Source organism: Excalfactoria chinensis, chromosome 3 (assembly GCF_039878825.1).
Source record: "Excalfactoria chinensis isolate bCotChi1 chromosome 3, bCotChi1.hap2, whole genome shotgun sequence".
NCBI lineage: Eukaryota > Metazoa > Chordata > Aves > Galliformes > Phasianidae > Excalfactoria > Excalfactoria chinensis.
In genome coordinates this window covers 82,120,660-82,192,748 of record NC_092827.1, presented here as the reverse complement: position 1 = coordinate 82,192,748, position 72,089 = coordinate 82,120,660, and the positions used below count along the sequence as shown (strand labels likewise).

The window sequence follows — 72,089 nt, the reverse complement described above, 5'->3', positions numbered from 1 at the left end:
GAAAAACCAGAGTATGTTTTCTGGTGAAGTTGTAACTTTGATGTCATAATTATTATCATCTAACTAGCAGAGGACAACAGGGAGAACCAGGTGCCAACTGTGCCTGTAAGCTGCTAATGATACATAGCTACCAGCTGCATGGGAGTGAAGTTTTACGAACGCTTTCCATAGCTGTTGCACCGACCTTGCCACAACAAACTTCAGGTTCCTTGGTAAGGTGGTTCTAGCATTTTTCAAAAATAATGCAATCATTGACAAATTGGATGACTGGACTAATTGTTCAAAGCCCGTAAAAAATGTCACCCAATCCAGTGGAATTCAGCAAATGCTCTATATCCTCAGGCATCTTCATTTTCTCATTTCATGAGCTGGGAGGTGGGGAGATCGGTTTTAAATTTTTCTCCTTGGAGAGGTTAATGAATTCTAAAGCATACTATGAGAGAAGTTTATCTTAAAAGATCTGTAATTCCACATTAAATTGTTCTATTCAGAATGGGGAAAAAAATTATCTCTGAATTGCCTGCATTAAGCCTATGGTGTTTGGTGATACTCTGGTAATGCTGTTCTGTGAAAGCATCAGGAGTGTCTGGGGATTACTAGAGTGGTCTGAGATGTGTTCCTCAGTGTTCCTCAGCTCAAGTGTAGTTTATTCTTCACCAGCCCTTAAACATGATGCTATCGAGTTACACATACCACTGGGTGTTCTGGCAGCTACAGAACAAACTTACTCTTATCACCTCATCTTGGCAGGCAGTGGGGAAAAAATCTTCACTTTGGTAATTTGGACCTCTGAACTCAGCCAGCGATTAGAAATCTAAATTTTGCCAAATGGTGGAATTAAAATTACTGAGTGGAAGAAGCCAAGTTTCACTAAAAGACCTGCCAGAAAGATATGATATAGGAAACTGGGTTGGACGTACACACTGTTCTTTGGTTTTGCTCTTTCGTTTTCTTTCTTTCTGTTTCCAGAGCAAACAATGCTGATTGTTGAGATCATGCATATATAATACATGCTAACTTTATAGTCTTGTATATAAAAAGTTTGAGGTATTGTGGGAATACTGTTACACAATTTTCGTCATTACCAGTATGCATCAAAAGATCCTTTTCTTTTAGTTTTGACATAATAAGTCCAATGTGTATAAAACAAACTGGTCCTCCATCTAAACTCAGTATGTGCATTTGGTTGCCATGTGTTAGAGAGGGTGCTTTGTGACTACAGACACATGTAGGGCAATAATCTAAGCCTCTAAGACTGCAAGGCACAGTTCAGCAAGTCATCTTTACTTGTTTATTCAGATTCAACTCAGAATTGTCAAACAGTTTTGATTAGATTCTAATGTTTTTTGGATGCTTTTGCATATCAGTAAATGTGATGGAAGCTTAGAAAAGGCTCATGAAATTTTACTTTGTCATTTTCTGTGTTGTCTTGATTTGGTTCCTGATTTCAGACAGAAGTGTTTAGGTCAGCATCCTGAATACTAGTATTGTTCCAAGTAGTTGAGGCTATGGTTTTGAATTCCTGAAATAAATTCTGCCTAATTGTCCTGAATTGGACCTGCTGTGAAGCCAAGGCCACCAGACTGATTCCTGAATGTACAGCCTGTAGATGACTGTAGATGAGGACAAGGAAATAGGTTTGGATTTGGATATGTTGTATTCACTCTACTGCAAAACAGAATTGAATATACATATATATATGTGTGTGTGTGTGTGTGTGTGTATGTATGTCCATGAGAACCTCTCCTTCCCCCCAGCCTTGCTCCAGCTCCAGCCTTGCTGCTTTGTTCACCTGTGGGTTTGTTTGACACATTTTTTGGTTTGCTTCACTTCATAATGTTTCTTGCTGAGAGGCCATCATTACAAGCCTGACCTGAATACTGGAGTTATGAAGAAGAAAAAAATGTCACCTTGATGAAGAACAGATAATGACAAAGACTTTATTCTCCTGTCCAGACCATCAGCTGAGTGGGACCTGCTATCAGCAGTAACTGAGCCTTGAATCGCACGTTTTCAGTGCTGCAGGCGGGAGATGGTCTTGAGTTACAAAGCTAAGTCTCACATCAATTAAAGTCTGTGTGCACAGCAGCTGCATTCAGAAAGGTGGAGGAGATTTAATCTTCACCTTTCACCTTGGGTCAAAATACAAGGTTACCAAGAGAGACTGTTATTAAAATTGGATTGTTTCTGCTAACGTAATGTTAAAAGTTTACAGTTATTACCAAAGCACTTTATTACGTGTTCCCTTTGTTAAGGAAAGTTGCAGTTAAATAGCAAGGAAGTAATAAAACAGTTGAAAGGAACAAATAAATATTTATGCCAGACTTCCAAAGTCTGTAGCAGTTTTATTCCTCCTTCTTGATTAAAAATTAGAGTCTTGTGGGCATTTTGTTGGTGAGTAGGTGAGTTATATTGGTTTGGTATTTAGGAAGACTTCCAGGACTAAATGCTAAAGGTGAACTTAGCAAGAATGGATATATAGTGGGAGCCTTTTTTTTTTTTCCTGTGAAAACATTCATCTAATAGTTAAATCCTACACGAAGTACCAGCTTCTCAGCTCCATCTCAGAAACCATATGTCCAGATTTAGCTTACTGGAGTCTCTGGGCTTCCTTCTGATGTTTTTCAGAAGAAGCTGAATAAAACCCTAAGGGGAACATGTTGCTGATCTCTGTTCCCATTATGTGCCAATGATACGTAAGGTGGGATTGATCACGTTGCTATCTCACTGCCTTTTACATGTGGTCTGTGATTTGAATTTGAGGACAAGAATCTTCCTATTCAAATAAGCAAATTCCTATAGCCTTTGTGTCTGTTTGCACTTTAAAGAAGAAATTGCCCCCCAGAGAAAAAGATATTTTCTGTGTTTTTGTAAGGTGAACTTTCTAATGTTTTGTGGAGAAATATTTAACAACAAGAATATATATGGATTTCAGAGATGGTGTCAAAACCTGTTCTTCATATGGGTGAAGTTCTACCACAGCTAAAGTCAATGGAATCTTTGTCACTAACTTGGAAGGCTATGAATGAGCTGCCTGTGAACAAGGGGAACTCTCACTGTCATTAATTTACAGAAATTTTATCATTCCAGTTTTACGTCATTAACTTCAGGTAGAGTAAAGCTGTCATAACAGAACAGAAAAAGCAAGCCGTGATGGTAGGGTCTCTTTCTCTTTAAGGATAATGTTTGGAAAGACTGCTCAGCCAAGAAAGTCAAATTTAGAGAAGGAATTTTCAGCTGATGTAGGAGATAAATGCACAGTTTGATCTGCCTGCGCTGGGTTCAGCGGCACTCACACAGCAATGGTACCCCTCTGAAAAAGGGATTCAAACTATGTCTTAGTTCTCAATAACAATGAGTGTATATTTCATGACGTGCATTGTTTGAACTGTAATTGAATTTGACTTTTTAATGTATTCCAGATATGTTAAACAACAACTGACAAAGTATGTAGAGCATGTTCTAGTTTTTGCTCTAAAACACGTGTATTTTATTAACTATGTGGAAACGGTACAGTCATCACAACAATTACATTCTGACACTTAACTTCACTTTATTCAAAAACAATGCCTTTATTAAAATTGCAGCGGCATTTTTAAACAATTACCTTAGTCTAGGGTTTTAATGATGCAGTGTGAAACTGACATGTGCATTAAAAACAGTTCTGTCCAGTAGTTGCAGGACTAGAATAAATCATAGACAGTTTAGATTCTTTGGTGTCATATGCTGATTTTCATTCAAAAAGACCAAAATCTATAAGCATATATGATGATTAAATAAAGGTTAAAAACATTAATGGAATGTGGCTACTGAAGAGTCTTTTTGAGAAGCCTTAATTTGTAGATCTGAGATACGTGAACTGTCTTCCTTCCAATTCAAGTGTCAGAATTCTGCAAAAGAGTTGTCTCCGAAAGGGCAATGTAGCCTTATATCTGGAGAGTCCAACGGTAACTACTAGCAGCTGCATTACTGTGCTTCTGGGGAGGAAAGAGGTATCATAATCAGGGATGTAGTACTAACTGAGGGGCAAACATAACCTGTGACTGCTTTTGAAAGCGGGAGCTTTCAGGGACTCCCGGTGCAGTGAGGAGTGGCATAGGGGAACAGCAATGCTGGGCCACAAGAAATTTGATTTTATGGTGTCCAGGAGTCCACAGGAGCCTTCAGGTACTTCTGTTAGGTACTTCTGTTAGGCACTTCTGAATCAAATGTTCAGGTAAGGACATCTGAGGTGTAAAAAATCTTCTAGCTTGCACTGCTGTCATGTATTTTCTAACAGTAACCAAAAGGTTCCTTCATTATTTTGTCATGGAGCAAGAGAGTATTTTCAAAGAATTTAAGAAGTGAGAGGGAAAGAACTTTAAACGTTGAATAACCAATATTTTGAGTCAAAAAAATGTATAAAAATATTGATGGTTTAAAAAGCTAAAGATGCATTTCATTTAATTAAAAGTAGTTCTTTTGGTTAATGGTCAACTCTCAATTCAGTGCTGTTACACTCAACTTGCAAAGCAGACTTGAAGACACAGAAGTCTTGATTTTGCAGTGACCTCCACTCAGGAATCCCTCCTGACCTCAGGGCTTTGGCACAGCTCTGCATTGCACCTCTCCATATGCTTCCTCTTGGCTTCACACAGGTACCAGCATTGCTTGCATGCAACCTTGTACTGGGCTGTTTCCTCAGTCACCTGAAATAATATTGGCAGTGCGGAGTATAAACACATCACTGTATGCCACCTTATTAAACACAGATGTGGCTCTTAGCAGGGCCTTGTTATCTATAGGTGCCTTACCTTCATTTGCTTGGGTACCAGTATCCTACAAAGAGATCTCTGTTGTACTGCATTAATCCAGTGGGGGCAAAACAGCTGCAGCTTCAGTTGGAGGCTGTACAGATACAGGGCAGAGGTGTTCCTCCAAATCTGACCTCCTCAGGAGACAGGTCAGAGGGCTTGATTTTTTTTTTTGTATGGGTATAAATTATGTTAAGCAACAGCCTTTGTAAACCCATAGCTAAACTGGTAATGCTTTGAAAATTCACCAGCAAAATCTTTAAGGCTTTTATAATTAGCATTCAAAAATATCATCATTTCTTCATATTAATTCATTGAAGTAGGAAGCCAAGGGTATTAAATTTGGGAATGTCAGAACAAGTACCAGAAATGTATGAAGGTGACACCTTTCTGGGCTTGGGAGGGATTTCTTCAGTGTTTGTTTTTAAATGTCTTACCAACTGTGGTTAGTGTAAGTTGCTTCTGGTGAGAGTCTTAATAAAAATGGGACAAGGGTGAATGATGTTATTCTTCATTGCAATTTTAATACAATTGTTTCAGTTTTAATTAAACTTTTACTAAGACTTTTCTGCTCCAGATCAGAATTTATGCAAAAAATATATAGGCTGATATAGAGATTTTGGTAGCCGTGTGTACAGAGATGTTTCTTGGTCTAAGGGAAATGGAGTTACAGGCTTTTATTCCAAACGAGACAGATGAGAGCTCTGACAAGCAGGCATTTAGCTGGGATGGTGTGGGTCTCCACAAGCTTTTGTTTTTAACATAAAACTTCAAAAGGCCTTGTTTTTCATCCCAACAGGGAACAGGAAAAGATTTTGCTTGAAAGCTGAAACAGTTTAATGGTACAGAAACACCATTTCATATCCATGTGTAATCCAGAACTGAGTTTGCCAGTGTAGTCTGAATTTTGTCTTTGATCTCTAAAAGGCAAAGGCAGCCCATGAAAATACTGCTGAACTAGAAGACTCTAAACAGGCTTAAAATAATGCATTCTGATAAAGAGTAGAAGTATATTTTGATGTTGTGTATCCGACCATATCCAGGACCTAGCCCTTATCTGAATTTCTTTGCTGAATTTTAGTCCCATTGTCTGATCCTTGGTATTTTGCTTTCCCAGAAGCATGGCAGGGCAAATCACTTCTTGTCAGTCTCCAGAATGGTGCATGGATTTCTCTGAAGAGATCTTTGAAGAGATAATTTCATGCTGATGTCCTGTTTCATGCTAGAATGGAGAGAGACAAATAATGCTCTGCCTCTCCCCGTGTCCTGGAGAAGGACAAGACAACCATGTTCCTTGCAGCACAGTGAGGTAGTTTTGAGGACTCTTATAAAATCAGCAGGAGCTCTGTGGTCTGGAAGAACTGAGCATGCAGGGTTCTGGAGCAGGAGAATGTTATGCCCCTACAAAAGCTGTTACGATTGAGGTATTCTCTGCATGTGTTAAGTAACTTCTGGTGCTCTCAATTGCCTCTCTGCTGGTCTCAGTCCAGTAGGAAGAGATAGGGAAAAGTTCATGTATCTAGCATAGATCTCTTGCCAGTGGAATGTATAGAAAGTGTAGAATTGTAATCAAAAGAGCTGTAAAAACAATCACTGAACTTTATACTGAGTCAGCAAAGAGAGATGGGGCTCTGAGTGACCTGAGATGGCTTAGCCATTTTCCGACTCTTACTCTGATTTTTATCCATGGAAAACTTGTTTTCCTCTCTGTGAGCTACAAATAATGAGTCACCTAAAACATTAAGTAATGAAATTCAAGCTTACTGAGTTAATCACTGGAAAAGTGCTTCATCTGAAAACTCCATGGGGGATCATGTTTCAGAACACAAGTGTCCTTGTACAGTATGCATTTCCTCTTTGGTTCGCAGGTTTGCTCATGCAATGATTTTGAGTAATATTGAATTACTGCCTGAAGCCATGCCTGACTATCTTTTTCATTAATTACCTTCCATGGCTTTGGGACAGATTAACTGATAAATATATGGATCCCTGGTGTAGTAACCTTTACCGTGTGCTTAGAATAAATAATGGGCATGTAATCTCAGAATCTGTGAATTTTTTTTTCTTTCTTCTCATAGATTACTACTACGCTCTTGCTATATGAGTAGCCTGTCCACACTGCCATATTGCGTTTGCTGTAAGGTGCTACTGACCCAGCAGCTGCAACACACTACACCAGTCCAAAAGGTAGATAGGTATGACTTTGCAGACAATGGATTTGTTTCTTTTTCTTCTTCTTCTTTTTTGTTAGTGTGTTATTAAAGATGAGAGAAATTCTGTAATCTCTTCTGGGCAATGGATACTTCAGAGTCGATAAAAGAGAGCATATCAAACAAGCATTTTTCTGTGTTACTTCTCATTAGGTGTCTCAGAAGCTGGTCATTCTGGAAAGCACTTCCCATGTCAGACAACGCTTTTGTCAGACTCTCTCTCTGCCGCCCTCAGAGGGAATATATAACAGGATATTGATGGAAGTTCAGCCTCTACTGCCATACTACTAAGATTCACCTCTGATATAGTGGGCCAAAATAATAAAAGAGGAGGCAGTGCTTTCAGAGCAGCCCTCGTAACTTGTTATAATTAATATGAGATAAAATTGCCTTTTTTTCCCTATTTTCACACATAACTAAGTAACCTTTTTCTGACACTGATATAGTTTAATCTGTTTCTATAAGATTGACTGGAAAAGAGGGGCACTACTCAAATCAAAAAACACTGGAGGTACGTTCTTAATAAATGTGTGGATACAAACCTGTATGAGAAGAACAGGGAAAGCCAGTTAAACTGTCAAAGCTTTAAATGTGAAAGAGAACCATAGGGAGAGTAGAGCAATCAGAGTCTTTTTGATTTGTTAATCGGCTTGGACAGTGATACATAATTTCCATCAGCAGAAGGTATTCAGAAAAATGCCAACGGACTGCTTATATAATGTTCAGAATCTATAGGAATAATGTTGCTAGTCTACAGTTGCTTAGGGTGCAGAGAGCTTTTATTTGCATGGCCAAACAAGCAAGTTAGTTTTATAGCAACCCCATATCCTCTTGAGCCTGAACACTCCTATTGCTAAGCATCCATATAATTTATGCCTATAGAACTACAATTCCTCAGAGTAATTTTTCTTCCATCTGTTCAGCTTGAATGGAGAACATTTGTTAAACAGTGTTTGGAGGGATGTTGGCAGTAAAATACCCTGATGTAAAATACCCACCCTGATGTTAGGCTAGTTAACTGGTCGTTCTAGGCACAACACTGACATTGTTAGGTTGCAGGGAGGTAGAAGTACAAATATAAATGAAAATATTTTCTTCCTTTCTTTTCTTATAAACTGGGATATTATTTCCCATTGTTCTTCTGAAAAGATTAAGATAAATAACCAAATACCCACTTAGAATAATTGAAAGTAATTGTGGTCCACCTGCCTATTTTAAAGACTAAGCCCAATCCTGGCACTCTAATGCATTTTCAATTCAAGAAGTCAGAGCCATGTAAATATTGAGCATAATTACATCTCCTCATCTTTTTCTTATGTTTCTTTACTTTCTAATGTTAACTGCTACAAAACAAAAAGAGTCAACTTGAGTTTCAGAATGTCTGACAGAAAGTTCTTGGGATTCCCTTGGGGTCTGAATTTTACATTCTTCAGCAAGCAATGTCTGTCTCCAGAAATGCAATAGAAAAACTGTATTTTTCTTTTTCATCTAGTATCAATGTCAATGAAATCTAATTTTGGATTATTTGTATACAGCAAATATACATATTTCCCTTTCCCTCTATCATCCCGGTTCTGTATTCCTAAGACTACAAAAACTTTGCCGAGGTTAAAAAATACAAAAAAAACATTAAAAGTAAAGGCATAAAGTTATTTTTAAGCTTTGTGCACACAAAGTCTGAAGAGCAGTGAAGTGTGCACACAGAAAAAGAGTGCAAAAAGTGACTTTAAGAGCTGAAACCGTTTGCCATCCCTGTTATTGTACAGCTCATGTTTTGCAAAATCACTACTACCAATTACAATTAAATTGTTGAGATCACTCCTTTATCTTTATAGGGTGTAGAAGTCTTGTGATCCTCTTCAGACTCTCATAGGAAAACTTCAGAAATAAGAAACCAGTCTTATGTATGAATTATTCCTTATGGCTTTCAAGATATTATTTTTAACCTTTCCTTTTTAAATTTGAGTCAGGTTGATATGCAATTGACACATAGTGATGATATTTGCTTAATAACTCATAGCACACACCCAAGAAAAATGCCCCAAACTACATTTTAGGCCTGAACTACACATTATGCATCTTCTTTACGTAGCACCAATTAAAGTGTAGATCAGGAGACTTCTGGCAACCTGAAGCCAAAAAGTGGCTTGTCCTGTCTGGCATTATTTAGAATTACTGTAGGATTGCACAGAGCTATTTGCAAACAATTTGTTCTCCAGCTAGTAGACAAAGTTTTTTGAAACAAGAGAGCAGTTCTCTCTTCCCTGTCATCTGTTCAGAACATTATTCTCTATAGATTTTTGTTTCATTCCCTTTCATGCACTTTGCTGTCCTGCCTGTTATCTTCTGTAGTTCTTCTGAAGAAGCTTTGTTTCCTGCAGGTTGAAGAAGGTGGTAGGGAAAAATGTTACACCAGCTGCAGATTTCTTAGGGATGCCTGGCTCTTGAGGGTGTGTGCATGTGCGTATGTGTTTCACAGGGACAGGGGTGAAAAAGCCCTACTGGCAGAGTATACTGCAGGAGAAGGGGGAAAAGGGATCTCCTGAATAGAGGTGTTATTTGTCAAAGGATCTCCATGTTGCTACTGAACCAACTTTAATTCTTTTGGTCACCAAAGAATTTTCCTGTATTTGAAACTTCCTGGGTCTTTTCACATTTCCTGTTGGAATCCTGGACTTTGTTTTTGCTCTACAGAACATGTTAGTGAGCATTAAAATTGCAAAATAACAAGTCTTAGAACTGTCCTCGGTTTGAAAACAATTTTAAATATCAGAAACATAAGTAGACTTATATAATTTTTGCTTTGATGTGTTGCAGCATCAAGAACACATTGTGCTGGGTAATTATTTTATTTTTTTTTATTCCTAAAGTGTTGCTTTTTTGTGTTTATTTTTTTATTATTATTATTTAATTATTATTATTTTGACATAGCAAATTCCAGCCAGTTTTGGAAATTCCAGCAAGTTTTGCTTGTCATTCAAAGGTGTAAAAAATAATACAGTTCTGTAGCATTGCCTGTGTTGCAAACTCTTACTGAGGTGGGTTAAAATATGGAGCTAAATTCGATATCAAAACTACTATGTATAAACTACATGTATAAAATGCTCTTACTAAATCTTGTCCTACTCATCCTGTTTGCCATTTTGGAAATCATTTTGAGAAGCTGGCTTATCAAATGCCAACTACTGTGAACAGAGATGAGGACACCAGCTTGGTCCTTCATGCCCAGGTTGAAGCTGTACCGCTTATGTTTGGTTTCCCCCCAGATTTTATAACCACAGGACAGAGCTGCAGCAAATGAGCTGGCTGGGTGATTTAATACACAATTTCCTCCCCTCCAAGCCTCTACAGATTCCATTTCACAGTAGAGGGCACTGTGCAGTTGGAGTTCATCCTCTTGAAACGTGCTGCGTTAACTCTTGATTTCTTATAGGCAGAGGATTCCAGGGCTCAATTCAAACTTACAATTTTACTTCCACTCTATCCTTATGCCTAATTAAGGTAGTTCTATTTTACTTCAGCTCTTGCTTTAGTTTGTAATGGATTTTTTTTTTCCCTTTGTCTGCTCTGCTGCCATGCATTTTTAAATAGTGGCAGTGTTCCATCCCAGATATGGCTATATTTTAGTGGTCAACAAGTACATTGCTATACTGAGTATTTAGTTAAATGCCTTGTGGATCTTTCTGTCTAAAAAGAGCTCCATTGAGACTAAGAGGATATTATTATTCATAATGTGGTGACTAGTTTCACACATGGCTGAAGCAAAATAAATCATCACTGTTTTTAACAAAACAGTGAGTAGACCTCTTGTTGACCACAGCATATTTGTGGTCAGCAAAGAAAGAGTCTTTTATAGCTATTAATATGCTGCCGAGGTGCTTTAGTTGTGCTTTCTGCCTTAAGGGAGGTGGGCTTCCACCACCACATATTCATGCTTCTCTGCTAAGCCTGTTTCTAGAGCCCTACCCTTACAGAGGGATTTGATACAAAATCCAATCCTGAAAAGAGAAAGTGGTCATTGAAATAATTGATACAGTTAAATATTGCCCAAATGCTGAATCTGATAAGAAAATGAACAATGCTCTTGAGTGTTTAGGCAGTAATTTTTACTTTTGAGTTGCCCTAAACAAAACAATGGACATATCAGCACTTCTGTGATGCACACCAGCATAAAGCCCATTTACCCTGAAGGTTTTAAGCAGGCCTGAAGGATACCAAAGCATCACACTGATCCTTCTAGTTTTTTATGCTTCTGATTCTTTGCAGTTAAACTAGAGTTCAAACATTAATTATAATTGGTATGTTTGTTACTCACACAAGGGAATGAAGTTGTTTGGGAATGCTGTCATCTTCTGATTAAGCACCCATACAGTACTACATGACTTCTGTGAACTGGCCTGGAGCAAAACAGTGCAATATCCTACATGGGAAGTCCTGCTGAACAGACACTGATGGCAACCAGCACTGGTTCTTAAATGCTCCTTCTCATCACTTTTTGGAAATTAATTGAACTTTTCAGCTTATATAAATACATCTACCCAACTGAAAGCACCACCAGAAATTCTTAATTTCTTCTTCTTCCAAAAAGCAGGAAGTTGAATCACATCAGTGTGCTGCTTAAATAATGCAAAAGAAATGTAGTTTGTGATGGGAATGGAAAGAGGCAAAGATCTGAAGTAGTATAAAAAGAGTTGTGGGTGGTGTGAGAAGGGACGGAGTATAAAATAGGAAAGCCCTTCTACATGGCATATCATTATGTAAACTGAAAGCAGAACTCTTACTTTAAAGGCTTACATTTGACTTGTTTCTTGACATAACATTTACAAAAAGCCCTATTCTGATCTCAACCAACTGTAAAAAAGAGCCAGCTCCATTGGACTTGGTGGAAGCTCTGTGAACTTCAAGGAGGGAAAATTAGTGTGAAATAAGAAGCAGGGTCATCTTTGTGAATTTATCTAAAACTAGTTGTAGCTCCCCAGATGAACTTTGAATGTTGCATGTTTGCAAACATGAAAAATGCAGATAGTTCATTGAAGGCATTTCTAAGCCTCCGGTGCATTAATAAATAAACTTAGATTGCATTTGTGTGACATATAGAGTGTACTCCCAGTGTTTGCATCACTCCATAGAGTGAATAAATGATCTCTGCCATCTCTAAGCCACACTAAAAAAGCATCCATGGTCTAATTCTAAAAAATACATTAGAATATTCTTGTCTGACTAAAGGTTGTCTTCAACCTGCTGTATGCTGAAGGTGGGGTAAATGTACACATGCACAGAGACTGTGTAACTGGAAAATGAGATTTGTCAAGGTTTGGAGTTTGTATGCATTAATTGAGATCAAGTTGATTATTTTATTTACAAGGGTAGATTGCTCAAAAAATTATCTCAAAGCAGATAAAAAGAACAGCCAACAAACCAGAAGAAAAAAAAACACCAAAAATCCCTTGTGAGCCGAAGTGTATCGACATAAGCAGATGTAGGTACAGATGAATCTACACTCTGTTCTGCCTGTACTGTAGGCTGACCACATATGAGCCAGCTCATAAATGACGTGACTGAATCACCATTGCTATGAAATGATATCTGGATAGTGTGCACTGTCTCCATTTAGGACTTTTGTAGCTTACAGAAAGGTTTTGAGTAGGAAATGGTTACTTTCCGGATAAGTGCATAAGTGTGTAGAAATGCACTAAGTGCTTTAAAAAACTTCATGTAGCAACTGTGTCCTCAGCCAGCAGATATGTTCCTGGTGCCCAGCTGTTACACATGAGGGCTGCTGGCAGTTCTCTGGAGAAATATGAACAGGAATTATTGGTCTCAAAAATGAAATTCAGCTGAAGAGATTAGATCTTAACTAATGTGATTTTCTGTCATCTGTGGTAAACAGCCACGGTCCACAAACTGAGCTTCTTTTAAGGCACTTGGCAAACTGTTTTTCTAAGTAGAGCCTATAAACTGTTTTCCCAAAGTTTCTTGGAATTCTGTCTATGCCTGTAGCTACTGTAATACCCACCATCTTATTTATCATCTTGGGGCTTTTTCTTTTCCACACTGGTGCTAAATATGGACTGTTAAAGAGGCCTTGATTGGTAATGGTTTATAACACAGTTCCTGCTGAAGCAGTTCAGTTGGTTGCTGTGGATGAGAAATTTTGAATGGCAGGAGCAGGAGGGCAGGTGACATTCTATAATGCTTTCCTCTGGGGAGAATTTTCTCTCTTTTGCTGTTTCAATGCCAACTTAGTGCAAATCCAATTAGTTCTGTGATATAAAAAGTGAGAAATATTTATGAGTTTCCTTGCAATCAGACACAACCATCAACTTGTGACTTTGTCTATCATTCTGCGTTCTTCTGCATTAAAGCTGGATATTTCTGTGCTTTTGTAGAAGCTGCTGCACTTTTTCCCTGGAGAAAAATGATGGTTACTCAGAGAGAGTCCAGAAGTCATCCTTGGTGTCTGGATGCTGTCTCTGCTTCAGAGTTTCTCTGCCACAGAATGAGCATCCATGAGGTCCCCTTCCTCTGCTGCTGCCTGTGATATGAAGGTATTGCTTTTCAGTTTTACATGCGTTCTCTGGATGAAAGACTTTGCTTTTATGCCTATGTGTAAAAAATTGTTATGGCCCAGTAAATATTCAGCAGGGTTTCATGTCTTGTGCTTACTTCCAAGTGTTAAAGTCTTAGAAATATACATTAATACTTTCAGAGGAAAAATAGTACTGATAGTCTCTGAGTTATGAGCAGAAACTTGTTTAACTGGAAGTACCTTAGAAGGGTCATTTAGCTGAGCTGGGAAACTTCAGAAGTCTGCTAAACTTGTTCCCATGTTTGACAGTTCAGGTCTTCCTCAGACAGCAGAGCTCTCTAGTAATGGCACCAAACATCACTTTCCTCCCCTTCCTCTGCAGAGCAGAGCATACCCCACTGCCAGTGCCTTCAGCTTTATAATGTGAAAAGCAATGCTGGCCACTGAGGCAATCGCATTTTATCAATAAAAGCGGGGTGAGAAGCCATGCTAGTACATAACAAACCTGACCTTTCTGTTCATAGGTACCAGGCTGCTCAAGCTAGCCACAGATATTTTAGCTGGTATTTTGTCTAGGCCAAGCTGTTCTTGAGGAGTAAAGCTTGTTTATAAAACCTCCACTAAAAGCAGGTGTTGCAGACATCCCATTAGTAACCTTTGACTTACCTTCCCCTTTGAAACTTTTCATCCCAAAGGACTGACGTTTCAAAGCCTTTATTCTTTTTTTTTTCTTTTCTTTTTTTTTTGTCCCTCCAAGTTTGCATATTGTAAACATTTTTCTTCTCTGCTCTGATGGAACAGAGCCAAAAATCTGCACAATGGGCGAACTAGATGTTAATGAGCAGAGATTGTGGGAAAATGTGTATGGGGCTGCCCTGCCTGACCTGCATGATAATGCTACATTTAGCACATTCTTTTCCATTGGGTTAGCAGGCCTTGAAATGGTAGCAAACAACACATATTGTGAAGGTTTCTTTTAAAGAAATCTACTTTCTTCAGAGAGTGGAAATAACAAATTATTTATTGTATACAGTTGGCAGACTGACAGCTGGCCCAGGAAATATTTATGCACAAACAGAAGTGTGAAAATATATATTCTTCATGTTTTCAGTAAAATCACTTTACATGAAAGTTTAAATGTTGTAAAACACTGGTATTGCATACAGACTCGTGCTGAATTGAGAAAGTTTAGAATGACTACGGTATTTAGGAACAGATGAATAAAAAATAGCTATTGGGTCTGTTAGGACAAAGCATATTCAAGCACTTTGGCATCTTCTAAATAGTTTTTTACTCTAGCTGTGCTCATAGCCCCTTTTTAATGTGTTTATGTCAGTGGAGTTTTGTTTGTACAAAACGCTCCTGAAAAATTAATTTTGGCTCCTCTGAGTCAAGTTTCATTTAATCATAAAACAAAATTTATGTCTTGACCATATGAAAATCGTTAGGGGCAAAAGGATTCTGAGAACATAAACAACACCATGTGACTTAGACACCCAATTGCACAGCTTGAATCTATCAAGTGGTGAGCATATTAAAATACTAAAGAGAACACTAACAGTCAGCATTTGGTGTGCAATGAGTAGGGAGAAATTTGTTTGCACAAAACTTCTGACTAACAAAGAGAAGTACTGAAGGGGCTTTATAACAAAAGACTGACTGTAGATAATTTCTGAGCAGAGAAAAGGATTAAATCCATTGAGCAAGCTATTCCTTGCAAACTTTTTACCCGGTTATTTTTTTAATTATACTTTTATATGTCTAACTCCACTTTTCCAGCTAGGGAAATAGTAATTCATGTACTAAAAATTGCATACAAATGTGAACTGTTTACAAATGACATTCCAAATCCTCATCAGGAAATGCTTACTACTTCATAATCAAAGATTCCTCAAGAGCTTTTCCATAGGGAAAGAGACTTCCTCTCATTACCTTAAAAACAGCACCCCTATGGAGTGGATGTGGGCTCAGAGCCATGTTTTAAAAAGGATAAAGAAAACTTCTTAGTGGAACATCTGCTAGATAAGGGAAACATACCTCAGAATAGGCTTAATGATGAATTAAGCCTTGATTCCAAAACTACTTGTGTCCTAAAACTACTGTCTGTGTTAGTTCTGCTACATGTCTTCAGGAACAACTTCAAATTCCAGCTAACACCAGAAGTTCAGAGATAGTTAACAATACACTTTGAGGCTACTAAAATCTACTTACATTTTTCATAGTAAAAGAATGCAAAAACATCAGTTCCCTTTTCAGGGAACTGGTGTGAGACACGTATGTGACCAGCTGACTCCCTGCCAGTTATTAGATGGATTTATTTTCTCCACAGATGATGTCTTTGTGCCATGGGCAGTCAGTGACTGTGGCCACCATTCCCTCAGAGCTGCTCAGAGCAGCTAAAAGGTTGATAGCTGTTCTGCATGTTCTGAAGGCAATGAAATAGTTGGATATCCATGTAGGTGTACCCACACTGTCATACCATGAGGACATCCTCTTGGATTTCAGGAGATTACTTGCATGGGATGATCTTCCTGTTTGTTCTGGAGAAAATTTTTTTATGGTCTACTTAGATATCTATTACCAAGCCGGGTGCATTTCGTTCCTGCTTTTCACTCTCTTTCCTCATCTATCAGTTGCAGGTTTCCACTATCCCCTAATATTTGGTACAGCAACTACACAGCATCTCTGCATTGTCATATATTTATGGATAATGCTATAAACCAAACTTTGGGATAATTTCACGACCAGCACCAACTCGGGGACTGTATCTATCCTTTCTTGGTTAAACTTTGGCTTGTCTGCCATTCTCACGGAGCTTTCATTTTTATCATGTGCCTTCTGTTTATTTGTCTTCCTCTTCATTACACTCAGGGGATGCTGTGGTCTATGCTTTGGGAACCGCCCCAAGTGAAAAAGTCAGGGTGTTGAGCTGTGGCTGGAAAAAGGAAAGCAGAAACAGTGTGTCTGTAGTGCAAGAAGGAAGAGGGCCTAGGAAAGTTACTTGTTCTGTTCATTCTTCAGTACTTGTTGGGTTCTAACTACCATGTGACTGACTTTTAATTTATTAGCTGAAATTCTTCAACAGAAAGACAATCACATCACAGCTTGTCAACTGTGATTATGCCCCTGCAATTGATGAGAGCTCCCAGCCTACATCCCTTTGAATGCTGGACTTACATTCTTGAAGTTTTCTCCAGCTTTGCTTTCAAAGCCCTGCAGACAAGGAAAAGGGGAAAAAAAAAAAAAAGAAAAAAAAAAAAAAAAGCGAATATAGTTCTATCTTCATAAGTTAGTTCTTTTAGCTTCACTGTTTGAAAATCCCGTAAACTGTATGTAAATGCTGTAAGAGATTGAGTCAAAGTCAGAAAATGCACATTGGCCTTGGCTTCTTCTAGTTAATGCTGACTTCCCTTTGAGCAATTACCATCAGTTGGACTAAGTGTTTCAGAAGAATAGGATCAGATCTTAGTCTTTCCTGCATTGACTATTTTGAGAAATAGAAAGTATTCATCTTACCTTCATTTCCCACAAGCCTTTGAATACTCAGAGCATTCAAAGCTGGAAGAGTGGCAGTTTTCAGCAACAGCTGCATCCATGCTTCTCTGAAGAGATTAGGTGGACAGTTAAGTTAAATGTATTTCGGGCTGTTCTTTCTAAACTCTTTAAATTAAATGTGAGGCTTATTCAGAAAAACATTGCTACTAAGAAAAGCATTTGAACACAAGATAAATAATGATTCTGGATAGGAATCAGCAAGCCTTTGATTAGATGTTTCTTACATTAGGTCCTTACAGAGTTGACCTCACATCATCTTTTTCTTTCTTTTTTGCTGAAAAAAGATGTTATCTTTGTGACATCTGCAGTAAATCCTTCTCCGATATTTGTGTATTCCATTACCAGTATCTTGCTGCCTCTAGACTTTTAATACAGTCCCACCAAATTCTCATTAAAAGTGCTACCGGTGTTGCTATTCTACAAATGTCCTGAATTCCAGAGAGAATAATTGAATAATTTTCCCACTCTCACAAAAGGAAATAGAACTTACAGAGTCCGGTCATCTTTTCTTTCCTTACTGCATTCTCCTTCCTGAAATTGGAGGAAAAGATTTATTTTGAGATAGTGATGTTTCCCAGAGGGATTGCAGCTAAACTCTCAAGAGAGCTGAGCTTTTGCAACCTCAGTTGCTGCCAAAAAATTCTTCTCTTTCATGACATTAGCTATGGATGACCTTCTATTAAAAGTACTGTCCTGCTGTGATTTATAAATTTATCTTAACTGATAAATAATTATTTCCTTCACTTACTCCATTGTTATGTTGTTAAGATACATTGCTAAGCAGAGTTAGTAAATGCACAGCTCTGCTGCAGAATTACTAGCTTGCCAAGTCAGTTGTCTTGTGCTTTCATTTCTTATAATTATGCCCTGTATATTTTTACCTTTCTGGCATGACTTTGACTCAGTTTGATAAGTGTTGTCAATCATCCTTGCATGATATAGGAAACAATACTAGAAAACAAGGTCTTGCCATTTTCAATCTAACAGAACAGCTCTGTTGCTGATATTGTCTGGCTGCCTAACAGATGGTCTTGTGTCCCATGAGAAGACAGCCACTTCCTCGCATAATAAACAAAGAAGAAGAAGTTGTCTGCAAACCATTAGCATATTGTAAAGTTAGATGCAATGTCTTGATATTGTCAGAATGGGTTCCTCAAGCACATTTCTTTGATATTCTGTCATAAGTTAGATACAAGGCAGCATTAAATCAAAATCAAAACTTTAAAAGGCTGCCAGCTGTTTAACTGCTCCCAACAAAAGAATGCCAGTAAAAATATTATCCATTTTATAAATATTGACAACTGACTAACTGATAATAAAGGTCTGAGTATGGGTACCTTTTATTAGAAGGAGACAAGATTATTCAGTCCATGTGTCACATTCCCAACAATGTAGGGGAGATTCCCTTCCCCTTTTTCCTTTCTACAAATAAAGACATTAGTAGTTCTAGTGCTGTTCTTGCTTGAAGTGCAGATTTGGTATTATACAGTGAAAGCTTATGAAATTATTGGCTGTATTAAGGGTATTTTCCTTTAAAATCAAAAGATAATAGGTTATGCATATGCATAGATAAAAGTATGAACGTATATGTGTGTATATATATATATATATGTATGTTGTATTTAATAGTATATATATAATGTAATTATATAGAGAGAATATACAAGGGCTACTCTGAGATGAATGCCTCCTATTTTATGATGTTGGCCCACAGTGTCAGAAGCAAATGGTGGTCTTATGGCAGTTGAGATTGAACCTTCCCCCCAGTATTCCATTACACGTTGTTGCCATATGACAGATGGCAGCAGAGAAGCTGTCTGACAAAATGGTGTCTGACATGGAAGTGTGTGTGAATTAAAGAAGTGGAATTGAATTCCTCGGTGCAGTACAAAATGGCACCCATTGACATTCATTGAGCCTTGTTGAACATTTCTGGAGACCAAACAGTGGATGTGAGCACAATGAGACATTGAGTGGTACATTTCAGCAGAGTTGACAGCAGATCACCTCTGCTGATGCAGATTCTTAAGAGCATGTCATGCAGTCTCTTGTTTGTTGCTGGTGAAAATGCATAGCAAACGGTGGTGACTGTGTTGAAAAATAGTATGTTGTAGCTGACAATTTGCTCCGTTAATTAGTGTTAATGTGCTCTTTGTATGTTGTAATTTCTTTGGAAATATACAGGATGCATTACTTTCAGAGCAGCCTGCTTATATACATTTGTCTATGGCTGATTATTTTTTACAAGAATTAGAAGTAGAAATAAGTGACGCGTGTTGCTATTTGCAGAGGAATGAAGTTTGTTAGGGGAAGCAGGTTTTGCACCTTTTAAAAAGACTACTAAATATGGTGTTCCAAAATTAAGCTACAAATTATTCTTTCTGATTCTGCCAGGAAAACAAACCAAACCATTTTTGTACATCTTAAACTTTATTAAACCATTGTAGACTTATGGCACTGTTGGCACAGCATGTTAAAAAAAAATAAAGTAAAAGTAAGAAAAAGTGAGGGGAAAAAAATCACCTATATTCCAGATGTGTAATACTATTAAGTTTGGAGATCATGGTGCTGCTGAGCAATATGCTATTTACTTGTTTGTTCTGATAGGCTTTAAGTCCTTCACAATAAGAGTTCAAAACACAAATAACTTCAGTGATTTGTGGGGGGAAAAAAATCCAATCTGGATAGATTTAGTTGAAGATCTCCTTTTTGTCTGTCTTGAAGCTAGGAAAGTTTTAAAGCTAGAACTAAAGTCTTTCATGGGCATTGCTAAAGACATTAAAGGAAGTATTCTAAGCTGAAGCACTGCCAAAATATGAAGAGAAACACTGCAGACTGTTTCTGTTTGACTGTTATCAGTTTTATTGCTTGTATTTCTGTTTCTAGAACACAACATCAGCAGAGGAAAGTTCGGAAGAAAATATACTGAAATTAATGTAAGCTCCACGTAGCAGTTTCTTATATTCTGTGCGTTACACTGACTGAAATGGCTCTAATTTGGTAAAAATGAGTAGAACTAGGAGAGGGATTTTTTTCAAAAAGATTAGTAATTTGAGTTTTTACAGTGATAGCATGTGAATAAATATGCAGCTTAACACATATTTCCTAAAGTATTTTAACTTTATAGATTGGAGGTTATGCGTAAGTGGTACTTTTTCCACTTGACTCACATGATGGCTCGAGGCAGAGCCACATACGTGGCTTGAGACAGAGAGATCATCCAGATGTACTGTAGGAAACCTGAGTTTAACCTGGAGTTGTGTGGAGTTGATAATTATCAGGTTATTTAAAAATATCTGCTGATAACCTTCCATTTCTATCGATTGTTCTCTCTATCTTGACTTGTCTTCTTAGGAATAGAAATGAAACCTGCTTCTCCATAACGGCTATGTACATAGTAAAAGTAACAGTGCCACAATTACAGCGAACACTGTAATAGGAAAAAGAGTATCTTATTCTATAGCTCCTTCTTTATCATACAGAATCTATGAATGTACAGAGGACCTCAGGGCAGTTAGTGGAGTACAAAACGGGGCAGGGGGTTCAGGCAGCGTTTTGATGCTTTGAAGCAGCTTTGCAACGTATCTGAAACAGTTCAAAGAATAGTAACTTTTCCTTAATCCTCTCTCTGAATAAAACAATGATGCTTCAAAGGCTGAAATAGTTTTGAATATATAATTAAGCTAAGCCCCTTTAACTTAGCACCATATTAATTCTGTGGGATCATATGTAACCAATGGTTGAAGCGAATAAACAGGATCAAGGTTTGTACCTCAAGTTTAGCAGGATCCCTGAATCATACTTTGAATCAAGCCAACATTGAGCATTCTCTGCTCTCATTCATTTCTGCTAGGCCCCTTTCTGAAAAGCACAGGCAACACAATGCAGTAACTCTTTCAAGCAGGGCTTTGGGGGCCCTGAAAAAAGTGTAAGAGAATAGAATATATTTGGGCTGCTCTGTTTATAATGAGAGTCATTGCACTGCCTTTTGTACCTGTTATCATCTTCAGTAAACTTGTAAGCCTGCTGCAGCTAGAATTCATGCACTTCTTCCAGTGAGGCCATGAAGCAACAGTCTAGTGAGTTGAGCGCTTCTACAATAATATAATTGCAACTTTTTTTCCCTCATATTGGTGCAAATAGTTATTCTTAGTATCAGAAAGTCTTATAATGCCTCCCTCACAATGGTCAGTGATGGAGTCTGAGTCAGCCTTTTGGATTACCAAATTACACTGCTTAAGTGTTTGTTCTATACACTGATATGAATGCTAAACTTTCTCACTTTACACTTTATGACTTCTGATCTCATTTTCTCAGAAGAAAATGATGACATCCGACATGAAATCAAAAGCACTAATGCTACTGATAGCATGCTTCAAATGAGAAATTAAGAGATCTGATTAAAATGATGGAGAAGAAAGGCAAGGAAAGGAATCAGTGAAGGAAAGGTTTTGTGCTGATCTTAACAGCACAGCTAAAGTCTGTGAGAGCTGTTGTTTTCAATTTATATCAACAGATGTGGCTGGGGGTTCTGGCTACAGATACTGTGATCTGATATGTATTATGGGTTTCTTCAGAGATCTGGTCCATCTCTGTTCTGGCACACTGGGTAGCAAGTGACGCTTAGTGCTACAAGTGCACATCTCAGACCACAGCCCTGGCTGTGGTTTGACAGTATGGTTAGCAGAAATCTCTAACAAAAGCAAGACCTATGGCTCACCAACCTGATTCCCTCACTGCAGCAGACAAGAACATTCCCGCAATCCTGTTTATAAATTTAATGCCCTTCATTGTGAACCAGGCAGCTTCTTGCTTGCACAGCCCTAGCAAGCTGAGCAAGAAGCACACTGCCACAGCAGCTGGGGGTTTTCCCCTAGTTTCCAGTCACAGTGAGAGCTGTGCCAAGCCCTTTGCTCTCTGTGCTGCTCAGAGCAGATGAAATAATTGAGAACATTCAAGTCATTCTTGGCCTACATGTTGCTGACCTAATAAGCCAAGTTCCCTTACTTGTCTCTTGTTAGACAGGCTATCCATTCTTATTATCATCAGAATAGTCCTTCTTTGTACATTTTCCAGTCCGAGTTTACCTTTCTTAAATGTCAGTGATGAGAATTTATATGCACAGCCTCAGGTGAATTAGTACCAGGGCATGGTACAGGAGTTTTAATAATTCCCTTTTGTACCTTGCCTGAAGCCTTCTGAGATTGCATTTGCCTCTATAAGTGCTGACTGTGATCAAATAAAATACCATGCTCACTTTCCTCCTTTGTTGTGTAAATCATGGTCTCGGCTTGTAAAAGAAACTCTGTTTTTGTTCTGTTGATATAACACTGCAGTCTGAACTCTGTTCATTTCTGTGCAACACTCTTATGTGGACAGGCCTCCCTGGTTCTATGTGGTCACCAGTCTTCATTAGAGAGTACACTTATGTTGCTTGTTAACAAACTCATTAATGAAAATATTAAATATGTTCTATTCCTGCCTGATAGCCTTTTAGGTGCACATCTAATAACCTTCCAGTTCTTCAATTTACTTTTTGATATAATCAGTTGTCCTTCAGTTTTTTGTATATATAATAAAATGCTGGTACTTAAACTCACCGTTTCCATAATAAACTGATTTCTTCCTTTGGAAATGTTCCTAATGATTCCATGAAAGCCAGCTAATTTCCTTCTTTGTGTAGACAGAGGTACTTTGTCAGAGTGCTGCAAGAGTAGTGTGTCACATCTACCTTTGGCACACCTCGTGTATTTTATTCTGTTTTCTTTTTACATTCAATTTTCCTTATTTTAACCTTAGTTCTTTTTCCTAGGCTCTTGTATGTTTCTGAATAACAGTCCAGGGTGAGTTCTATGGTTGCTCATATTACTCTTTTCCCTTTCTGAAGAGGGGGAACTAGGTTTTTTATTCTCCAGTCATGTAGTATGAGGCAGTCAGCATTTTTGTATGGAGACTACTTAGTATTTTTGGCTTGAGTGCATTTCACTCTGAGAATTTCCTTCTGTCCTGTATAGCTTTTACACTAATTACCTTTTTCTGTGCTATTGTTCAATTTCATTAGAAAATGAGTTTCTCTCAACAGCAATAACAAGACCTTTGTGAGTAATTTCTCAAATATCATAAATAAAATCTTTGTTTCATTGTGTTCTCAAGTGCTTTGTTAACCCCTGACAAAGAGGGGATTTTCATTGTCGCAAGCAGAATTCAGATAGCAAATCTCTCTTTCCTCCGCCTTTCACCTTTAGAAAATCTCTCATGAAAGTGTATGCGATTTCTGAGGCGGGGAGTAATGTAAGGGGCCAATACCTGACTTTTTCACACCTGCCAGCTCTGTAGCACCTTCAGCCTTTTTCTTCAGGGCTTCAATAATTAGATCTGTGTGAAGTTTCACACATAAAATGGAACTGGATGATTCCAGCGTCTAATCAGGTCAAAAGCTAAATTCCTCTGGTGTGCAACTTGTTGCTCTTGGCTGAATTGCAGCCCTCTAATCTGGATTTGTTAGATCCTTAACTTTAAAATATTCACTTGTTAATTTATTTTATTTTTTTTTATTTTTTATTTTTTGGCAGTAGATAGAGAATCACCACATCACACAGCTGGCAGTTTGGTATCACTGCTGACATCTTTTCTCCACACCTTGAAACCTAAATTGCAGGATGTATTTCTATGTTCTGTTGCAACATCTCTTTGCTGTTCTAATTACAGGAGAACATGTGGATGACACAAAGCCTCCTTGACCCAACAGGCTGATCCACTGGTAACATGGAGCAGTGTAGCTGCATATTTGTGCTCTCTGAAGAGTTGGCCCCAAAGGTGACAAACTCACTTGGGAATTAGTTGTGTGTTCTGTGACTGATAATACCAGTTTAAACAGGAATGTGTAGTCGGGCATGGCAGTTTAAAGTTGTATAAACTGACCATGACATTGGTGCCTCTCCCATGAGAATTACAAGCTCTGTTCACACAAATTAGGGTTCTTAGAAGAATAAGGTGAGGAAGCTGTGCAGATAAGTAGGCACATGACTATAAGTTTTAAACAATGTATACTGTAAAATTTCACATCATGCCAAGTGCCTAAAGAGCTAGATGCCCGTTTGCTGCATGCTTTCTAAAGTCAGACTGACAATGTTATTTTGTTTTTGATGCAGATGAAGTATTGAAACCTTTCCTTAAGCTTCCTGTGTCCTTCCGAAGGGCACACAGTGGATAGGCTAAGCTTGGCATGCTCTCATCCTGCATGCACAGTCTGGCAAAGTCTACAGATAATTGAGAGCACAGTTGGAAAACACAGCTCTCCCCTTTTTCCCTGATGAGAATCTTAATAGCAGTCTTTACTTTGGCAGTTGATCGCTTCCATCAAGCTAGAGTTGCCTTTGGCCAAGCCTCTGGGATCTCTACTAATCTTTTTTAAGTCACAAATCATTTCTTCATTCAGCATGTCATTTGACATCTTCAGTGTTATAAATTAGTTCAAGAGGGTGGACACCCAATTCACCTCCTCACCAAGGGCTCAGTTCTCATGTTTTCTGAAGTTATTTATCTTTGCTTTAGGGGACAATGCAGTTTTACTCACTTACTGCAGTATCAAGAGAACAAGTCCCTTTGAGCCAAACACCTGCTTTCCTTTTGAAAGCATGATGGGGAAATGCCTTTTAAAAAAGTGTCTATTTATCTACTTTCTTAATTTACCAAAAGTTCCTGATTACTCTAATCTCCAGAGATTTGGTAAAATGTCATAGCAGACCAAAGTCAAAAAGAAAAGGAAAATTAACATACTGCCTTTCTTTTACCACAACAGAGGCAAAACTATGGCAATGTGCCCTCAGGGTGGCCAGACCCTCATTGTGTGTCCTGTACTCAAAATCTACCTGTGAATAGTCTCTAACAATAGATCACTTAGGGGCTGTGAGATACAGCCCTGGGAGTCTCTGATGCCAATGCAATTTGGAAGCCAGCTGAAACACACTAAATGTTCCTTCACCTTCCAGGCTCCTTACACAGAAACTTCCCCTCAGATTGGAAATGGAGATGGCCACATTTGTTAGGAAAAGCTTAGGATATTCATAGAGGCTTTGATCTATCATAATGTCACTCTTTTTCATCAATTTCTCTGACAGATTTAGAGAAAGATCATAGAATCAGAGAAAGAAGTCACAAAACTTTATTCTTCTTTACTCCAGTTTTTACAAGGGTTTAGAAGAGTTCAGCATCTAAATCTGATTACATTCCTAATTCTCTCAGTATATTTGGAAGTCACATTTGCAGTTCTTTTTTCTGTAGGTTCTAAGGTGATCTTCAGACATAATCTGACCATGTTGTACAGTACTGTCATGACCTCTGCGTACACCAGATCCCCATCCTTGCAGTGTCCCATAGTGTCAGAGGAAGAGCTGTTACTGTTGCGCATCTGAGCCCTTACAGCACCAGGAAATCTTAATTAACAGGTCGTGTTCTGCCAGCTAGCAGATAAGGAGTACAAATATTCCAAGCACATATTACAGATTTGACTCCAATTAAATTTGTTGTGACTTCTGGTAACTCTTTTATTGTATCTGTGCTTGTGAGCTCAATCACTGACTAAAGCTGTATTGTGCTGTAAAAGCACACAGGAAGAAGTAAGTTCTTGCTACCAAATGCTTTAGTGTTTGGTGATGATGCGTATGGCCTGTAATTTTGATAAAAAATGTGCAGAACAATATAGTCTATAGTCTATATGCTTCTAGTCTGATTGTCTAAGGTCAGCATAGAACAGTGTCATGACTATAAAAGTGACTACTACACCCACAGACAGGGGGCCTGGGAGCTGTGGCACACTCCTCCACTGCTGCCTTCACTCTGCTTCCAAAATCTTTCTTAATCAAGTCCTGTCTGGGCTGCAGCATGTCCATCTGTAGGCTGAAATATAGAAGTCAGCACCACCTTTGGAATGGATTGTTTTCCAACTGAATCTATGTTCTGGAAAATATTTACAAGTTATAGAAATAAGAACAACTATTAAGAAATTACTTTAACTAAAGGGTTTTGGTTAGATTTTCCTCAGCGTAATGTGCAAATTTTGATTGGATATTATTGGTATTGGAATGTGGAAGATTTAGATGCAAATCTAAAGTCCACGGTGATTTAGAACAAGGACTTGGCTCTTCCCCTTCTTGGGTAAATACTCTAAAGTGGAGTACGGATGATTTTGGGGAAATTTTCATATTATTATCAGTAGAAGGTGCTATACTTTCTAAAAGAGTAACTGTAGGATGAGCAGAAGAGACAGATCGAGTCTATAGAACTTTTGTTTAGTAATGAGAATAGAAATAGTTTGGTTTGTTTGTGTGTTGTAGGTTCAGATCATTGCCTTTCAAGGAGAGGCAGAGATCCCTATCTTTCAATGCCCTATGTGCTGAGCTTTCTCACTTCCAGCAGTGGGGAAGGGTCAGAGATTGGTAAGGATTTCAGACCACAATTTTTTTTATGTCTGATGCAGTGAAGAGTCAGAAAGTACATTGCAAATAGTAACGTATTGGCACAAGGATGGTAGAAATGTGTAAATATTCATGATATGCTCATTGTGTGTTTTGGCACAGCAGAACTGTATTTTAAACTCTCAGATAGCACACTTTGGTGCAGAGCACGCAAATAGTAAATTTCATGCATATAGTGTATCTTAACTATGTACTTATATACTACTGCATGAGCAGTTGAGCATATATATATGGACCTGCAAATATTTTCTGTATTAGCAACTCTGACATCTTATGCAACTTAAAATGTTAAGTAGTTCAATATATAATTGTGCATCTAAATGCCAGAAATACTGCATAAGCAAAATGCTGTATTTATTAAGAAATGTATATAATTGTACAGGCACAGTAAATTTATGAGCATGTTGTCTCTATCTGGTAACCAAATATATTTTTGCTCATTTGCATTCCCATTGTTGTCCTGAAATAGTGTCTTGAAGTTGGCATAGCCCTTTCATGTGAGCAAACTGGACTCTTTTAGGAACTTCAAAATCAGTTGTATGTGATGAAACTAGTTTAGCTAAGAGAATATAATGGATAAAGGAACAAAAGCCTGGTGCCTTTTATTGTGAAGGAAAACTTCCACAACAGTAATCCCACGAAATCTGGCATGATTTGGAATAGTAAGAAATAAGAAAATCTGATAAATTATGAAGTGCATATGGATATAAACATCATTTTCATTTTTTCTTTTTATCTCCTTAAAAAATTTAATTGGATTTTGACTAAAGATTATAGTGTCTAGGTACAGAGGCTAATCATTTGTCTGTGAATCTGTTGGAGAGAAGCCTGTGCCCTGGGAAAGCCCTTGAGTTTTAAATCCATTTTCATTCAGGTAACATTTTAATTTGCTGTCTTTTTCCTGAATTTGGTAAGGACTTGCCTCAGAATGTCTCAGTACAAATTAATTTTCAGAAATTGCTACGTTTAGAAAAATGGCAGTTCTCAAGACCAGATACATAATCTCATACATGAAACACACCTTGGGTTTTATTCATTTCTCACTGACACAAGGTGTAATTTAGTTGTCTAAAATGGAGTCATTCATGATTTACGTCAAGAACATGCCAACAAAGGCTATTATTTTTTAACATGCAACCAAACGACATTTGATTTTTTCACATTCACTCTGCAGTGTTGTTGTATGCATCCTCAGTGGCATTATTAACTGGAGCTTTTCAAACAGATGAAGTATGTTACTTACTGTGGCTAAATTGTAATGAAAGAAGAGATGGCTGTTTGCCAATAAATGGTGTGTAGCTTGTAGAAGCATGTAATTACATAAATCACAAACATATGCAGAAGATGTTTTCTCTTTACATTTAACTGGTGTTGCCTGGAGCTATAGCTGCTTGCAACTCTATTTAATTACCATAATTATTTTAAATGTGTATATCTGGGCAATCTTTGAGCTTTATGAGAATGTTATTCATACCTTATCAGTAAAAAGCTAAAGGGTCCCATTCTTTCCCCAGAGGGGCAGCAGTAACCAGGTTTCTCCAGATTTCAGTCATAGAGTGATTGCAACACTTATAACTTTATTTTGAATTACAGGTTTTTTAAAAACACAGGGCTCTGAAACTAATCAAGTTTTGAAATCTCAGTAGATGCTACAATTTCCTGGTAGGAAATTAAGCATTCTACATTGTTTGTGGAAAGAAAATACCTGGAGATATCCCCATTTGCTTCTTTTACATCTTAATTTGCTAACTGGGTAAATGTTGTTTGGCCAAACAGATTGACAAGTGTCTATGAAAGGTACTGACTGTTAAAATAAGCACTTCCTATGGGAAATGTCGAAAGAATCTGTCTGACTAGCTGGGGTTTTTCAGTTACTTTTATCAAGCAGTCAAATAAGTTAGAGTGGGACACTTTTAAAATTCTCCTGTGCACTAGAAAAAACCCAATTCAGATGCTAATGTAGGTGCCCCAGATTTACTACAGAATAATACATGCTTTTAGTTTTTCTCTCATTTATGTCAGTTTTATATACATATATATATATAATTAACTTCATGCTATTGATGCTGGTCGACCTACATGTGGCTTATACCAGTACATTAGTTCTGATGTATAGATGGTTGGCCGAAGTATACATGCCTCAGGTTGCCCTAACTAAAGTAAACTAGTGGGTGTAGTTCCTCAGTGAATAGAGTGGAAATGGTAAAACCCTTGGGAATAAGAAATTTGATAGCTTAATAATCAAAAGACCAAACAACAGAAACCATGAGGAACTGTCACGCGTAACTGGTGGAGAATGCTTATGAGTACAGACACAGAATCGTATGCAATGGAAGAACAAGAAATGTATGTTTTATGATATACGATAATATTATTTATTAGTTAACCTCTACAGTTTTTAAAAGAAACAACATCCATAACATAAGCAAACAAACACACACACACAAACAAATGACTTTGACTACACAAACATAGCACTTCTAAATCATTCAGTGTCAGGGAAATAGGATGATGGTTTTCATCTTGTCTTTTTCATCAACTGCTATAGTTAACATTGCAAGTGATGTCTCTTCAAAAAGCTTTTGTAAGTCATGAGGTCATTTTTGTTTAATTGTAATGTGACTTGCCAGCTGTAGATCATATGTGCAGTTTTGTGATATGGCTTAGTCTTTTCTTCCACCACCCAAGCGAAAGCATACACAAAGCATTTTTTTCAGAGATTAGTTACTACATTTTCTTCTGAAAAAAAATAAATAAAAAATGCAAGCCTATGGGATGCCAGTGAGCAATGCACTTTCCACATCATAGAGTGGTTTGTTTAATAACCACAAATTATTTCAGGTAATTTGGCACCAGTTTAATTGCACCCACAAGGATTTCCTCAACAACAAAAAGGTAAAAAAGAACCACCCCTACTATCAACGCCATCAGGATGAGCTAAAGATGAAATTTCCATTCATTAAATTATGATTAGCTTTGCTACTACCTTGTCTATCAAATACTCATACCATGCTACAGACACACCACAGGGAAACATTTACATGAAATTATGAAAAGGAAGCTGACAGAAAGTGATACTTTTCTCACATATTAAAATGACAATAAAATCTCTTGTATGAAGGTACAAAGTACAACAGTCAGTAAAAATGCAGGTTATAAACAGCTGAAGTTAAAATCCAGCCAAGGCTTTGTCAGTGATTATCTTTTGTTACAATGAAGAACACAAGGATAAACACAGTATTTCCTAACATTGAGGAGCAATTAATACGGACTTGTAGTGTGACTTCTGCTCTTTATCATTTCACTTATTTCCAGATCATGGTGTGACTGAAAGACTTTGATGGTGACATTAACCTGCAATCTCTGTAGTATCGGCAGCTATATTGAGGGTGATATATGCCCTTGTCAGTAGGTTACAAACCTCTTTGATGAATAGCAGAAGAATGTGGGAATAGGAAATCCCCCTAGTTTTGCCTCTGGGAAGAATATATCTTGGTAATTTTAAACCTAACATTGAGGTTTGGAACATTCATTTTAATAGCTGATATTGCAGAACTGATGGAAAACTCCATTCAGTTCAAGTGTTTTGGGTTCTTGCTAGCAGCAAGAAGAAACTTCCATCCAGCCTCCCTGAAGTATGTTCTCTGAGACTTACCAAAGGTAGTGTCATACAAAGACTGGAGTTATTTATGAAAATACAGTAACAACAAGCCATCCCGCTTCTCCTCATGAAAGTCATGCTCATTATAGCTTTTTTTCCACTGTTAATTTTCCCGATCTCATGTGTCAGATTGGAGCAGACTAAATTTTGATTTATTTTCGAAATCTGACTGAACATAAGAAAAATAATCAAGCAAATTGATTTAACATTTTCCTTAAAACATGGGCAAAAATCTATTTGTACCTGATCTAGTATCCCTCAAAATAAAATAAAAATGTGTATCCCAAGTAAAAAAGAGACTGTGGCCTGAGTAGCAGTTTCATTGTTATCAGACTTCTGTCCATGTCTCCATTGTTGTTTCAAATGGCTGTGGTTTGGCTCTGATTGTTACATGCTCTAAAGAGTCTACCTCAATATGTATTTACTTCATATGTGAGCGTGCTGTAAGCAATCTGATCTTATTTTGTTGAAATCCTGCTCTTTATCATGGTATCTTTTCAGTCAGGTTTATTAGTGATTAGTTAAATAAATACTTCTACATTTAAACTGAAAAAGAGATCTCTAAGCGATAAGAATTTTACACAATGGACTGCTTTGGAATAGTTTCAGCCTATATTTCTAATGCATTTCAGTGGATTTATTTGTATTATGACTGAAACTGTTGCATCATTGGTGGGAGTAAAGGAGGAGAAAAAAATAGGCTCTACATGTTGATTATAATTTCAGTGACATCCGTGAGATAAACGTTACTGCATGAAGATATTTCATGTGACTTTGAAGTCTATGAGATTGGTATAAAGTTTGCAAAACATCTATCCATCTGTTAAGAGTACGTGGTTAATTCCTCATCTTAAAATTATACAATGAAAGACTGTAGTTCCTGAGACTTAAAGGGGCTGGATATAATTACAAATTAAACCGTAATGTAATATGGGCTCTTCCAGTCAAGTTTTCCAGTGAAAGTTGAGGTTGGCTAACTAGTTCTTTCCTGTGCACTGCCCTATGGATCCGATCCTTCAGGGCACCTTGGCAAGAGACTAGCAGATATTTTAAACCTCTAATTAATGCCAAGTATTTCACTTTGCTTTTATTTTTAAAGCATGAAAAAAAAAAATACTAAGCCAAAGAAAAAACAAATATTTTCCATTTGCCATTCATTACAGATGTCAGACAGCCATAAATATAGAAATGGTCAGCTGCAGGTGCAGCCCAGTTCTGCTGTGTAATGCACACTCTGTTCCTATAACACTACTAAAAATGGTCTGGCTGGCTAATAAATAGCACTAACATTACATAGTAAAAAGTGAAAATTAATGTGAATGCTGCTGGTGAGCTTGTTATATTAACAAGCCAACCGTGTAGCATCAGTCGGTATAATGACAGACAACATAAACTTTTAAGAGCTTCAGCAAAAACTTACATTCCTTTTAGTGTTGGGAATTAAAATTCAATAGTGTCATGTAACTTTATTTACCTGTATTTCGGAGGAAAAACATGCAGGAATTTTTAAATTAAACCCACTATCTGCTTCTGAAAAAACTCTTTGGGCTTAACCTTGCATATATCACTGTTATCTTACATAATCTACTAGTAAAGCCCTGTTACCTCCATCAAAGATTCTGCCCCTTGAGCGATAGCCTTTGATAGCTAACTGATAGAGAACTGATAACCTCTTGCTGATAATAAAACCTTTCCCACACCCAGAGCAAGAAGAGAGTGCAATCTAAAATGGCAGTGAATAGAGGAAGATGATAAACAAACAAAAGGCTAATTGATTTCTTCTCCCTAGACACAGAGCTATGTCTGACCAACAGTCACTCTGGCCCCATATCCTTTTGCTGATGTTGCATGGTACTTCACCAGAGAAAATACTTTATGTTCCTTCCTGAGCTTCCTTCCAGATCCTGTCAGCAGTTGAGAAAGTTTCTGAAATAGACTCATCTTGACTAGTTTATTTAATAACTTTAAACAAATCTATCAACTCTATATTGTCAATCCTTCTCAGAATCCACTTTGATCTCTGCATCATCTAGCGTCAGTAAGTACCTCAAATGAATTGTCACAGCCTTTGCCTGGGTGGTTCTTAGGACCACTGCATTTAAAGTTGTACATGAGTATCAAAGTTATATGTTTGTTGTGGGGAGGTGGGAAATAAGGAGGTGTACGGTGGAATGATACAAAGATGGTAACAGATATTCAAATGTTAGTTATAGGGAAAACTCAACAGTATGGATGCCTTCAATGGGAAATGCTGAGGCAATCTCCACCAGGGAGCAATCTCCAAGAGATGCTGCCTTAGTGGTGGTCAGTCCTTAAATGAGGTCTAGAGGATGTGGAGTCAAGCTCCATCCCTTCCGGGAGCACAGCTAAATTACTCTCACCTGTGCTCCCACAGCTGACCCAACAGTTGCCTCAGCTGATTAATCAGAGGTTCAGGCTGTGATTACCAATTTCCCAGACAGGAGGGAATTCAAATTATTATATATTTTCATACTACTGTTAAATTCTTGTCTCAGTCAAGTTAACATCAAAACTAGGCCTTTGCTAGGAGATGAATCAATCCTGAAGTTATTTCATTATTGCTTGCACCTGTGACCAACTGTAATTTCTCTAAGAGTGAATACATTGAAAAATTTCTTGTCTCCAGGTGGATCCTCTCTGTGACTTTAAAGCACCTTGGCTCAGTTGGAAGTACTGCTGCCCAAAGCCAGTTGTAAGTGTGAGGCCAAAAGACGTGGATGCCAGTCAGAAGCAGGGACCCAGCAGGTTGGTCTGTATTCTTTATCTACTGCCATGCACATATTTGCACGAGGTTTGGTTCTCATGGGTTTTAAACAAATAGAGGGAGGGAGAAGCCCTTTTCATACCAAACACGGGCAGCAGAACAGCACCCACTAACGAAGGAAACATAATGTAGAGCAGAATTTGCTGTCTGTGGGTTTAACAGCTGCTTTGGGAAATGGCTGTGATTTTACAAGCCAGCTCTACTGCACCAGACGAAACTGCCCTTGGTGGTCTCTGCTTTGTGTGGCGTTTTACAGCTATTGAATTTCCTTGGTTACTTTTAGCATGCTATGCCAGTGAAACTCAGGGGTGATGCTGCAAGGCAGTATAGGGTGCATCATCTTTGGCAGTATTCAAGGCCAGATTGGATCAAGGTTTAGTATCCTATCAAGTGGGTGGTGTTCCTGTTCTATGATTCTGTAGGTATCAAGCTGGGAAGAAAGGACAAGGTGATAAGATAGTATGGGATACCTGTTACCGAAAGGAGACAACTGCAGAAGTGTCCAATAGGGGTAAGATCCTATAGGAAGATTCTTAACATTGTCTTCTCTGTTACCTACAGTCCATCAAGAAAACAGATGTCTAATCACTTTGCAGTATTAATGCTACCCTAGGTAAAAATTGACCATTACCTATCTTTGCTCAAAGTGCAGATATTTGTGAAATGTTATTAAAGGAACTAAATGGCAGAGAGCTAATTGATAGAGGTCAAAAAGGTAGTCGCGAAGAGAAAAAAGATGGAAAAATAATTGTGGGCAGAAGTGGAAGAGAAAATAAAATGATTAAAAGCAAAAATAGGAGATGGAAAGATGGAAAGTAATCTAAAGACAGGAGACAGAAAAATGTAGGAGAGGAACAAGAGGCACTGTTATTTAATTAACATATGTTGTTACCTTATTTTGGAGGTAAGTAAATGCACAGAATCACAGAACTGTAGGGTTTGGAAGGGACCTCCAGAGATTATCAAGTCCAATCCCGCTGCCAAAGCAGGTTCCCTACACCAGGTCACACACTGCATGGGGCAGTCATGCCAGTTACAGCTACAGGATTGGAAAATAAAGGCAAAGTCATACTTTCCTCTGATTTACAACATTCTTCTCGGCTTCTTAGCCTTTTCTTTTATAAGAGATGAACATACTGAGTACCAGAAGGAAACATTTAAAACACCAAATGTGTTTCTGAAAGTGAAATGGAGATATTAGAGTCAACCCCTACTGAGAAAGCCCACATCAACAACAGCAGGCAAAGTGTGTGTACTGACATCTCCAAATCATTCTGTGCTTCTAAACTCCTTTTCCAGCACTTGCAGAGTCTACCCTTGTTATGGTATATCTATTGTTATTTGTTACATTTTTTTATGGTACGTATTTTATAGAATAGATGGCCAGATGGCATTGTCAGGTGTTATGCTGCTTTGTATGGCTGCAGAAGTTTATAAGCAATTCTAGTACTTGACACTCTGTGGAGAGTCTCATCTCTGCAGTGATGCCAGGGGTGAATCTAAGCCAGACAATGGTCTACCGGGTGCAGGCAATTCATCACAAAAGAGACTCTCTTAATTTTTAAGCCCAAGTTTGTCATGGAAGAGGTCTAGTGTTGCAGTCACTGCTTCACAATGTTTTTGTAAGCAGTTTTAATGAGTACCATTTTAAAACATGAATTGCAATCTTTTCAGTGAATGTGAGTAGGTGAGCAATGTTTTGTGCTGAAATTAATTGTGATTTGTCTCTTGACTTGGAGTGGTGAGGAGAGGTGGTGGGTCTGTCACTCATTGTTTTCACTGGTGCAGACAGGGCAGACAGTCTTCCACTGAGCCATGGGGTCACTCATGCAACTAAAGGCTGGGCTAAGCCATGGACCTCTTTTGCTAAGCAGCAGTTATCCTTGACTTGCAAGTGGCAATGGCAAGAAGTTTTTATAGGTCTAAATTAAAAGATCCATTGAGTTAGAAAGCATTTGCCAATTCTGTACATTTTTCCTCAAAGAAGGCTTATTAGACTTGAGTCCATGGGTGTAGTTCCAGGCACTGGCAGTCAGTGGAAGCATCAACACCAGAACCACAAAACTGTGCCTTATATGGGTGGATGAAGTCTCCTGATCTGCAGAGGGGAAATCCATAGGAGATGAAAACCTTTTCTTCTTTGGGCCAAGAGGAAGTCTCCATCCACAGCATTTGGAATATTTCTAATGTGTGACCCAAGCATAACAAAGGTGTGAAAGCTAAAAATGGGAAACACCTACCACAGCTCCAACAGCCAAAACAAACAGAAAAGAACTCAGGAGTTATGGCTTTCAATAGCTTGTTCCTTAGACCTTTTCATATTTCGCTGGCATCCTCACAGACACTGGCCCACGTATATAGCAAACCCCAAAAGGATCTTAAAACTAACCTAGAAAAGAAAAACAAAAGCCTTATGGATGAGAGGCAGCTCCTGGCCCTAAATTCTGTCCTACATTAAAGTGCTTTTCTTTATTGGTGATTTTTTTCTATTTGTTTTATTTGAGAGTGGGATTTAGGTTTTGTTTCATACTTTCCTATTCTTTTGCATATTACCAAACAAAAAGTCAGATTGCTGGTTGTGTTTTATTCTGTAGTCCACTGAGAGAAGCCACAAAAATTAAGTCTTTTTTTGTTTGTTTGTTTGTTTGTTTCTTGTTTTAATGCTAAAAGGGAAAACAACTGAAGAATTAATGTCGGCAATGATCTGGTTTTTCCAGCAGCAGATTTTCCTCTGGTCTTCAGATGGAAAGTCATTATTCACTTTGGTATTAGCCACTACCTTATTTATTTCTTTTCTATGGCAGTTATTATTGAATCAAACTTTGTTTCTAATGCTTGTGGGAGGAGCGGTGGTTTTAGTATTGACTGTAATTATGCATTTAGCCTCAAGCCACTGACACAAACATACGTTTGCTCAGGGGTCACCAGAAAAGTGGTTGAGAGAACCTAAAGATTTCAATTGAAATTTTATTTGCATTCATGTTTGAGATCTCAGAATCTTGTCATATCAGAACAAGTAAAGCCTTCAAATATTGAACAGAAAGTCTTGAGGGGAAAAATCTTTCTTGTGACCTTTGCAAGAAGTTTTGGTCAGGACAGGATTCCTGGGGAGGTGGAGTTCCTCTTATAATTTTAGCATGCCTATTTTAAATCTTGGAACTACTAGCAAAGGAGACAACTTGAGCCTTTTGGTTTTTAATTCAAAATGGTGCAAATTAACTAATTTGGCCTTGTGTTCTCTATAGCAGGAAGTGCTTCAGAAGTCTAGTGTTAACCTAAGCCAGCTAACTTGTGTGACAGCTACAAATTTGTGTTTCTAGGATTCTATCTCAAGTAAATACTTGCTAAGCTTGTGAGCTTGTGCACTTTTTGTAGTGATGTTAGGGTAAAAATATCTACTTTCCTTTTGCCATAAGTATCTTGGAGCTGGATTTTTCTATGATCTCTGTGGAATTTTGTTACCACATTAAATGCCCAGGTTTCAGTAAATCCATACCTGAAGGGTAAGTAAATTAATCCTGAATTTTGCATTTGAAAGTGTATGTGCTTTTCATGGATTTTTGCCAACTAGATTCTAGATTTAAAGAGGCATTGTGATAACCTCAACCACACTGTGGCTAGAACAAACCTCAAAGAACTTGTTTCCCAGAGGCAGTGCTCTTTGAAGTGACATCACTGACAGTTATAGCTACTGTAGGTATTTATGAGGTACAAAATGATAAAGTAAATAGGTATAAAATGTGATTTTAACAGTATAAGTATCACCAGACTGGTTTATATTCTTGCCCTCCAAACATATATTTGCTTAAGTAGTTTTGTTTTCTCTCCATTTTTTTCTTTTTTCCTTTTCTCTCTTTTTTCTCCATGAAACTGCCCTGAAGAAACATAGAAGCAGAGTTTGCCAACTATAACAGAAAACCTGTACAAGTTTGGATGTACATATTTACTATGAATTGAACTTGCAGTATTTAGCCTGTTTACTTGCCAAGTATTTGGAGGAAGAGCTGTGCATTTTCCATGTTGCTTTCAGTGTGCTGCTTTGCTTGTTGGTGATTTATTAATGATGCTCATGATTTATTACTATCATTTTATTAGATTATTTGCAAATCAGTGACAAAGCACTGTGTAGACCATGCCTTGTTAGCCATAAAAGCATTCAAGAAGCCATGAAAATCAGTTAAGCTTGAATCTATTGAACGAAAGAGCATAGTGCTGTCTATTGATCAGTAGCCTTTAGGTATTTAATGAATAGTAGTACTTTGGACACCGTCAGATAGTGTTTTCCTTTGGATCTGATAAATTGCACTCTTTTGTATTAGTGGTTTGAGATTTGACACAGAACACTCTTGTATTGGCATTTCTTTCACCTCTATTGCTGTGGTGAACTTACATGACCAAGGCAGATAAATATAGTTAGAAAACCTGGTATTTTGTTTTCCAGTACTGTTTTAGACACTGAGTTAACACCATTCTGATTTTAGATAAGGCAGAAAACTGAGATACTGCAAATAGTTTGCAGAATACTTTTAGAGGTAGTATGCCAAATGTGCATATATGTATGTTACATGTGCAGTCTTTCTTATTATGTGAATAACTCGCATATTGATTTGGACTGCAGTTATCTAATTTCTTTATTAGTAGGGAAATTATTCTCAATTTATTACTAAATAGGCAAGATGTATTTAAGTTTATGAACTCCTTTTTGGCTTGATAGGTACTATTTGTTTCTTTTTGCAATATCAGGATTTGATTACTTCCCACTTTGCTGAATTTTCCACCACTTAAAAAACAAAAACAAAAAACCACAGAGCTGGCATTTCCCCTCCCCTCTGCTCCTGTCTCTATAAAATAAAAATAAAATAATTATGTTTGGCTGGTTGTTGTTTTTTTTTGTTTTGTTTTGTTTTTTTCTTTTTACCAGGAAGAATAAGCCCAATCACCTGCCATATTAACAGGATAAGGAGCAATAAACTTCCAGCAGCCCTTTTATTTTTATTTAGTTTTATTTTATTTTGGGGTGATGGGGAGGGGAGGAATGTTAGTTTTCTAACAATTCCTTCAGCTTGCTCAGGTTATCTAAATTTGAATTAGCTCCTCTCAAGTGAACATTATTTCAGCAGTACTATCTATAACCTCTGGGAGATAGCTTAGCTGTAGAGAAGAACAGATCCAAACAAGGGCAAGAAGGCTTGTGAAAGGCTTGGAAAATCAGCCCTACAAGGAGAGGCTGAGGGAACTGTGACTGTTTAGTCTGGGGAAAAGGAGGCTGAGGGGAGACCTTATTGCTCTCTTCCAGTATTTGAAAGGTGCTTATGGCAAGAGTGGGGTTGGTCTCTTCTCACTGGTGACAGGTGACAGAACAAGGGGAAATGGCCTCAAGTTGTGCCAGAGTAAGTTTAGGTTGGATACCAGATACCAGGAAAAACTTTAGAGAAAGGTTGTTAAGCACTGGAATAGGCTCCCCAAGGAGGTGGTTGAGTCACCATCCCTGGATGTGTTTAAAAACTGTTTGGATGTGGTGCTCAGGGACATGATTTAGCAGACAGTTCTTAGAGTTAGGGTAGTATGGTTAGGTCATGGTTGGACTCAATTGTCTTTAAGGTCAACTTGAGTGATTCTATGATTCTATACCAGTGATAGCATCTTGCATGTCAGTAGTGCCCCAATATGTCAAGTACATTAAATGTTTTCTTAAATTCAGTTCAAAGACGATTTGGAAGCTCTTGCAGTTAGAGGCAAAATCCAGGGACACATCTAACACTGAGAGCAAGAATGAGAGTTTGATGCAGTGTTTTTTGCCTTTTGAATGCACAAGTCTTCTGTCTCCTTAAAACTGCAACATTGTTCTGAAGGCTGAGAGCTGAATTCATAAGTGCCAGAGTAAGCAGACGTCTTTCTCAGTCTGGAAAGGCTGGGGGACAAGGGAAATGAGGTATTTATGAGCCTTTATTTGAAGCTACTATTTTTCCAGGCTCTCTGGAACGTGTGTTTTGAGGCTGGCTCTGTAGACCCTCGATGTGTGTTTCTTCCAGCACAAATTTCTCAGTGGGTCAAGCAGTAGTGGCAATTTCAGCTCACAAATTAAAAAACTGTTTGCTGAGGTAGATGAACTGTGACTTATCTGTTGGTTTAACTTCTAATTTCAGGACAGAGGGCCTGCAATTAATATTCTGACCCTTTCACTCTTTTCAGTTACTTCTGTAAGAGTTAATATAATCAGTTCCCTTCTTAATCTGTTAGCCGATTCAAAGGCTTTCTTGGCAACACTGTAACACAGTGACCACCTAAATAGTAAATGAAAACATGGCTAAAAAAAACAAAAAAAGTCAAAGCTTGAGAACATCTGCAGTATATTAAGAAAGGTTTTGGAGCTCTAACATATGACCTAAGTGCCCAGCATCCTCACAGAATGGCTTTTACTGCAGCCTGGCTTTGCTCTGCTCTTTCTCAGAATTGGCTTAAAGGGCAAGTAGCATCCAATGACCACATTAATTGACCCGATGGAAAGGATATAAGATGCGTAAGTGTTTACCATCTCAAATCACTATTCTGTGTGTACGTTTTATATAAAATATAAGTCTAGACCAATGCTTAGCTTGTTTAATAAATGTTTCCTATGTCACAAAGGTAATAGTGAAGTTACAGAGTTACAGAAGCCTGTCTGAATGGAAAATGTATAGCTACAAAATATTTTGTGGTTAATGTAAATAATATTTGATGACTGTGTAGCAAGCAACTGTGATAAAAGTTTCCTCTGCTTGATGTCATCATCAAATGCCAAGCCAAATCAGAATCCCAGCACTTTGAATTTAATTCCATGATATGGACCATTTCCCATAGGCTATACTGAAATACTGTCAACACCCAGATGAGTCAAATTAAAGGGAAAAAAAAAAAAGAAAAAAAAAAAAGAAAAAAAAAAAAAAAAAAAAGCTCCTCTAAATAATGTTTTGATTCCTGTTATAACTTGCTGTAGAAACCAGATAAACTCAACTGAAATTTTAGTCAGAAAAGTCTTTTGGTAATGTGCTTCCAGTCATCTAGATCCTGCCCAATTTTCTGTCTGTCTGTGTCTGTACTCATAAATCCTTAGCTACCCAGAAGAATCTCATCTCAATCACGGTTTCAAAGAAAATTGTGTGTATGCAGTCTCTATTATATATGTCATACTGTTCTATCTATTATTTAAAGACTTGGTTCATCTGTGCTGCCCACAGGCAATGAGGGACGGATATTTTTCTGTCCCTTTTGAGAAAAATCCTTCTCTGTGTTATTTCCTACTCAGGAAATAATAAAGCAAAGCAAAACAAAAAACATAAACCAAGCTGATATCAGACAAATATAATATTTTTTATTAATGTACTAATTATAGGGGCTGAAAAGAAGGGTGTTTAGTGTGTACTGCATGACTATTATTAAAGAATTAAAATTTAGGTAGTCTTTCCTGAGAACCAATAAGATGCACTGTGTATTTTGTGATATGTATCTTTACTTGGGGTCTGGTTTAGGTAGAATAGAACCAGGCTAACTGCTTACTGACTGCTCAGTATTGCCTGAGAGAGACATTAGCATTCACCTAGATTGCAGCGTCTGATGTAGTTAGCCTGTTCCTTAGCACCCAAAATCCTTCCCTGGGGCTAGCCTAAGCAAAACTTTCCTAAGCTGCTTAGTCCTGCTGTCCATGTTACTCCATGTGCCTCATCTATACTAGTTTTTGTTCAGGTGTCTAAGGGCTTTTTCTTGGAAACCAGTGATGGGGAAGTAGTGAATATGAATTCTCAGAAGGACTTTGGTAGACTGCCAGTGCTTTAACATCTATTGATTAACTTTTTCTTTTTTTAATAATAGAAATAAATAATAATGGCTTTGTTGTTATTGTTTGATTGCAGTAGTATTGCAAAGTGAAAGTATAATCTGGATTCTAACCTCCATCTCGCCAGGACTAGACTAAAGGGAATACTTTCACCATCGATACAGTGAAAATCTCTCAGCACCAACTTAATTTGGTTAAGAAAAGAGGATAAAAACATGAATAGGGCTGATTTCCTTAAGCAGTTTAACACACTGCTGATCACAGAAGTTTTAGGGAAAGAAGATAAAGCCAACCAATATTCAAGTAGGCAGCAAACCCGCCTTTGTGAAATGAGATTTTCTTTGTATAACACTGAGGAATAATTCCTTCCATAAAACATATAAAAGAGACATGAGACTACAAGGGGACCTCCTGAATCTTTGAATCCAAACATTGCTATTGTATGACTACATTAGTAAAAACAACGTTAATAATGTAATTTGTGTATATTCTGCATGTGTCAATGAAATTTTCATCTTAAAATTATCTTTGTTCTAGTTGTGCTCTGCTCCAGGATCCAGCCTTACTGAAGGTTAGCTGCAGTCATATAATTACAGGTACTTACTCAGCTTGTCACACTGAGTAGTTTTAATGTATTTTATATGTTTTTCAGTATAGATTAAAAAAATAACAAACAGCAGTGTCATGACACAAACTATTTTGTCCTTTAGGAAGGAAGTTTACATTAGAGAAGGCAGTACAATCTTCAGGCATCCCTGCCGCTATTTTTGGTAAAAACATTTTTATTGGAAAATAAAACTGAAAAATATAATTAGGGTTGGGATTTGTTTACTTTTGGCTTGTTTGTTTGTTTGGGTTTTGTTTTGCTTTGTTTCCTCATAAGTTCCAAAGAGGAATCCAAGTAAGCACAGTAATTTATTTTATAAGAAAACTGTAGGTTATACATTACAAACAACTAAGTAAAACTAACCAGAAAGGCCTGGGATCAAGCAGATGAAAAGTTCATTCCAGATGGAAAAGAGCTCAAGAGTCACTGCTTCCCCAAGTCCAGAATTTTCTGTGAAAATTAGGTTATATTAGTGTAGTCTTGAAAAGGAGGTGAGGCAGAGTTAAGACAGCAGTTTAACTGTGTTTGACAGGCTAAATGGAATACATTTCCTAGCTCCAAATCACTGTGCAGTGCTCTTGTAATGGGTGTTTTGCTCCGAGCATAATGAGAAGAGGGAAAATTATTTCATTTGTCCAGACTATAATCAATCACTTCCAGGAAAAGATCATGATTTTCCAGTAGCCATAGGAGTTGTTAAACATATTAGTTGTAGAAACTACCTTGTGAAAGAAGAAAAAGTCATGAGAAATGAGTAAGATGTGCAAAATTACCCTGTAATTGTATGACCATTCTTAGTCTTTCTTGTGTTTGTGCCTAAATGCATGCTTTTTTCCTTTACTGTCTCTAAACTGCCAATAACTATAAATTCATGCAAGCCATAGAAAGGATGGACAAGTCTCAAAAGAAAAGGGATTTTTCATCTGGCAGAGTGTTCACCCCAAAAGTCGTAAAAGCCTTTCCTGAAACTTTAGGATTGCAAAAGCTTGCTGAGTCTTGCCAAATTTCTTGCTTCTGATGGAAATTCCCTAATGATTCATGTGGTTTCTGGATAGCAATATAAACAAAAGGTTATGGTAATCAAATGTTTAAAAGGATGATAAAAAAAAAAAAAAATACTCTGCACAGCTATAATATCCAAGAACTCGAATGTCTAAATGTGTGTTGTCTCATCTAGTAATGAGAATATTATCGCTCACAAATTTATAGAGCAGGAAAGCTGAATCACAGGAGGGCCAGTCTTGTCCCATTGAAGTTTATGCTAAAATGCCTGGAGAGTTTCCCTGGTGTACAGGATGCAAGAGTGAACCAGGGATAATTAGGATTTCATTGTGCTTGCCTTTGTGTGCTTAAAGTGTAAAGAAATTATGCTTTGTTTTTTTTTTTTTACATGCCTGCTGTACACTCTGAAAAGCGTTTTACTTAGGGAGTTCAAGAACAGATTCAGTTCTGCTGCCTTTCTCTGGAGGCTTGGACAGAGGGGAGGAAAGAAAGGAGCCCCAAATAATCTTCTGGATTCAAAAGAAATGGTCCATGAAGCTAGCAGAGAGGAAGTTAGAGAGTACACTAAGTATTAGCTTCCAGTAGTCATTTGACATCTAGGAATTTCTTACAGGCAGTGTTGTGTCCAAATGCAAACTCTGATGTTTTGCAAAGATTCCTTGGAAGGTCTGCCTGCCCAGCAACAAATTAATATCAGGTAAACATTTATTGAAGCTGCTATGGATAGAGTCTCAGCTGAGGATATACCTACAGGTTACTCTCCTGCCTTGCAGGAATTAGGAAAGTTGTCTGTTTTTTATCATTTTCCTTTCAGTGCCACCTGAATCAGTCTGTTAACTTGGAAAAGAGTGGGTTTGTTAAAATAATAAGCCAGTTCAGAAGGAGATAACAGTAATGTATAGGTTTAGATTATTGGTCTAGATTATCTTAGTGGTCTTTCCGGCCTTAATGATTGTATGATCCTATAGCTACATGTCAACTTTATGGACGTAATTCTTCAGTTTTAATTGGGCACTTTAATTTCACCTAAAAAAAAATAAAAATAATAAGCCAACTGAATTCTTTCAATCCCATTTAATTCCCATCCCTGTGTGCAGCTTCACTTTGTTCCCTGTAACAAAAAGGCTTTTAACGTTGATAAATGGCTGCAAAGATTTTGCTTTTACTTTGTTGCTTTTCTGTTTATTTAACCAAGAGCAGTTCTTTTAGTCCTGACCTCAGTCTTGTCAAAAAGACTGTGTTTGTCAAACTGCTCATGCTCCCATTAACTCCTAGCTTTTTCAATTGTCACACTTGATGAATGGCTCAAATACTGCTAGCATCATTAAAAGCAGGGACACTGAATCCAAATACACACCATAAATAGGAAAATTTCAAGCAAAGAAAACCTTTTATTGCATAAAGGAAATTGCAAGTGATTTAAAAGTAATCTCTTTTAATGCTATCTTTCATATGTGCAGGAGACAAGAAGAAAACCCTCAGGTTTTATGTTTGGTATTATCTCTTTATAGCTAGAGAACACTGGTAGCTTTATAACCATATTTATACTGGGGAGTCTGGTACTGCGTGAAGGAATGATCTTGCTTAGTGTGACTAAAAGTGACAGAGCCATCCCCGCGGTGCTTTGTCATTCCAAAGGGTCTGCATCTACAGTGCAGAGCATGAAGTCTTGCAGCACGGTGCTTACGTGCTGTTTTCTTCCTCCAGACTGACGGAGGCTCCAGGGTCTGCGGTTCTGCGTGCTCTGGCTCAGCCCCAGCGGTGCCCTTAGCTCTACCCACGTGAGTAGGAACCACCGCTGAGCTTCCCTTAATGACCTGCCGGTAACAGCGGTGCAAGCTCAGGCTTGCCAGAATTTGGCAGAGCATAGTTCTCCAGTTACGCTCAAGCTAACATTTCAGTTTATATTGTCTGGTGCCCTTGTCTGCCCTTTGTCGTACTTACAGCACAGGCTATCGAGAGACAGAGTTCAGGATTAGTGCTGGAAAGTTGGGTAATGGCTTCAGCAGAAAGAAGAAATGTTGTTGTTGGGGTGTTGTTTGGATGCTGCTGAAGTCTAGTTAAAGGCCAAGGAACTTGTGGTGGTTTTTCCATTCCTGAGCAAGATAAATTTATTCAGATCAGCATCTATGCAGATAGAATTAAATATACATTTTATAAGTCTATAAAAGTGATACACTTCTAGACTGGTGACATTTGTATAATACTCAGGCTCTAGTCAGAGTTACTATAATTTTTTAATTGTTATACTTATGATTTTGTTTAAAAAAGTGTTGCTCCAAACTGCAGTGTAACTATAGGTGCGTAGAGGTACAGCTTGATTCTAATATTGCTGAGCAGTGTATTTTTCCTGGACAGTGATAGAAGCCATTGCAGTGAGGACAGCAAGCAAATCATTAAAGCAGTTCTGAAATGGCATCAGAAGTAGGTCATCAGCGTTTTTACTTTCCTGAGCTACTATAGATCACAGGGCTCTTTTTCCCTCTGCAGAAGATAGGAGGGATTTATTGACTGCAGTGTTTTACAAAATGCAGAGAAAACAAAGAAACTCCTGGTTGTATCAGAAACTTTAGCATTACCAACTTTTTGCTTTCAGTGAATGTAACTCTCTTCTTGGTTGACTGAGTGCAAACAATGGCAGAAACTGTCTCTCTGCTATTGTTTTTAACTCAAACTTTTGTCAGAAGGACCATGCAGGACATCAGACACTGAGCTTGAGACATCATTACCTTGTTATTGATTTGCTGCATAGCCCAAACATAAGTTTAAAGGTACACTGAGAAGGATTAGTAGTTCATGGATTCATTGCAGTTCATTTTCCCTTTCTCAGATGCCATATGCAACAAAGTGCAGAGATGGACTGTAGACTTCCAGCAAGTTACCACTGCCAAGGAGGGTACAAAGACAGGCAGCTTGCTCCTGGGTGAGTAAGTGTCTGGCTGTTGGTGGATTTGATTGCTAAGGTTCGTATGTATTTAGATTGCAGTGACCTGGTCTTAAAATATGGAAACTTAACACTTTTCACCCAGATAAACCATGAAAATATATTACTTTATTTCATCAGTAATGTTTGTTTCTGCCCTGAGGTGACCCAGGCAACTAATGTTTCTCACCTAGGCCCCTACATATATGTTTCGCATATTAAGTATCTATCTATATATATTTAATCTATAGAGTTCATCGCAGTTCTTTCATTATTCACAGAGAGACATGAGCAAAGTACTTTCGTTAGAACAAATGCTTTTTCTCAGTCTTGACTGTATCCTTATTTCTGTCTGTGCCAGAATTAAATGTGAATCAAGACAAAGTAGATACACTGCAGTCGTTCCCTGCTGAGACTTTCTGCATTTTTAATCATTAGTTGTTGGTGTTACTGTATTTCTGTAACTATTAGGAGTAGTGAAGCCTACAGAGTATGAATTAATTTGATTAACTACATTCAAACTGAATCTATAGGAACTGGCTCTGTACTCAGTACTGATTTCTATGGGACAGGATTGGATTATAACTGTCAGGTTAGCTACACCTCTGAATTAAACAGAACTATGTACAAAGCATAGGTCAGTACTGAGCCTCTAACCTATGCATGCACTCCTACTGAGATCAGTGAGACTAGTGGTTAGGAGAAGATAGATGTGGAGATCTGTAGGCTCAGTTAGTCTCTAATGAAATATATCTGAACCTGGAAAAGTGGGATTGAAGATGTCAGTATCTACTCACTTGTAAGATCAATTAAATAGAGAATTTAGCTCCTAGTTCACTGAAAAGGCATCAGTAAGGTTAAAGCAAAACATAAGGAAAATCTTGTTTGCTCTGCCCCCTCATTTGATATATAAACAATACTGTCAGAAGTTTTGAAGGGAGCCCTGCAGACTTTTCCTGGAAAGCATCGTTGGCAGAAAAAGACTTTTCATCAGAACTCAGCAAAGGAGGGAAGAAAAAAACCCTATAAATCAGCTAGCAAGTTGACCCATGGGCAGCCAAACCAAAGCAGCTTCATTTCCTATGGATTTCTGTCTCCTCATCCTTGTCATCTGCTTTCCAGCTCTCCACTACCAGCCGCCCTGCCGGTCTTTCAGGACCTGGCAGGGAGAGCCACCTGCATGTCCAGGCCAGCACTGTACACCCCATCATGGGCCAGAGAGCGCTGCCAGCGTGTCTTGGCCATGGCTGCAGGGCCGGCCTGCTTTCCTCTCCCTGGAACATGTTATTTGGCTCTTTTGATGTCCCAGGTTTGCACAGGGTTTATAAGGGTCTGCAGGTCATGGAGACATCTATGTCCTTCTGTGAGATTTAGTTAAAACTGAGGGAAAAGAGCAAGCAAATGATAGACAAACATTTGCAGAACACAGTGCTGTTGTAACCTCATTTCCCTAGGGAACTATATACTTTTGTGAGCAGTTGGTATTTTTAGAGATTAGATATTTCAGTTGTTTTTAAAAACAAACAAAAAGATGCTTAGAACAAATGCCAGAGAGATGGCACCATGAGTTCTCCGGGGAAATAACCACAAAGTCATTCCAGATAGCCATATCCCACAAAAGATACATCTCAACCCTATTGGCAATAGCCCATGGGTTATGTAGGCTACATACTGAGGCCCAAAAGCTCCGGATCCCTGAAGCAAGCAAGCCTGCCTGCCGTGTGCAGCCATCCCCAAGACTGCCAGCTCTATGCCACTGAGGCCAACGTGTTTGAAAGATAATTTTAAACAGAACAAGTGAGTCCAAAATAAAAGAAATCAGCAGCTTATCCCTGGGAATGGTGCTGCTGGTGTCAGTGGACACCACTAGGTCACTCCAGCATTTCTGAGCTGGGTATTTCTGTTTTATAATATACAGCAGGTTACTTCTATAATGACGTATTAAAATGCTAAGATTAACTCAACTTCTGCTATTATATCTTCAATGTCCTGCAGCATACTTGGCAAAGTGAGCACCTGCTTTTTGTTTTCTTTACTCTGGTTTGCTAGCTTGCTTGTCACTTTGGTTTTCCCAACAGTGTTTGCCTTGTGCTGGCACCACCCAGAAAGAAATCTTGGGCTGGGAAATAAATGAGGCACAAAGGTAGTGTCAACATAGATAACAATGAGAGGGCTTTAGGTCTGTGGTTTGTAAGGAAAAAAAATAAGAAATTTTGTGTCCTTTGAAAATTTCTAGCTTTCATTAAACAAAATACAAATGAAATGCTTGTATTTTTATTCCAATCCAATAAGCTAGGAGTAGCTTGTTTTGCTCAGTTCTGAAATTCATAAAGATATGACTGAAAAGACTGATTTTTGCTAGCATTAAAATATTAAATCAGGGTCAGAACTTCCGTTTGGGCTCATAACCAATAATGTGTGTGTTTCTAGTTCTCTGGTTTACTTTTGCCTCATGTTCATCACGTGAGAGTCTTGCTTTTCAAAGAATGAATCTTTATTGCTGTGTAGTTTGGACAAATTTAACTAACAAATTACAATGTGAGTAGTTCTTGCTGGTTAGACAGTTCTTGGTATTTATCTTCTAATTTTTCCCTCTTCAATGTACACATTTCTCAAAGCTTGAAAACTTTAGAATGTACTAAAAGTAACATAATAACTTTTTATTATTTTAGAAATGCTAACTTGGACCAAAATGTTGTTCTTCAATTTCTTTTGTCGTTTCTGGACTAAGAAATATTTCTGGCAGTGGTTAAGATATTGCAATTGTCAAACAGTGTCCAGAATTCATAGCAAAGAGTAACCAGTGAAAAATGATAAATAAAATTCTTAGCCAAACTGTGTGATCCACAGCTCTCAATAGTCAACAAAGCTGGAGTTCCCTCATGTTGTACCTCAGAGTGGTAAAACATGGTCTTGTCTGATTGCTGCGTCAATTCTGATATATACATATATATTCTGTATAGATATATGTATTTATCTAGCACTACTTTCTTCTTGTCTTCTTCATCATTGTCCCTTGGACTATGTGAATTTTCAGCCCACCCACCTTGACTGAGCTGCCTGGAAGTTTCTTTGGAGTGAGTTTCTTCTAAGATACCTGCAACTTGCTCCATTTGCTTGAGCATCCTAGAAATGTTGAGAACTTCTTAATCTGCTGTGTTCTGGTAAGCTGTAGTTTTAAAGGTGAACAATCAACTGCTTGTGGGGATGCTTCGGTTGAGTAACTGTGACTCTGTGTTGCTGTTGTTTTGTTTCACTATTTCTAAATGACTTATGGATCAGCTCCTACAAACTATTCAGAGGCATACTCCAAACTAGAGCTTTATTCAGACCTAAGCATAGTTCTCATGGGTTTCACTGATCATCAAATCATTGCTTACTGGGAGTCTAAGTCAATGAGACGTTGAGTGATGCAGAGAACCTGGCTAACCCACAAAAGCTGAGGGTGTCCAATTGTTGTAGTCTGCCCCGTAACTCTCCTAAGAAGTTGAATATAACAGAGTTGGGAATCACTGTGTCTGGGTTCCACTCCAAAGACATTGGATTCTGAACCATCAGAGATCTTTGTTTTTCCCCAAACACAAGCACCCTTCTGACCTCACTAATTTTCTGATAGAAACTAAAAATCTTTTTGTTATAATCAGAGTCAAGTATCAGTTCCAGAAAGCCATTACTATGCATTATAGGCACTTAGGCACATTAGAAAACAAAACAAAACAAGCTATCTACCACTTTCCAGGATTAATGCTATGAAACATTTTATGGGTGGTCCTTAAGAGGACAGAATGCTGCACTAATGTGTGACTGCATGGCAATTAAGCTTAATTAGGGAAGGTTTTGAAAAAGACAGATGAAAGTAAATTATGGGAATGAAAGCAACTGTGCTTTTGGGGACCACGCTCTGTTACATTAGTTCAGTGAAGCATTGCTAATATTGTCACCCGTCTATCACACTTTGACACGCATCCAGAAGTTTGTCAAATCAAGCATTTTTCTCTAGAAGCGGGAATCTCTTAGGAGCACATTCTTCACTTGATCTCTGCTGAACCCGCGGGTTTCTTCAGGAGACAGCAGCGCTTCCATAGTAAGAGGAATAGCTGAGCCTTAATGTGACCATCCGGTTAAGTTTAGCCCTGTTTCTATGTGGAGTAACAGAAATAATGATGTATGTGGATTTTGATTTTCTTATATGTGCTGGAAGAAATTTTTCATAATTTCCTATTTTTAATGCTTCCTTAGATTTACAACTGAGCGGTCAGAGCATCTGATTCTGATTTTCCTCAGTGACAAGACCCCGGTAAGCAAGCTTGGAGCAGCTCTCAAGCTTCATTCTGCACGGTTTGAGAGCGTATCTTCAAACAGGCTCATTCAGAGCAGAGCATTTCTGTGCTTGGAAACAGGCTGTTCTAAAACGAGGTGCCTGTTCCTTCTCCTACAGAATTTTAAGAGAAACAAAATTTAGCATGCTGAAATCCTCAATGAAACTGAATTGTTTTTCTCCTCCTGGGACTAAATGGTTGTTACTATGGACACTATTACAGTTCATATTGTTACATTGGATTTTATTAAATTATGGAAAATAATTAAGTAGAAAAGCAGGAAACAAAGGCTATGCAGTCTTTTTTAGCTCAAATAGTGTCTGGCGTTACTTTCCACCCGGACAGTGGGATGCTTTTTTCCCTAATGAACTTTTCATGTCCGAGATGAAATGCAGATTCTTTGGACGATTTATTAAGAAAAGCACCAGTTTCATGTGAGCAGTTTTCAAACCAACAGGGAATTTATATATGGAAATCATATATGAGTATAGGGAAACACCTCATAAAAAGAATGACTATGTGGTCAGCAGCTGTAATTTATGTGCATTCTTTTTTAATAAAAAAATGTGTGTTCAGACCAATCTTTTTCATTTTTATAGCAGCTCAACACGATAGCTTCAACTGCAGTTGTTTAACCTTCTGACTTTCTTTGTTTTGCTTTTGAAAAAAAAGCAAAACAAAAAGGAAAACTAAAACCAGCACTTCTTTTCAGATACTGGGCTTATTCATGTGTGAAAGGTGCAGTTAGGACACCTCTCTTCACTGAAGAAAGCTGAAGTGAGTGTTGATGGAAATACTGCTGATAAAAGGGTGTATTAAAAATGAAAATTGACAAGAGGATGTTAAGTACAAAAAAGAAGATACTTGGATTTGATGGCTGAGCATGAATGGCTGCATACAGGTAATTGAGATGCATTTCCGTTTGCCATAACTCTGAATGTTAGATATGTGTTTACCTGCATGTACACAGATAGAAAATTTGCAAATGTGTGTCCGTGAATGACCATTCCCTACAGGTTTAATTCTATGGAAAGTACAATTTAAAAAAATCCATTTCTTGCAAGGATGCTGCAGGCAAACCTCTACATGAGATCTCTTAGTTAGCACAAAGTTCTATATATAGAACCACAGAATGCCTTTCTGGAGACAATCCCCTTAGCTGGGGAATGTTCTTCAAATCCCTTGTTTTCCTCTGCATCTGCAACTGGAAAGTGAAGGATCAGCCTAAGAGTTTCTGGTATATGAGGTAATACAGAATACTTGCAGGGAAGCTGGCACCATCTCCTTGGTAGGGTTGTTACAAGCCCTCCGTACATTCATTCTCTCATAGAGATGCTGAGATACTGGGGAAAACCAATGTAGTTAGGCAGTAGTAGGTGAACAAGCCGTTTCCCTGCTAAAAGCCTAAAACCAGTGTTTATTACTTCCTGCTAGGTCGCAGAAACTTCACTCATCTGTCATTTTGATGATAGCCACTCTCTTTTTATCTTCTTAGTATTCATGAAGTGCTGTGCCCTACACCTCCTATAAATTCTTCATTCAAAAAGGTTTCCCAGGGTCTGCAGTGTTGCTGCAGGCATCTTCTACAGCAACTCAGCCTCCACAAGTCCCTGGAACTGGCTCGGGAGGGAATTCTCTGAGATGAATGAATAAGGCTGGGCAAAGACTGGCATTCAGCTTTTGCTCAGTTACTGTCATGAAAAAATCACTTGAATTGGTTCTTTACAGGAACCTACTGAACACAGGGATTTGGCCTTATGTGATTCGAATAATTTCTAAATTCTGTTTTATGCCAGAATGCTGCAATGCTTTTTGTTGGAAGAGCCAGGAAAAAGCAGTTTCTTTACAGCTCGTAGAGACCTGCAGTAGTTACAGCAACTCTCTCTACTTCCCCCATGCACCAGACAAATTCAGGTTTGCATAGTGAGCTGCTGAAAAAGTGCACATGTGGAGCAAACAAGCCCATTATTCCCAGATTTTTCAGACCGCATTTCTGCAAGGGATATTTAATATGTACAGGTGAAGAAACTCAGGCTTGCTGGTTTCCTTGGATTCCTTTCTAACCTGCTCTCATTTCTCTTTTTCCCACCTCCTCCCCTCTTTTGCGGCTTCCTGGCATAAGTGCCCACAGCAAACCACTGTTCGGGATCCAGGAGCTGTACTCCACTGCAGGCCTAGTGCTAACCTCAGTGACAGCTGCCCAAACGCCATGATCACACATTCCCAGCACCCTGCCCTGCCAGCAGTGGTAGGAAACTCCAGTTTATGTTAATAAGGTGTGGAGGGTAGCCAAAATATTTTCTGAATTTTCCGGCTTGAAAGGGTAATGAAGCTACCTCTGTCTCAGTAAGCTGGCATGGGTGCAAGCTAAACAACTGGAAAACGTGTTTTCAATGAAAAATACAGTGTACAAACTCCGCAGGTTTAGAACTTTCACTGTAGGTTGAGGTTTTTCATCTTTCCACTTTTTTTCCAGCCCAGCTACTCTCCTTCACACAGCAAAGCAGTATAGGGGGAGCAGGCTGCTTCTGTAGATTAGTTTCATGCGCTTATTGCCAGTCTGAGAGTTGAACTCAGAAACATTTCTTATTTTATAGAGAAGTAATGAATCGCTTAATGTGAAAGTTAAACCCAAAAACTTATTTCCATAAATTTTGTCCAAAAATCTATGTATTTATTAGCAAAAAAAAACCCTCCACGCTACTGTAAGCATGGTCAAATTCTTTAGGCCTGATTCAAAAAGCTTGCTCTTTTTGTCATTCCTCTCTGACCTCCTCCCTGTTTGCCCTGGGATGAAAAGCAAGCCAAAGATCTGCTGAGAAATGGGCCAAGCCACTGCTGACCTTTGCAAATCCAATGCCTTCAAAGTAAGAGCTAATCGACGTGTTCCCACGCTGTGTGTTGCTGAAACATACGATGCAATTCAAGGAATGAATTCACCATGGTGCAATCTCATTTTGAATCCAGTTTTCTTGCTATGTGTCAGAGGGTGAAGGAGGCAGAGCATGGTAGAGATTATAAACAGCAATCACACATGATAAGTTTCACAAACCTTGTAAGTCTGTCTTTGAAATATTTCTGACTTTGGAGGGGTTCTTCACCTTAGAATTTAAAATGCATCAGCCCCTTCTTTTGTTCACAGAGACATTTTGTCATGATTTAAAAGGAAGATAAGCCAGTGGCTAGTCAGACTGAGAGTTTGTGCTGAATAATCTCCAGCTGGGAAGAAGAGTAGGTCTAGGGTTTATGAGCTGACAAGTAACAAAAGTCTGGGGAGATGTTTGTGCACCAATAGGTGCTATAGGTGAATAGCACAGTGATGCAGGAAGAGCTTTGGAATTTGTATTTTAAATTCATCTCCTCTCTCCTACTTTGTATGTGCAGATTTGGTCTGAGTGCTATTACTGTTCCACAGCAGTGTGAACAGGTCTCCCTGTGGAAAATGTTTTACCAGTTCCACCAGGTACCTCAGGTGTATGTGCAGTATCGGTACAGGAACAGCATATTGGCATTCCTCACCTAGATTTTACAGTCTTTATTTCTACAGGTGCGTGCAGAGCTGCACAGTCTCTTTGTGTCATGGGAGGAGCAGCTGTTTATGTCTCTTGCAAACCCCACATGACTTGAAGGGCTGGGTAACATGGTGCACCCACCCTGGGTATGGCATTGCACTGAAGCCTGTTTACATGCTGCAAGTGGTGTCTGTTTGCATAAAGCCGCTTTTTGTCTGGAGCAAAAGTGAGAGGACTCATTTGTCATTTAGCCACTGTAGGGCATATGTCATAAGTAGTACATCTCAAGCCATTTTGTCGGTGCCCAAGGGAAGGAGTTCTGTAATTCCCAGTGCATGGTTCAGTGTCCCTCTCCTGGAAGAACACCACCTCTCAGGCCGGGAAGCCATGACAAGGCATGGCAGCCAGAAGCCAAGCTGCTCCACATTTGACACCTTACCACAGATCTCCTGGTGTATGGTGTATCCAGCTGTTTTGGTCATACAGTGACACCCGGAGATATTATGACCAATTTATTTCATTATCATCTTTATTGCACAAATGCAATTCCATTAGAGCTGATGTAATGGAGAATCGAGCCCCCAGGCTAATGGTCTAAACTGTACCCTGGGTTTGTAAGCTGAGCTTTCAAATGAAGCTTCAATGCTCTCATTTTCAAGTTGTCCTTAGCAAAGCAAATGAAAATATATCATTGTTCTCAAGTCTGCTGAATGAAGCAAGTCATTCTTTTTTTTTTATTTCCATAACCATGAATAGTAATTTCATCTATTCATGACTAGCTTATAAAAGAGTTTTCTAACTAGCCAGATTTGGAGAACTTTCTCATCAAGTGTTGCAAGAAGAGAATTGTTCGAGTTTTTATTAATCTCTCAATATTTTTGTTATTTTCAGTCTCACAATTAGATTTTCCAGTCTTCCAGATATCAAAGATTTTGGGGAAGAGATTGTATAGACTGGATGGATAACAGCTGTTACCAGATAAATTTAATGGTGGGAAGGGGAGTGGGCTAATTTATGTGCTTTCTACCACCACTGGCACCTTTCACTGTGGCACTCTGTTCTAGTCCTGTGGTGGAGATTATCTTTGCACAGAGGGAGCCCTTATCAACATGGTTACATCTACCTTTAAGATTTGCTGCTGTTTTATAGGTCAGTAACAAATGCCTTTGTGATAGCTCTTGGTCCTGGCCTTCCAGTACCTTAATAAAAAGAAAAGAATGGGGGAGGAGCTCTAACTTTGTTAGTTAAAAGCATTGATAGATTTTAATTTCTGACCTTTTAAAGTCACGCCAACATCAAGCTTCATCTTACTGTACATTGAAAATGTGAAGCTTTTGTGGCTGTAACAGGTGCCTTGTACTGTGAATTCCACAGAAAGAGTTGCGTAGGACTAAAGCAGAGTTTCAGCTTAAATAAATGGCATTTTCTCTGCTTCCCCCTCCCATTTACCTTTGTACTAAAGATTTGTGTGAATCTTTTTTTGTTCCTCAGCTGGAGTAAAATTCCATGTGCTCTTCCTTAGATTACCCACTATTTAGGTAAGGTCCTGGAGAGGAATGATGGTTTATGGTACTGCAAAGTACTAGCTGATACAAACAGGCTGTGTCTCTAATAATGTTATTCTTGCAAACCACTGTGCCAAGAAAAGAAAAAAAACTGATCCCATTTAGATGTAAGTAAAAAGCTGTAGAAATTTGACCTGATTCAAAAAAGTTGCACTACATCTTATTCTTCTCTTCCTTCTTCCTTTTATTATTTGACATGTGTTTTTGTTTTCATATTTGCATGTTGTGGTTTTAAATACCTACATTCACATTCTTAAAAATTCCAGAGAAAAACAGCACTTGCAGTATGTATATTGCCTATGAAAGGTTCCCCGTGACCTGCGAATATTGTAAGATACTCAGTTTGATTAAAGATTGAACAGCTTATTCTGAACACAGTCTCTAAGCAAGTAAAAGAATGAAAGGTTATCAATCAAGAGTAGTCATGTATTCACAAGGGGGAAATAATCCTTGACCAACCTGGTAGCTTTCTATGATCTCATGACTGACTGTGTAACAGGGGAAGAGCAGTGGATGCTGTGTACCTTTACTTCTGCAAGGCTTTTGACACTGTCTCCCACAGCATCCATGTAGGTAAGCTCAGGAAGTGTGAGATAGATAGACAAGTGAATGGTGAGGTTGACTGAGAACTAGCTGACTTGAATGAATATCAGAATCCATTACAGGAGAGGAGTGTATGTAGATCCTCACAGAGTGTATGTAGATCCTCAAATCATTGCAGAAATTGCTTTGATTCTCTGAGAGTTTGAGCTTTTTCTGAAAGCTGGCCCAGAGACACTGAGCATCTCATTTGGGAGGATATCATGGAGTTTTATACTGCAGAAATGGTAGCTGGGCTGCTGTTGGACAATGATCCCTCAGAGAAGGACAGAACAGAAACTATATCCAAAAGCACATCCCTACTGTGATTTTGTTTGATTTTCATTATACTCTAGGCCTTAATTAATTTAAAATGTTTTTTCTTTTGTCTTCTCTCACTCACTGACTGCTGCTTACTATATTTAAAGCAAATGTCTCCAGAAGAGAGAAGGTCTTTCTGAAAGTGCTACTGAGCTTTTGTGCAAAACTCAGATATTTTTTTCTGCATGACCTGTGGAGAAATAAGAGCAGCTCAATACGTTTTTAAGTGAAGTTCTCCAACTTCAGTAAAGATTTAGACTGCAACAAAGATCAAATTACAAAGGCAAACACAAAATCATTAAGGAAGTGGACAGTTTGCAACAGGAGTAGGAGAGTAAGCCCCATTCATCCTCAGGTAATGGCAATTTGCCGCTCAGCTGGTACTGTAAACATAACAAAGAGTTTTTGTCACGGAGAAGAAGTCTGAAAAGGTGTCAGTCTGCAAAACTGAAGGAGCTGGCAGGATTTTTGATGCAGAAACAAACCTGCTAATTGTTTTCCCTTTTGTTCATTTTCTCTCACTACAGTCCAGAGCCAAAATCATTTCAGTAACTTTCAAAGCTGGAAGCTCACCAGGTTCTCAAAATGGGCTCCAGTTCACTCAGGGATGGAAAGATGTTTACTTTTCTTCTTCTTTATGATGATGTTAAAAGCTATGTGTGGCTCTCCAGCTTGTTAAAAATTTTATTTGAGATAAGTTAGATAATTGAGGAAGATCCTGACTTTCTATTTGAAGAGAATAAATTTGCTGTGTGCAAATAAAAATAAGGAGAAAAACAGGTGTGACTAAAAATGAAAAGGATAGTGAAATCTGAATTATAGTCTACGTGCCCTGCACAGCCCTTTCAGTGAGGACACGCACTGCTTAATGTCTCCTTTGCAGCCTACATAGTCTGAAAAATTATTCATGTTATTAGGGATCCTGGGAAACCTGAGATAACTACCAGAGAAGTAGGCACACTGAGCATGTGTACCTTGACAGAGATCAGTGTAAGTCAAAGGTTTCTGGTGATATGTTGTGCATGTTGCTTTCTTGCATCCAGAAGAGGAAGCCTTGATATTCCTACAAAGCAACAGGAGCTTGTGCATCTGATAGTACCAAATGATTTCAAAGGTACAAAACCGATAATTCAGGTACAGTATCACACAGACTGCTGTAATCATTTAAGGTGAGCTGTGCAAGTTTGGGCTCAGGCTGACACAGGTTGTGTATGCCAAGTTGAATGTTGAATTTAAAGCATCACATGATCAACAACCATCTGAAGCAGTACAGAAACTATGAAGTTGAGTGTCTATAGCAAACAAGGGATTAAAACTCAATGGCTCTGAAAGTCCACTATGAACATATAATAACATTTTTCTTCTAACAATTACATCTGCATAAAATGTATCGGACTGTGGTTTGCTGATTAAGTTTAAAGTACAGACAAAGTAAAGTACAGTAACTTTGAAAGTATGAATTGATCTAAACAGGGCCGTATTATTTACAGGAAAATGAACTGAGATTACTGATGGCTCACTGCACAGGAACAGCATTTGATGTAATAGAAAAGTGTATACCATGGATTAACTCAGTCATTTTTGTAGTGGCCTGTTTCTCATTTTACATGCCCGGCACTTTGATCCATACTATAATGTAGGTACATACAATCCTGGGAAATTTGCTGCCCCAAACTAAAGATTAAATAATTTAATCAGAGGTACTTTCACAGGGATTTTTCAAACTATTATAATTATGCTTCATTGTGTACTGCTTGTGTCTTTCTGTGAATATTATATCTAGAGGCAATTTAAGAATACAGCCTGCTTGTAAGCTCAGGTGTTTGAAAAGTTTGAAAGCAGTCAAGAAATTGGTTACTTGTTATAGTTTATAGTGCCAGAATAATGGATCTTTGAATGTATTTTTCTTCTGTTAAACATATTACTCTTTTTATGAATTTCTGTCTTTATTTTTGCCATTCCTCTGCTAGTAAATATATTTTCCAGTACTTCAAGAATAAATGATAGCATTATGGTGTTTTTGGACAGATTTTGAGCTCTGCTATGTTTCTACAAGTTCACAGAACATCCAAGGGCCTGAGAGCTGTTATTCCAGACATACAGTTGTGTAATTCAGACTAAATTTTGTCCATTTACATCTGCGCTCAGAGATGATGCTGTAGTCATCCAGATCCCAAAAGCGGTAATCCAGTCCAGTTCTTCAGTACTGTTTTAACTGTTGTACTCACAACTTTGTGAATTTCATATAGCTTAGATTGTGGGAAATAGGTATAAAGATAAAATGAGCTCTTAGAGATGAAAACCACTGATATTCTGTACTAATTTCTAGCTCTCTTATGTTATTAATGCTCTTTGGGAAAGTTCTGATTTACAAAATATGATCTCATAATGTGTTTTATCTTATTGGCTTTTTGCCACGTTTCCAGAATGTAGTGTATTCATACAGAGGCATCCAAAATGCGTGCTTCAGCAGTGTATGCATGCAGAGAAAGAGTACAAAGCTGTTCTTCATTTCTGGAAACAGATCCTAGTTATACCTCCAACTGAATTTTGTATTATCAGTTTTGTGGTTCTGGTTTTGATTTTGTTTGCTTGTTTGTTTGTTTCTTTGCTTGGTTCATTGATTTATTTTTTTTTTTAGTTGTTTACTGTACTCTCCCAGGAAAAGTCCAGGTTTCAGAAGTTACATCAGTTTAATGCTTCTGAAAGGTTCACTGGAAGCCATGATTGTCTGCTCACAAATGTAGGGCCTATGACACTTTCAGAACTACTCGGGAAAAATCCCTTACAACAGAAGGGGAAAAAAGAAAAATGAAAAATGTGACCCTGATCAGAAATCAAAACTATATCAGTAAAATGCAGGATCAAATATGAGCTGAACAGAGATTAAGTTGCCAGTTTTATTCAGTTGAGATCACTTTGAAGGATCTGGCTCTACAGAAAAAGCTGTGAAGGTTTTTGTTCTTTGACAGTATCTTATCTTAAGAACAAATGCATTTTTCATGACAGTTCCTCTCAGTTTTGATAGTGTTGGTCAACCTCCTACTTTCTCAGGACATAATACATGCTTAGTACTTATCAAATATGAATGTCATGGACTACTTTGCTGACTGAGGAAAGTGGTAATTTTTTCAGTCAGAATAGACATACACCCTTACCTCCTTAACTGGACAAAATGTATGATAAATAATCACTTTTATCACCTTTCTGAAATAATTAACTTGTCTACTCTTATGGCAGAGAATACCAAACCATCAAACTAGAAAGCAGGCTTTGTGAATAGCCTTGCTGAATTCCTAGTTGTTTGCTCTGGCAGTTTCCAATGAAGCAGCTGGTTGTCTTTGGAAAGCTATGCCTGTTGTTTTGAGTTTGAACATCATGTGTCTTTAATTTTCAGCACTAGCCAGAGGGATAAGTATCACAAATATCTGCTTGAAGGCCTCTTGCCCTTGGGAACCAAATATATACTTGGCAGTCTCTCTGACTGTGGGACTGAAGAGAGAATCAAAGTTGACTCATTGCTTTATATCCTCTGAGGCAGAAGAAAGAATAAAAAGGGCAATTGCTGCTTCCTTCAGTTGCCTGAAGCAAGTCTTTCCTAGTTTGCAAAAAATAAACTAATGCCATTTTCTAAAATGAACTGCCCTCTGTATGAACACAATGTTCCGTCCAGTCTTACACAGCTAATCTTGAGACTGTACTCTCCCTAGACTTCTGTGTTTCCTAGTGCAGTCTTGAATGGGGTTCAGACCCTACTTGAGTTACCCCAAGTTAATTGTAATCAGAAATGGATAGTTACATCTTTCACTCAACATTCATCTCCAGTGGAATCTTGTTCTTCAAGTCAACAAAAACAAACTCTCTAACTGAAGTAACAGAATTGTAGTGGCTGGAAGGGACCTCTAGAGATCATCAAGTCCAGCCCCCCTGCAAAGCTGATCCCCTACAGCAGGCAAATTAGTTCACAGAATGCTGTGTGCACTGTTGGGGGCTGTGGAGTGAGCCTTATTTTTTCTTTCTAAGCTGTTAACATGTTTTGGTCTCCTACTGCACAATTAAGGCCAAAATAAATGAAGGTCAACCTATGACTTTCAACGAAGCGATGTTTATTACCATGCCAGTGGGTATGCCTCCCAATTATTCCCAACTTTAGATGTGATGCTGAAGTGAAGCAAAGATGTTAGTAACATCATAATACATAGGGGAAGCCTGAGCCCCAATGTATGCATTAGGTAAAGATCAAGCATGATGCCAGATGATCTTTGATTCATTTTAGAAATGTTGCTAGGCAGAGCTCCAAGCTTGCACCAAGTGATGCCAAAATATGCGCTCATGCCTCCATCATCCCTTATCTAAAGTGGTGTAACTGCCAGAAATAATTTGAAAAACTTCACACATTTTGCAGATTTCTCTTTTCTACATAAATATTGTTATTTTGTAATTTTCACTTAAAAATAGAATTCAGGTCTTGCATTTGAGATCAGTGGAGGATCTGTCTTTGCACTTACACTTTTCTAGGAAAGCTATTCTTATTGTTTTATAATCAGCTTAACTTAGCGCAAAAGTCTTACATAAGAAGTAGGCAATTACCAACTGAGAAAGTCCAGCATTTTTTTCTTTCTTAAAATTCAAATTTGCTGTTAGTCCCTAAGTTCAGTGCTTTGCTGGGGTGTATTCTTTTGAGTTGTTAAGAGACTTGTTATACTTCACAAATTCAAAAAGAATTTTAGCTGAGGAGTAAGCTCCAAAAGATGAATGAATATATTAGAATAGCACGATCTTATCTTGCCTTACAAAAAAGTGATATAGAACCCACTGGAATTTGTTGTTGTCTCAAAGCTGAAGAAGACTAGAATCAAAATGATTCTAGTTTTTCCTGGTTTGAAAGGTAAATTGCTATGACTTTTTAGATGTATTATTTTGAATATGCATATATGTCATTGGATTATATTTTTATTTATTTATTTATTCACTCTGTCTATCACCCAGAATATGGTATTGATTTGTAAGGAATCCATCCAACTTCGGGAGTATATTCTGGCATCCAACTGTGCAATTGGTACTGTAGGCCCATAATTTTTTACTTTTTTACAAGTTAAATTATAAGTGCTTTAGATTTAATTATTGTATGATTTCATTAGTATCTTTTATGTCTTCTATCTGTAATTTATTGTCTTGGAATGACAGACTCTTAAAGCAATGTAACTTGCTTTGTGTAGAAGAGCCAGAGAAAGGTGAGTTGCAATGCAAAGTTCATTTGTTTCTTCTTCCTTACTCCTTTTAGCCCTTATTTACACACTCAAGGTCAGGCTGGATCAGGCTTTGAACAACATGATGTAGCTGTAGGTGTCCCTGTTCATTGCAGGAGAGTTAGACTAAATGTCCTTTAAGGGTTGCTTCCAGCTCAGATGATTCTGTGATTCCATAGGAACCATCCTGTATGCTTTTTCATAGACATGGAAGGCAATCTGTACTTGCACAAAGGCTGAAACAAGAAAAGCAAGGAGTTGATACTAAGAGAAAATAAGAGAAAAATTCAGGAGGATCTATAAAAAGTTTAAATTGTTAAAACATGTATGTGGGTGGGTGCAAAAGGGAATAAAGCATAATTAAGCCATAGAAGCCTCAGCAGGACTCTGAACATTGTCTGAACATTGTTCAGAATGCATTGCAGTTTGTTTTAAAGAAACATCAAGAATACCCACATCCTTAGAAAGGAGACTTTTTTGTAGTTTAGCATTTGTATTAACAAATGCACGAAGACAGTCCTTTTCCAGACCATTCTGCTGTGGCGTAGGGAGTTTGTTGTAGGAATTTATGAAGGCAAACATCCTCGTCTGCTGAAGAGTTGGACTGTGTATCTTAGGCTGAGCTGAAAGCTGAAAGTTAGGGGATGCTTTGCTACCATTCAGTAGAAAGGGCACTGGTATACTTTTCCAGCCAGGGAAGGCAGCCAGCTCCATGATTCTCTGTCATGGTGGGCACAGCCCTCTGACATGCTTGGAGTGTTCCTTGTATTCACACTGATGCCCAGAGGAGCATGAATGGGTGAGAGGGGGTAGCTTTGCTACTTCTCCTTTGAAGTAGGAGAGAGCAGAAGGAAGAGTGCCAGTCACAGAAATGTATATTCTCAGCTACTGGAGCAGCATTTCTAATTCCCATATAATGTGGACATCTTAGGTTTGATGCCCCCATTAAGTGACACAGAGCCAGACACTGCTCTTTTCTTCCATTTCCTGGCCCTCCCCCTCCTATGTCCCTGCTGCTTCTTGCAGGTGAGCCTGAGTCACTACTGCTGAAAGGCACCTAGGCTGCTCCTTTAGAAAACCCCGAGGCTGATAGAAAAAACACAAATGTGAGCTTCATGCAGCTCTATGCATGTTACAGGTTTTGTTTATTGAATCTATTTCTGTAGTTACCTCTGCAGGTCCCATCTCCTGAGAGCACACAGTGAAACTCAGGGGGCAAACCTGGAGTCAGATGGGGCTTTTGGTCCCCACTTAGCCAACCAGACTTCTGATAAACTCTTCTCATGGTCCCAAGAATTCAGGGCTGTTAGGAGCCAGTTCTTCCCCAAAATGACCTTATATATTTTGAATGTTCAGCTGACACTTTTGGAACAAGAGACTTCTTCTCTGGCATATTAGTGTAGTGTTGTGGCTGGGAAAGAAATGAACAGCAGTGATAATGATGAAATTATGAAGACTAATGAGAAATTGAGCTGTTATCTATCACATAAATACATATTCTAACATACAGAAAAACCACAGTGTTGACTGGAAATACTGCAATCCTCAGGGAAAGAAAAGAAAAAGAATTTAGTCAGAAGTGTCACGTTTTTACATCTGGTCCACCTAAAAAAAATCTGACCATTTTGAAAATGGCTGCCAGCCAAGATTTCAGTAATATTTGCATTGGGTTTCTGCTCACATAGGTGATTTATGTCCAAGTACTCTCTGGTTCTCACATTACAAAAATGGTATTGTTTGTTTACCATTTCATTTGGACATTTCTGCCTACTACATAATATATCCTGAACGAGTATAGTGTCATTTATAGGCACATGCTGCATTGCTGTGTGCATTGTATGTAAGTTTTTGAAGGTGAATAGAGAAATAGGATCATATCCTCAACTTGTTGATCAAGAAAATAACAGTTTTCAGTGAAATTATTCTGATGTGTGAGAAGGGAAGTCAGAATTAGGTCAGGATGCATAGACGCAGTGGCATTTTTTCCCATAGAGTTAATATAGTTTCTTAGGAAAGAGGTGAGTCCAGATCTGCATGTTCCCTAGGAGGCGTGAAGCAATCAGTCTGCAAAGGAAGGACAGTTGGGCCCAGCTGTGGTTAAAGTGGTCATCTGCACAGAACAGTGCATAAGCACGTGCTCCAAGAGCTCAGACTTTGCTTCGTGATGTTGTTGGGGAGGCCCAGTTCATATACTTGAGCTGAAGTCTGTCTGCTCAACAGGCAGCTTGGTTTGCACATTTAAGACCCACGTGCATGCTAATTGATTGTACTTCCTTTGGGTGATTTGGCATAGAGTACAGAGGAAAGGGAAAACATTCAAAAGGCTAATGGTGGAAAAGAGAGTAGATAGCAAAACATACAAACAAACAAACAAAAAACAACCTGCAGGTTTATCTTGCAATCAAAATTCAAGAATATGCAGTTTATATCAATGTCAATATGACAAGCTGTCTTTTTCAGAGAAGTAATATTGTGTTTTTTTTTGTATAAATAGTAAACGCCAACAGATATTTCAGTGTTTTTCCCACATGAGAAGCTGAAAATGTCCATCATCATAATGATAAAACAAAGTAATAATACATGCGGATTGTCCGTTGCTTTACTTTTCTCCTTATAGATACAAAAGACAGGTTGCCTCTAGACAACACTGTGGGCATTGGTGTTGGCTCTTCCACAGCATGGTGTGTAGCGGGGCACATGACATGGCCACAGCTGCCAACTCAGTGGTGATGTTTAATCACTTGGAGTTTCATGGTGTAACTGCAGCATATGTCACAAGTGCACATACACTGAGACAGAGAATCTGAGTTTTGGTTTGCAAGAACCTACTGTCAGGCAGTGCTTTGCATTATAGATTTTTATAGAAGAGATTCTTTTTGTGCTTTGCTGTGCCTTACACTACATTTCACGTTGCATGGTTGTATAGATTTGCCTCCAGTAGCTACAATTACACAAACGTAACAAAAAGTGTTAAGGATGCTCCAGAAAGACTGTGAAAATCATGACAGGAGTTCATGATAGCTACTTAATTCTCTGAATGATGGAACTTTGGTGAAACTTCATTTGGCACTCCCAAAATTTTCAACAGGAAGAATAAGTGATTCCCAAAGGATCCCTGAGGAGCCAGCTTATTTGTTTTAGAGGGCTGTTGACTGAGCTCTTGTATTTTTGACTCTGATGAAGTTTATCTTTTGTTCTCTTCTATTTAGCATCTTCTGCTTTCTGAAGACAACATACCAAATCATGGTGGGGAGAAAAAAATACGCAAAAATCATCCTTCAGGAATTACTTCTGTAAGTATTTTCTCTTTTGCAAAATTACTACGTACTTGTTAAAAACAGTGTACTACTGCAGGCAGATATTCTCACTGATAGAGTAAGACACCTGGAAAAAAAGGAATCTACTCCAGTTTGTGACATAGATTAGAGCTAAGGAGCTAGTACCATCAAGGAGCAAACCGGCTAGCAGCAATCAAACACTGGAGCCTGTGTACCAGCATTAATTGTAATGACACAGCCTATTAACCTTTTGAAGGCACAGAGAATATTAGAAGTAGAATGCACAGAAACTTTAGATAGAGGGAAATAACTTTCACATTTTGATAAGCTACAAAAAAAAGCCTGTTCCAAGCAGAGGTGTTTTACATTACTGCATTCCTGTTGGCTGTTTGGAGGGTTTCATTAGATGTATGAACTTCTTGCTATACTAATATAGTTCAGGCACTATTGTGGCTCTTTATGATACTGACTAGCACAAGTCATGTATACAAACCTAGGAAGTATTTATTTATGTGGAATACCTACTTAAGTGGGCTACAAATCATTTAAAGATGCCTATGATATGAATCATACCACAATTTCACGGATAAGTGGAAACATTATGCAACTTATTGAGTTTTTAAAACACTAACGAATGTGAACTACACAGCAGACTTGAGCTGGACCTTTTCACCCCTCCTAATATATGCCGTGGCTATTTAATATTCCTCACTAGGGAGTAATGCTGGCATACAAGTCAGCAATATATTAGGCTCTGGAGCCATGAACCTAGTGAGAACACAAACTAAACTGATTTTCAATTTTGGTACATTACAAAAAGGGCTATTATTATGGGGTTAGAGATGTCAAAGTTGGTGACCTGGTATAATGAAGTATTCCTTGCAACATAGTCAAGCATGAAAAGTAATTGGAGGCGGTGTAAACTTTTAGAAGCTTAGGGTCTTCTCCCCCTACCCCTAATTAAATATTCTTTTGCAAACACTTTTTTACATTTTTATGAAGCATTATAAAAGCAGAAGTGATGCTCTTGTAAAACTTGCAGTTGATGAAGAAATGTGCTTTTTAAAAGGAGGTCACATCTTAACGCTTGGGTTACTTACATAATGCACTGATGAAAAGCAAGTTGCTACCTGCCAGCTAGGAATGACATTAAAATATTATGGCAGCATGTGACCAGCTTTAGAGCTTAAAATCTTGAAAGGACACAGACAATGTCCCCTTTGAAGAAAATTCCTGAAGATCACTTTACAATTTTTGCTAAGCTTTGAAACACAGACTAAAATACCCCATGTCCAAGCAGCAAAGATGAAAGTTGTTATTTCTCAGCTGCAACTTTTACATCTAAGAAACAACCTCTTAAGTGTGCACTGGTCTTTCAACATGTCTGTAAAAGGAAAGAGGTTTGCATTTATCCCTATGGAATTGTGTACAAATACTGTAAATCCCCTATTACAGGTTTTCAAAAGTTCTCCACATCCTGACTTACTGCACTGGCTTTGACCAAGTTACTCCTGGTTTCCCTGGTACAATACAGTGCGAGCTGGCACAGCATCTCTCCTGGTTTACTAGACTGCAGAGGGCACTCCTATATAACAAGGAATTGCAGTCTCTAGCTCATTTACTTTTAGTCCCAATCATTCATTGTTATTTTTTCTTCCTTAATAATTAATGACACTATTATTACACTAAAAGGAAAATATTATTCTCGACAGTTGGCTTTGTTGTGATTATTTAATTTTTGCCCCCAAGTTTATACAATTACAACATTGTCAATGCTCTTATCAGAATTCAGGTCAGTAGCCTCAGAAATTAAACATTTACAGAAGGACTACCTCTAATATAGCATCCCTAGGCATAACTTGAGCAAGGAGTGGAAGGAGACATCCTTTGTCACATGCCTGGAAAGTTGGGAAAGTTCTCTCTCAGGCAGGTCATCCATGGAGCAGTATGGAAGCCACTTTCCTCTTATCGCATCTCCAGAACATGTTTGTTGGAAGCATTACCTTAATGTGGATTTTAGCTGGGATAGATTACTGGAAGAAACAAAGTAGCCTCTCAAGCAATAGATCCTGAGTTTTGGGTGAATCTTTGAACCTTACACTGTTCCTCAGGGACTTGATGAATGGGATGTGGCCAGAGAGCTGCATTTTGCCCAACACAGCAAAAACATGGGGTGCAGACCATGTGCCAAAAGAGTGCTATGGACTGGGGCCTTTTTGAATAGCAGACAGATGGGATATGGCTTCCACACAGCTCCACCTCTAGTGCTGTTCCATTAGGCCATTAAAACCTTGAAATGCCCTAAGATTAGGAGGAAGCAAGTGTAGTTTATGGTGACTGTGGTCCCAGCTCACCTTTCTGCTTTATGACTGAGAGTTAAAGCCTGTAAGTGACACCATCCAGCATCTCAGCCATGTGGCTGAATGGCTTAGAAACAACAGAATTAATTCTGGAAGCTCAGCTGATGGATGTACAGGTCCTTCATTGCACTTTAAATATTTTCTTCCATTATTTACCTTCTTTCACTGAGAACAAGTCCATGCTAGCTTTGGCTTCTACACGGGATATAGCTCGTGTATCAACAACAGACAGCAAATGGGTCATTCTGTTTTCTGTGGGCAGTGGAAAGTGATCTGCCTTTTCACACTCACTTCTGGAAGCTTTTCACAAGGAAAGTGTATGATCAAGCTATTGCTGTGCCAGAGCAGAAGGGCAAAGGGGCCTGGCTGCTGGAGTAACAAAAATACTTCCACAGCTCAGCCCTGACTCATGCTTATTTTCAAACAAGGACCACATTTCAAGTGAGATATTTGTTCAGTAAAATATGTGCATTTCATATTTCTTTACCACATGCTATATATCTCATGCAGTGGTTAAGTAATGAAGGAGTGTGGATGTCATGGTTTTGCAATGTTGTAATTTTGCTATCAGTATTCCACATCATAACATCATGTTAAGCATAGATAATTTTGACGAATCTGCTGCTCACAGAAAGAAGACTACATGTCCCAGGGAGCACCACGGTCAGTCATATGACCAGGACTATATAATCTCACTTCAGTGCTGGACTCGCTCTCTCGGATCCTGCCAGCCATGGGGGAGTGTGTGGAAGCGTTCCAGCCGTTTCGCCTAGAGTTACAGTAGGCCTCTCGGTTTCGGGACTCACTCTCTCTTATTTTACTTGATTCGTTAGCCTTAATTCCAATTATATTGCATTATATTGTGTTATTCTGTATTCCGATATAGTATTTAGTAAAATAGTGTGCCTCCTTAGATCGTTGCCGCTGTATTTATTTTCTCTTTCCTTGTTTTCTTTTCCTTTTGGGATAGCGGCCCTGCAGGCCGTCTATACCCCTTGTCATGGGTGCAGGTAGATTTTAGGTTAACCCGTGACAGTGGAAAAGGTTATAATTTGAGGGAGCTGTAACCGTTAAGATTCTATTGAATGGGATTTTCCCTTGTTCTGTACTGTTATCTCACTAGAGAAAACATTGCATTTTATGAGTAAGCTAATTGTTCTGGACAAACCAATCTGCAGTCCTAGAAACCTGGATTTTCAAATGTGCTGAGCACAGGCAGCTGCATCTAAAGACAGTGGGGGCATTTAAAGTGCAATTAAATGTGAAGTTCTCTAAAAATTCAGGCCAGAGGCTGGCTGTAAGGTTAGAATGGAGATGCTTCCTTGCCTCATGGGCACTGTGAATATTGTGGCAGACTGAGAAGTTACACTGAAAAGACTGTGTAAAGATGAAGTCTTTCTTCAAAGTGGTCTTTGAATATTAAAAAAAAAAAATAAAAAAAAATGCCTTGAACCAAAGAGAAGAATAAAAAGAAAAGAAGAAGGTATAGCTTGCCTATTTGTGAACTGAATGAATGTAGCATCTTGTTCACCCTCACTTCTCCCCCACAATATATGTACTTAATACATATACCACATGGTCACAATTAGTTTTGTGCAAGCATATTTAATTCTAGCATTCCCTGACTCCTTTTTTTTTTAATATATATGTAATATGCATAAAGAATATGTATTTGAGTAATAAATCTTTATAGAATCATTGAATAATTCAGTCTGGAAGAAATACTGGTAGGTTGTATAGGCAAGCCTCTGCTCAGAGCAGGGTCAGTGCTGAAGTCAGCACAAGTTTTTCAGGGCTTTGTCCATTTGGGTCTTGGTAATCAAGGTACCATTCATGATGCCTTGAGGCAATTGGTTCCATTGTTTACCTATGGGAAAGATCTGGCATTTGAAGGCAGATGTCTTTGTAGAGGAGTATTTAGCTAAGCTTGTACTGAGTTGTTAAATGTTGTTAAAATACAGGGTTGGAAAAACAGAAGGAGAAAAGCCTGTTTTAGCCCTAGTACACATATGCTACAAATAAATTTGTGTTCTAAAATGTCAGTATTACAAACCTGAGGTTTCTGAGACTTAAAGATTACTGCGGTTTATAGATTTCGTAGGTTTTGTCGTGTCATATCAGTCATATTTTGGAATTTGATTGCACTGTTTAAGTCTGGTAAAATTAAGAAAGAGCACGTACTGTAAGTATAAGATGGTCTTGAATACGTAGAACTTAGAAACTGCAGTCATCAATTTTCTGAATGCCTAAAGCAGAAAAACACTACCCAAGTATCTTGGTTTGGATCTGTCTGCTAAGTTTCCTGAATCACACAAGGTTTTAAGAGCATCAAATGAACCTTGGAACAGTTATCTTTATAATGGATGAGAACACTGAATATTTAAATAATCTTGACTTTAGCAGTGCTGTCTTCTATAACCTACTCATAGACGGTCTGATAAAGTACAGGCTAGATAATGGACAGTGGTGGGTGGACTCAAAACTGGCTGAATTGCTTGACTTAAGGAATTGGGTCCAGTGGCACAGCGCCTGGTTGGAGGCCAATCACTAGTTGTATACCCAAGTTGTCAGTACTAGGGATACTTCATTAATTACCTGGATGATAGAACAGTCTGTACCCACAACAAGTTCTCTGAGAGGAGCGGTTGATAGACCACATGGTTGTGATGTCACTCAGAGGCATCTCAAGAGGCTGGAGAAAGGAGCTAATAAGAACTTTATGAAGTTCAACAAAGAAAAGTGCCAAATCTTGCATCCTGGGAGGAATAATGGCTGGTGCTGCTACATGCTGGAGTGTAGGTGGGTGAAAAGCAGAATGGCAAAAAAGGCTCTGAGGAGTCTGATGAGCACCAGCTTGACCAGAAGCCATAAATGCACCTATGCAACAAAAAGCTAACAGCATCCTGGGCTGCATCAGGAAGAGCATTGACAGAAGGTTGATGGAGGGGTTACTTCCTGCCTACTTAACACAGATGGGACATACCTGGAGTGCTGGATTTAGTTTTGGATTTCCCAGGACAGCAAAGACACAGACATTCTGGGGCATACCAAGGTCTATGAAGATGATTAAGGGACTGGAGCATCTGGAATGTGAAGAGAGGCTGAGAGCTGGGACTGTTGAGTCTGAAGAGGAGAAAATTCAGGAGAGATCTCATTAGTGTGTAGAAGTTCTGTAAGGAAGGGGGTGAAGAGAACAGAGCCACAGAGCCAGGCTCCTCTCGGTGGTATCCAATGAAAGACAAGAGGCAATGGGCACAAACACAGAAAAAAAAGGAATGTATTTTTGCTATGAGGGTGGTCAAACTCTTGAATAAGTTGTAAAGACTCTTTCCTTGGAAATACTCAAAACTCTACACAGTCTCGGGCAACAAGATCTTGTTGACTGCTTTTGTTATTACAGTGTTCTGCTAGATCTCCTAAAGTCAAGATCTGCTTCTTCTTCTGGGAGTAAAGCTTCAGATCAGCATTACTCAGTGTCCCCCTGTGGGGAAAAGAAAAAAAAAAAAAAACAAAAAAAAAAAAAAACAAAAGTAAGCAAAATATAATGTGGGATGTAGGAGAAATGGAAATTGAAGCATTCTTCCTTATCTCCCTACAGTAGAAACCAAATTTATTTCATTGTACTGTTCAAACTGAATAGGCTGAAGAATTACAAAAGGTAAGAACTGATTTTCTCATAATTACATATAAACTGAAGAAGTGACCATGAATGAGAACTGACATCCTAATAATAGCGGTAAAATGTAGTTGTTTTATGAGAACAGAAATTTGTAATTCAAATAATCTGAGTGAGAGGAGCTAAGGAAATAAAAACACCGAAGCTGAATACCTATAATAAAGATAATTAGAATTAGCAGTAAATATTGCCCTGAAACATGCTGTTACAGCTGAGACCATTTTGTAATGTGTGAGATGCTATGGCATAGTGATTTATACGCTTCTCAACTTAAACGTTAGAAGAAAACCATATTCTATTGCCTTAATGCATTTCCTGCCTTTCAGCGGATGGCTTTGACTGGCCTACTCACTTTCAGTCAGCTTTGAGTAGGTTTTCCAAAGAAGTATTTAACCACATAATGACTGACATGACATGAACTCAGCAGTGTGCCTTGCTGGGGGAATAGGAGCATTTTTAAATACCAATGCATAAAGCATGGAACCGTAGCAAGCTATTTAAATGATCAACACTTCGATTATTAGCATGCTAGAAGAAAACTGTGTGATAACTGAAAATGTTTTGTTTGTGTAATAGCTACTCTTACTAGGATTGTAGTAACATTCAAAAGTTGTTCAGCGCAACTGCAGAAGACCTTTCAAACATATTTCATGGGGAAGTAGACTTCACACTGTGTCAAACTGAACGTGCTAATTGTGGGAGGTCCCCAAATCAGATATATATATTTTTTTTGTTTATCCCTTTCTGCTTTTTTCTCGCTAACAATAATTTTTAACTGGTTGTTCCAATTGGCCTTTTTTTCTCATTTCAGCCTCCTCTTATAACACAGCAGCAGGGGGCAGGGAGGAGCCAGGACAGGTGGCCTGAATTAGGCCAGGGGTTGTTCCATACTGTGTAACATGTGGAAGGTCATAAATCTGTGGGTAGTTGGCTAGGGGCTGGCTGCCACTTGGGGTTGCTGGGTGTCAGTCAGATGGGGTGAGGCCTTGTGATACTGGTGGGCTGTTGTATTGTTGCTGTGCCTTAGGTGGCAAGTAATTGCATTGTGGCTCTCTATATTGCCATCACTGCTGTTTCGTTTCCATTTTCCTCTTCTGTCTTAGTAAATAGTTTTTGTCTCAACCCATGAGTTGTATTTTGTTTCAAATTCTCTCAATCGTCACGCTTGGTAGGGAAGAGTATGTGAATGGCATCGCAGTGTGGAGCTGCTGCCTTCAATGGTGAGTTTTGATTCCATATACTATTGTATAAAATAAGACTCACGGGTATATTTACATAATGAGACCATTAATTAGTGCTATTAGATTGTATTTTCGAAAGTCTAAGTAGGATGGATCTTCTAAGCTTTATCTGCCTGGTTTCAGTAAGGCCACAAGCTCTTATTTTTTAGAGTGATGTTTGGGCTTTCTAGTCTCGTGTTCTTGAATGTTTTGCTTTACTCCTAAAGATCTTAATTGGGAAAAACATCACTTAATTTCTGCTAAGCTCTAGGCTTAATGCTTGTACTTGTCTTTTCTCTACCTCTGTTTTTTTATGTTTTATGTTCAGGTGGAAGGATTATTTTCCCCCTTTGAACAAATAAATTAGTAATTCTTTAAGATCTTTTTCCAATATATCTGGAACCATTGTTTTGGGTTAAAAACTATGTCACAAATGGTCATTTGTAGGAACATCAAAGAGTTTGTCCACCTCTGTTCTGTGCCATGCTCAACAACTGAAAACAAGACTGAAGGAGCCAATTTAGAAGCAGCAGTTGAAAGATCCAAATGTAAGTAAATTTTGTGCTCTGTTGGGAGTGTTTGAGTTATTTATGAAATGCAGATAGAGGAATTAACATTTCTAAATAATACTAGAACAAATGATGGTGAGAAAGATC

At 38.3% G+C, this 72,089-nt stretch overlaps 2 long non-coding RNA genes across 3 annotated transcripts in view; both read left to right on the top strand.

Moving 5' to 3' along the window:
* Positions 1–32,926: 32,926 nt before the first annotated feature.
* On the top strand, positions 32,927–67,515 carry LOC140250486 (uncharacterized). 2 transcript variants are annotated; one of them, XR_011903181.1, is made up of 9 exons: positions 32,927–32,990; positions 41,360–41,418; positions 44,139–44,212; positions 45,262–45,354; positions 48,392–48,518; positions 49,594–49,651; positions 50,386–50,574; positions 64,109–64,192; positions 67,169–67,515. It is a non-coding gene; the product is annotated as an uncharacterized lncRNA (long non-coding RNA). The 2 variants fall into 2 exon arrangements; XR_011903182.1 differs by lacking the exons at positions 64,109–64,192; positions 67,169–67,515 and adding an exon at positions 51,796–51,899.
* Positions 67,516–71,169: 3,654 nt separating this feature from the next.
* The window catches only part of LOC140250777 (uncharacterized), a 3,894-nt gene continuing 2,974 nt past the window's right edge, over positions 71,170–72,089 (top strand). Inside the window, exons 1-2 of the long non-coding RNA XR_011903268.1 lie at positions 71,170–71,433; positions 71,881–71,981. This is a non-coding gene — a long non-coding RNA (uncharacterized lncRNA). The remainder of the gene's footprint in view (positions 71,434–71,880; positions 71,982–72,089) is intronic.